The sequence below is a fragment of the Cheilinus undulatus genome, linkage group 20, assembly GCF_018320785.1.
Source record: "Cheilinus undulatus linkage group 20, ASM1832078v1, whole genome shotgun sequence".
NCBI lineage: Eukaryota > Metazoa > Chordata > Actinopteri > Labriformes > Labridae > Cheilinus > Cheilinus undulatus.
Window position 1 is genome coordinate 28,820,530 of NC_054884.1, and position 72,089 is coordinate 28,892,618.

The 72,089-nt window shown below is 39.7% G+C and overlaps 3 protein-coding genes across 4 annotated transcripts; 2 read left to right on the forward strand and 1 right to left on the reverse strand.

Moving 5' to 3' along the window:
* The first annotated feature begins 393 nt into the window (after nt 1-393).
* On the forward strand, nt 394-3,507 carry LOC121528851 (phenylethanolamine N-methyltransferase). The gene is made up of 3 exons (XM_041816482.1): nt 394-565; nt 2,616-2,826; nt 3,069-3,507. Exons 1-3 carry the CDS (start codon nt 394-396, stop codon nt 3,505-3,507), a joined length of 822 nt encoding a protein of 273 aa, XP_041672416.1.
* A 3,985-nt stretch (nt 3,508-7,492) lies between these two features.
* LOC121528717 (protein phosphatase 1 regulatory subunit 1B-like) lies at nt 7,493-39,224 on the reverse strand. Its single transcript, XM_041816282.1, has 5 exons — nt 38,913-39,224; nt 15,923-16,006; nt 12,423-12,498; nt 9,142-9,249; nt 7,493-9,044 (listed from the first exon to the last, which is right to left on the reverse strand). The coding sequence occupies exons 1-5, from the start codon at nt 39,039-39,041 to the stop codon at nt 8,911-8,913; spliced, it is 531 nt and encodes a 176-aa protein (XP_041672216.1). The 5' UTR covers nt 39,042-39,224; the 3' UTR covers nt 7,493-8,910.
* Nucleotides 39,225-47,919: 8,695 nt separating this feature from the next.
* On the forward strand, nt 47,920-51,103 carry LOC121528699 (neurogenic differentiation factor 2-like). Of its 2 annotated transcripts, none has more exons than XM_041816252.1 (2): nt 47,920-48,152; nt 49,703-51,103. In XM_041816252.1, exon 2 carries the CDS (start codon nt 49,815-49,817, stop codon nt 50,889-50,891), a length of 1,077 nt encoding a protein of 358 aa, XP_041672186.1. In that variant the 5' UTR covers nt 47,920-48,152; nt 49,703-49,814; the 3' UTR covers nt 50,892-51,103. The 2 variants fall into 2 exon arrangements, with proteins under 2 accessions (XP_041672186.1, XP_041672185.1); XM_041816251.1 differs by having other exon boundaries at nt 49,801-51,103.
* The last annotated feature ends 20,986 nt before the right edge of the window (nt 51,104-72,089 follow it).

The window sequence follows — 72,089 nt, forward strand, 5'->3', positions numbered from 1 at the left end:
AGCACTGATGCCTGGGACAAACCTGCTCTATTGTTTGCATGTAAAAGGCCCTGTGGAATGATTGTGGAGATATGGAGGGCCTCTGAGAGGTGGGTGGAAGACCTGAAAGCCATGAGAGAAGTCCATTAGCGGGTCTACTGTTGGAGGAAGCCCCCTGATCTGATGGTATCAGCGCCTGAGGGCAGGGAACTCGAGGAGAACAAATGCTATCTGGCAGTAACATTGGCCCAAAAGCAGGATTGCTATCTCTGGCTGTGTAGCTCAGAGTCGCCCAAAGCGCAGACATAATGGCACAGATGCACAGGTATATAAAGCAGCAGATGTGGTAACAGTGCACCTGAATGCTGAACACCAAACCAAGGTGTTAGGTTGTGTCTGAAAGAAAAAAGGAGGATGGCAGACAAGGGGACAGAGACAGGAGTAGCAGCCATGGCAGCCTGCTACCAGAGATTTGATCCTGCAGCGTATCTGCAGTATAACTACACTCCACCACGGGCTGATTTTGAGAGAAAGGACAGCATTGTGCCGTGGAAGCTGGCCTGCCTGCATCGAGCTTTCACTGAAGGTAAATCGACAAGGTGATACATCATGTTAACGTTTTTTTAAAGCAACTATTCTCAATAATAAACATCAAAACTGAAACTTAGAATAAAGGCTGATTGAATTGCCACTAGGATAATCTTGTCAAAGTGCACTTTAGATGGCAGCAAGACAATTGTTAAGTTCAAATGTATAAGAATGTTTGTCCTGTTAAAGGAAATGAGACTTGATGTTTCATTTTAGGACACAAATACTTTAGTATGCTTTCTTTCTTTCTCTGATTTTTTTTTCTTCAACTTCCTGTCTCATCTCTACTTCATGTGTTAGTAGAAAATTCCATTCTGTCTTTTTCACATTGACACAATGTTCAAATTATTATTATTATTTTTTTCAAAAAGCAAATACAAATTTTCCAACTCTTCAAAATAAAACAGACTGGATTTAGGTGACATCTTAATTTAAAATTCATTGAAATATCTAAATTAAAATTTTCCTTTTAAAATGACCCCAAATAGTCTAAAATCGTAAAATTGATTATTCACTTCAATTGATTTTTCACAAAATTTCCCAACAGTTTGGAAAAAAAACTATCTGGGAATTTCCACTAATAATGCAAAAAAAAAAAAAAAAGTAATAATAATAATAATATATATATATATATATATATATATATATATATATATCATGAACAGTGTTCAGAAACCATTATTTTGTTTTTCAAAATGCTAATTCAGATTTTCTAACCTTTAAGATAAAACAGTCTGGATTAAGGGAACAAATAAAGGTGAAATTCCTAAAAGAAATCTGATAGAAATTATTAATCCTCTTAAATTTCCCTTTAAACTTCTTCAAATTAGTGTGAAAAAACTTAGAAACTTTAAATTCATCATTCACAAATAATTCAACAAAGATGAAAAACAATTTCTGAAATTTCCTCTAAAAACTCCCAGAACTATAAAAACTATATAATGAACACTGTTGAGAAATTTAGATTGTATTTTTAAAACACTAATTTAAAATTTTCAAACCTTTAAGATAAAATAGTCTGGATGTTTGGAACAAATGAAAGTTTTTTTTTTTGTTTTAAATCTGATAAAAATTCCAAATTCTCTTAAATTTTCCTATAAAGGTCCTCAAAAAAGGGAAACTTTTGGTAGATCATTCACAAAAATTTCAACAAAAGTTTGAAAAATATATAAATATAAATTCCTGCTTAAAGTCCCAAAATTTAAAAAATATTTATCCTGAATACTGTTCAGAAATTGTCATTAGTTTTTTAAAAACACAGATTTCAATTGCCAAACATTGAAAATATAAGCATCTGGTTTAGCAGAAATACTAAAAATAAAATTCCTTGAAGAAATATTTGACAAAAGCATCATACATTCCCTAAGATTTTCTTTTAAAAATCCTTAAAATTATTTAAAAATTCAAAGATAATCAACTGATTTTTCACAAAAAATCAACAAAACTTTGGAAAAAAATCTCTAAAAATTCCTTCAAAAAAACCAAAACATTATTAAATAGATAGATAAATAAACACTGTAAAAAAAAAAAAATAAATAAAAAACACAGATTCAGATTTTCAAAACCCTAACAATAGAAAAGTGTGGTTTTAGAAAACAACGTAAGGTAAAAATTCCTCTAAGAAATATCACAAAAATTTAATAATTTCTCTTAAATTTACTTTACAAATTCCCCCAAATAATATTTTAAAAATCATGCAAGAAACTCAAAATAAGGAATTAATAATTATAAATAAAAAAATCCGGAAATATGGAGGGAAACATTTCTGAACATTTTTTGAAACGTCCCACAATTTCCCATGTCCCAATTTCCCACAAATTTTAATTATACTTAGACATAATAAAAATCCCTCCAACTAGCTCCACTGGTGGAGAACAATGATAACAGCTGCCAGTTGAGCTTGTGTTAGTTACTCCCAAGGCCAGTGCAATCTAAACTATCTATCAGGTTTGCATTTCGAGCAAGACATTTATTAAAAGATCTTTTTATTAGGCATAGGCCTACTTAGTGCTCGCTTCCCATGTCATTTTCTCTCTTTCCCTTTTCAGGTGACGTAGGAGGTGAACTACTGGTGGACATCGGCTCAGGTCCCACCCTGTACCAGGTGCTGAGTGGCTGTGAGGTTTTTAACCAGGTCCTCCTCACAGACTTCCTGGAGGTCAACAGGCAGGAGCTGAGGCACTGGCTCCAGGATGAGGGGGGCTGCAGCCTGGACTGGACTCCATACCTGCAGCACGTCTGCAAGCTGGAGGGACGACGGTACGAGCAGATCCTTGTAAAGTCTGTTTGAAGACCTGAGGTTGCTTGAACTAACAGTTACTTAGAAGTTTCTGGAGAATAGGGATGATAGATGGACCAAAGTGAGCCCTATCACTATCATTAAAGCTATACCCCTACACTGCCTAATTTGCACATGAAGCATTATAGCACTATAAAATACACTGAAATAAAAATGCTGCTGAATAATATCCTTAGTGACTCATCAGCGTTTTCTCTACCAGGCCTTCAGCATGGACAGAGAAGGCTGCCAAACTCCGCCAGGTCATCACTGACATCCTCCCCATCGATGTGCACCGCCCTCAGCCTCTGTCCACCGATGCCCTCCCTTCAGAGGGGGCTGACTGTCTTGTGTCCTGCTTCTGCCTCGAGAGTGTCAGCCCGGACCTGCCTGCCTTCAACCGGGCCCTGGGTCACATCGGGAAGCTCCTGCGGCCTGGTGGCCACCTTCTGCTCATCGGGGCTCTGGGAGAGAGCTACTACTTTGGGGGGCCTGGGGTGAAGATCCCTGTAGTTCCTCTGAATGAGGCCCAGGTTTGTGCTAGTTTGAATGAGAGTGGCTACACTCTGATCAGACTGGAGGTGTACACGCTGCCCCAGGACATGAGGGTGGGGGTCGATGATGTCAGTGGGGTGTTCTTTGTGAAGGCAAGAAAGGATTAATAGGTGCAACACAACAAAGTAGGATACATGATACTGATATAATTAACAAATGAACATTTAAACGTCATTTAGTCTGGATAGAGATAGCCTGATAGTAGTCTTCATTTATTTTACAAACTACATTCATAAACATGGATAAAATACTTCTCCTATATTCATTAGAAAAATAAATGTCTTTTCTAAAGTAGAGTAGGTGCATGACCTTCCTCTGTGTTGCCACAAGTCATCACCAGTGCCATAAATGCAATCAAATACTGCCCCCTACAGCCCATTAGCAGCAACTACAGCATCATGAATGTAATGCCTCTATTGTTTTCAGACTTTTGTATAAAAACCTAGTATTTATTTAATACCATAACAGTTTTCAGACTAGTCCTGTGTTGATAAACTTTAAGTTGCCGTTATCCAGTAAAAGAATGATGATGTGTTATGTGATATGTTTTATAATAACGCAAATAAAAATGAAATGTGAAAGCAGTGATTTGGTGTTGTCTTATCTAAAACTGACAGATATGTATAAGCAAGACCACCCATGAGGTGGCATTAGGAGTCTGCACAAAAAGCACTTGAAGGACTCTCAGACTGAGAAACAAGATTCCTTGGCCTGATGAAACCAAGATAGAACTGTTTGTCTTCAGTTCTAAATGTTATGTCTGGAGGAAACCAGTCGCAGCTCATCACCTGTCTATTACCGTTACAACAGTGAAGTATGGTGGCAGCATCATGCTGTGGGGGTGTTTTTCAGTAGCAGGGACTGGAATACTGGTCAGGGTTGAGGGAAAGCTGAATGGAGCAAAGGACAGAGATATTATTAATAAAAACCTGTTCTGCAGCACTCAGGACCTCAGACTGGGCTGAAGGTTCACCCTCCAACATGACAGTGACCCTAAGCACACAGCCAGAACAACACAGGAGTGGCTAAGGGGCAACTGGCCCAGCCAAACATTGAACATCTCTGCTGACCATCGACGGTCCCCATCCAACCTGACTGAGCTTGAGAGGATTTGCAAAGAAGAAAATGGCAGAAAATCCCTCACTTCAGGTGTGCAAAGCCTTTTGCATGTTCAGAGAGACTCAAGGCTGTAATTGCTACCAAAGGTGCTTCAGCGTGGACTGAAACAGAGCAGAGTTACAGCTTCAGCTGAAATGACATACATTTAAGTCGAGTGTGGTGACTGAAATGCAAATTCCAGCTAACCCTTTCTTTGGAGCAGCACATTTCCCATGAATTCATTGTACTCATAAAGAAAAACACAAACACTTCAGGCCTATTGTACCACTTTAATTAGCAACCAACACGGAACAGTGTTATATACAAGGTCAAGAATAAACGTTCATCATGTATGTATACAATGGACTGTTTCTGAAAAAATAAGTCCTCTCCGCTCTCCTACATCCTGGCAGATCATACCTGCTCATCACCATGATATAAAGAGTCTGTACATAATATCACAACAAGAAAATAACTGTGCTGTATCAGCATGACCGGTTGGACTGGACTGATGATTTACCATAAAACTTCGATGAATACTCTTGGCTCTTATGTACCTCAGTCTATGAGATGACCCTGCCCTTATAAAAGAATGGGTCTCCAATGGAACAGACAATGAAATTGTAAATTTACACCAGAGAGGATATTTCACAGTGTAACAAATGAGGACACTTATAATTAAATCAAATTACAAATCACTAACTTGATTTTGCTTTGTTAGGCAGCTCATCTATGTTAACCTGCTGCTCTGAGGGGGAAAGACTGAGACACTGAGGCTGTTAATATGACAAATGTGCTGACCTAAAGAGCCCAGTAATCATATCACAAAGTCTTAAGTTGTTTAAAGCCGTGCTTCTCGACTCGTCTAGCTTCAGGACCCACCACCTCTTCCTGAAACCCTTGAGGAAAGTGAACACAAAATAGAGCCGTTTTAAAACTTAATGGAATGAATAGCAACTTGCATTCTGTATAATTACCATATTATGGTAAATCATGTAACAATATATTTCAGATGTGGTCCATATACTACAATTACCCCAATAACTCTGACTGAACTGAATAAGGCCTACTAAAAACACCCTTTAACACTTAACTTTATCACTGTAGACAGACAGGTAGATCTGTGTGTAAAACATATTTCGGCTAGCAGAATCTGCTTACAAGTCTTATCTTAAGGTGTCTCTTTTAAATGTGTATTTAAGCATCTGTATAATCACATTAAAATAACCATTATGGTGTGAACTAACATGACTTAAAGCGCGCTCACCCTGCGCCAGTTGCACTGCTCCGTGGCAAAGCACTATCAGGCTACCGAGCCTGAGCACGGTTACCTCTTGTACAAACATCATCACATTGTTTTACAGCAAACACATGGCTTTGCTTACAAGCAGCATGTCTGATCCATAAATTCCCTATCCTCCCTGTTCAGTTAATTTTCTGGGGGTTCCATTTCCTGTTTAGAACCATCCTCAGATGGGGAACTCTTGTTTCTTTTTTTCCAGTTCTGTTTATATTTGTTTTGTTTTCTTGTTCTAATTAAAGACTTGAGGAAAAGGAAATCATGTGACCCAATGGGACAGGTGAACATTTCAGAATAAAAGCTCTCATGTCAAAATAACAGCCATCCATTGTGTTTTTACAGAATTAACACTCCTCTGCCAGTTGTTTTCTGTTTGTTTTTTTTTTCTGTGATTATTTTATAAAAAACAAAAATTACCCGTTCATTTAGTACACACAATAATAAACGAACTTTTCCATCAAACGTGTATATGGATAAACACCTCAAGCAGTCCAGGCTAATTCATTCATATTCATTTATTTTCCTCCTAATATCATTATAGTCCATTAAGTCACCAATACCTTGATACATTGTTTAGAGTAAATAGGCCTATTATCATACTGTAAAACAGGCATTCTCAAGCTTTTGGTGGATAGGGACCCCTTACAGGGCAGAAAATTTTCCAAGGACCCCCAAATAACCATCACACTGATTAAACATATGCTAACTGCCATTTATACTGCTAGATGCTGTATTTTAAACTCTTAAACCTAAATACAAGCTCTTGTCCTATTGAGTGTGGCTTCTTACTTTTTGTGACCCTTTGAGCAGCCAAATAAGAAGCCCTCTGTGCTTTTTCTGATGTTGTGGTCAGGTTCGCCGTTTGTGTTTTCTGGCCGATGTATTCCTCACTTTTCGTCATGTATTTATTTGCTTTTTAATGACATGGCATTTCTTTAATAAATTAGTTAAAATTATTTTACGGACCCCCAAGCTGTGGCTCACGGACCCCCAGGGGTCCCTGGACCCCAGTTTAAGAACCACTGCTGTAAAACACAGTGGCTAAGTAGGCTAAAATTTTGATATGAGGGCTTTTATTTTGAAATGTTCACCTTTCCCACTGGGTAACATGATTTACTTTTCTGAAGTATTTCATTAAAACTAGAAAACAAAATAACTGAATTGAAAAAACAAATTTACCTATTTTTTAAAAAATTGTTTCTTCCATTTTATGTCAAATGAAAAAAGAGAAAGCAGAATAACAAGACTGTCTCCCAATTTCAAAGGTTTCAACCAGGAAATAAAACGACCAGAAAATACACTCACCCTCCTTGTATACTCAGCCTGCTGCTGCGCCCCTTCCCACTGGGTGTGTTTCTGGAGTGGTGCACAGCACAGTGTAGCCTGAACAGATTGGACCAAAACGGCATTTGAGGAGAACGAGGCAATAGCTATGGGCATGGTTTTGTTATACAGGGAGCTGGTAGCAATTAACCTGACACACCAGAAGGATTTGTTCTCACACATCCATCTGGAAAACCTCCTACAGACAGTGTTTGGGAGAGGGCAGAGCCTTTAAAAAAAGAAGTCGAAGGGTGATTGAATGAACGTTTTGTCTGTCACATCTTTACGGGCCAATCAGAGCGCCAAAACACGTTACATTGTAGCCGCTACCAAGGAGTAAACTCCATAGAGAACTGCATAATGCGAACCATGGCGAGTGGTGACTGTAGACTTTAACAACTCAGTGCTGTTCTTTGTTCTTCTCTTAACAAAGAAATGTCCTCAAGTTCTGATAAAACTGACACCGTAGCAGCATACACGCTATTCTCTTCCGCCACAACTGCACTGGCCTTTTGTCGCTGCTTGCTTATGTCAAACTCCGCCGTGCCCAAAAGTACTGCCCCTCAGCGTTGATTGGTCCTGTCACTGTCACTGAAAACTTTTCAGCTCCAGTGTCCGCAATCTATGATAGCATTTTACTGTCAAGCTCAAGTTACAACTGGAGCTGCTCATGCCCAGCACCTCATCTTGTCTTGTTGCTCTGACTGGCCGTAAAGATGTGACAGAGTGTTCGTCCAATCACCTTTCCAGACACTTAGTATGGGAATGTTCCCAGGTGAATGTGAGATATATTTCACGCAATGGACATATACAATTTTCTTTCTGGTGTGTCAGGTTGGCTTAAAGCATTCTCATTCCTGTTTGGGTTGTCTATCTCTATTTAGATAGACAACTTTTGGCAGTAGCTCTAAAAAAATTGACCTGGTAATTATCTTGAGAGGGACATAGTAGACTTGCACTTCTAGCACGCACCAGAGACAGACCGGAGCATGTGCTTTGGAATTGAAAAGATTGCCTAGAAAGGGAGCAACATGCTCTAGAGTGTGCTACGCAGAAGGAGTATGTGGTATTTGAGGGTTAGGAGTCAGCACAATGAACACAGAGGACATGGCCGCAACTTTACTCAACTTGTGGCTTATTTTGACTCATTGTGTTCGGTTACAGCCCTCTGACACTCCTAGATTTCTTGATTATGCATTGGCACACATCATTTTGCATTGAGTATACTTTTATGTTCATGTTGCATACCTTTGCTTGGCAATTATGCTGGGCTGAAGCCCGTCTCTGCCATCTGTGCCAAAGCCAAGAAAGTGCACCATGCTTGAGCACAGCATAGAGCACTCACTAGTCAGGCCAACTAGTCTTGCCTAATGTGAATAAATCCGACTCTTCACATAAATAATCCAATAATCCAAAAGGTACAAAACAAATAATCTGTTAAAACTTGTTTAATCTAAAAATGAAAACACCTTTGTCTGCATTGGAAGTGCTGCAGTTCGTTGCAATTCTTATCTTCCTTGTTTGGTGTCCTTGGCTGACTGAATTTGGCCTCACAGCTCACTGAGAAAGGATTTCCTTTAAAGCATTTCCTGCCCCCACATTAAGACTCTAACCTTTCTGAATGTTTTCTCCCTTATAGACATGGAACTCTTGCTGCATGCACACACTCACATACCCACATAACACACACTCATATATACACCCATGCATACACACGCACGGTCCATACGTGTGGTATGCAAGGCTGATTCACACTGAGCCCCTTCTCCCTCTGAGTCCTCTTCTTTTGTCATTCTCCCTTTCCTTCCTTTCTTTCTTTGTCTTCCTCTCCATCTCCAGCGTGAGGGCTGAGATCAGCACATCCTGTCAAACTGTCCACTGAAGAACTCTGACCTCTCAGTGGTTTGCTTTCTTCTCTTACATCTGGAGATAAGGGGATTTTAAAGAGCATGTTATGGCTATGTTTGATAGAAAAGCCAGAGAATAGACAAAACAGGTTAAATGAATCCCCTTCAACCACCTGTCTGCTGGCTCTCCTTGTCCTCTTCTTCTTCAGAAGACGCATCATCTTTGTCCATGGAAGTCATGTCTAGGGAGGACAGGTGGGCCAGGGCCATCCTCTGGACAGCTAAAAGACAAAGCAGAGAGCAGAACAGAGGAGCAATGAGCTTTTGACTCTGGAAGGGTTTCTGATTTCAACTGCTAGAGAAAATATCTAGCTTTTTTTGCTACTAAATGTGTTCACTAATTGCAAAATTCTGTTTATTTACATGGTGTTAAAAGTTGAATTTGGCAGCTGGTTACATCTAAACCCAGCACAAAAAGTAAATTAGTTTGTGATTGGTAGATTATTTCCTCATTGTAACAATGCTTCTTGGCAATGAATCACACACTTTTGGAAAGCCTGTTTATTACCCTTTTAAATGGTACTAATTTTGTAAGGAACATGCCTTTGTGAGATGAGCAGCAGAGCTGAGTACGTGGGTTATGCCTCTTAAAATTTTGTCAAATCATGTCCGACAATGCCAAACACCTTACTCTACCATTGACTCTTGTTTTGTGGTGTTTGGTTGATTGAATAAGTGAAGTCAGAAGAAACAGGACATATTAGCAATTTAACAATTTATTTAGGAGCCTCAGTAGTGAGTGGAAGAACCATACACAGCCACAACAGCCTGGTCACCAGCCTGGTCAAACACTGCTGTGGGATGGCATCCCATTCTTCAACCAGCATTTGTCCCTAATCAGCCATGTGGTTGTGTTGGTCACTCTGGCACAAATGGCACGCCCAAGATGATCCCACTAGTGTTCAGTGGACTTAGAGATAAGGACTGCTGACAGGCCATTCCATCCTCTCAACTCCCAAATCCTGGAGGTAGTCTCTGATAAACCCCGCCCTGTGGGGGGGGGCGTTGTCATCTTGGAGGATAGAGTTTGGTCCCAGACTGTGGAGATATGGGATTACCACTGGTTGCAGAAACTCATCTTGATATCTCTCTGCATTGAGATTGCCTCCAATGAGGACCAGTCTCATTTTTCCAGTGAGGGCGATGCCGCCCCACACCATCACACCGCCTCCTCCAAAAGATGTTACTCTATTGGTGCAGCAATCAGCATAGAGTTCTCCACGTCTTTACCACACGTTGACCCTATGATCCAACTGCCGAAGGCAGAATCTGAACTCATTACTGAACATAACTTTCTTTCGAATGTTCAGATTCCAGTGCATGTATTGTAGACAACAGCACAAACCGGCCTGTTGGTGAAGGGCAGTCATGGTAGGCCACCTGGCAGCCCTATGAAACTGGAGATTGGCTGCATGCAGTCTGTTCTGGATTGTCTGGGCAGAGAGCCGTTGGCCGTATCATCTTGCAAACCTTGACTGCAAATTGTTAGAAGACAGCCTACAGGTCCTAAGCTCTGACAGGAAGAGGAATCGGTCTTCTTGGGACGTTGTTATCTTGGGACGTCAACTTCAGGGCCTGTCTCTGACATCCCCCATTACACAGAACTTGGCCTTCAGATGGTACAAGGGCACACTGCCAGTTAGGCACCTGATTGTCTGCAACTTGGGGTACCAGAAGCTCAAAGCAAGAGTCAATAGCAACATCAAAATAAGCTGTTTGGCACCGGCAGAGAAGATTTGGCAAATTTTTCATGGGTGCAACCCACATACTCAACTCTGCTGCTTACCCCACAAATGCTGTTCCTTACAAAAGTGGCACCATTTGAAAGAGAAATAGGCTTCCCAGCAAGATTTATTGCCAAGAAGCTTTACTTAAACAAGGAAATAATCTACTAAACATAAATTTCCTTACCTTTTGTGCTACATTCAGATAACATGGTTGGTCACTGATTTATTCCTGCACCTCAAAAAGCAGCAGACTAACCACAGGTTTTCCGCAAAACCTCCATCATCCCTGCCCCAGACTTTGATATGGAAGTTGATCAGCATTTTTAGATAAAAGAAAGCTGAAACATGCAAAAACATGTCAATGAGGACAAGAAGCAGGGGTATGGATGGGCCTTATGGGTCTGGGCCCACCAACTTGCCCATTTGGCCCACCCTAAACCTTTGGGGGATAACAGACTTTCATTGCTTATACTTTGAGTGCTTTTTAACACCTAAAATACAATCTTCTCTTTAAAAAAAATAAACTCAGTATTATCATGCAGCAGTCATGTGTGAAGCCAACAATCATATCAAGCATTTTTAGGCTGCCCTGGCTTGTAGAGGTGCACTCAGATGCGTGCACATCTCTCAGCTCAGCAGCTGATCCACGACAGAGAGAGAGAGCTACAACTCTCACCAGGCAAAAGTCAGGACACTTCTGAAGGTTTAACCAACACCTTTCCCTCATCGATCAGATCCACAGTGACTTACACTACCTCTGCTGAGAGAGAGAGGTGTCTGATTTCATAACTGGATTAACGTTTCTTAATGACATGAAAAACTGCAGCAAATCAGAGATGGAAAGGCACAAGTTAGTGCTGAATGTTCTTGTCTGATCTGATTGTCTTTGCATTGTCTTCAAAGCAAATATCAAACCGTTTCTGATGATATAACTGTAGACAGACAGCGTCATGTGCTGCTATTTTCCCATCACCACAGACACTCTTTCTGCTGTATAAACAAAGATTTATTCATCTTTATCATCAAAAAGAAAGGATTTTCTTCCATAGAGGTTGAAGAATGACACTCTGAAGATCGGTTTATGGGTCTTTAGCATGGCAGAAAAACAACAGAATCAAATTTTCTGCATTAGGGAATAAGAACTGATGCTAGATCAGTAAATAAATTAATATGACTCATGAGTTTTCTGCATGTAAACAAAGGTCATCTCTATCATGGGCTGTAAAAAAATCCCCCCCCCCCCGATTTCTTATTTTTTGCAGTTTTGTTACAGTTAAATGTTTAAGCTCTTCACATGAATTTATGGACAAATACTTTTCACAGCATTGTACATGAAGTTATGTCAAATAAGCAATGTGTGTATGTTTGCATGGGTGTGTGAGAGGGAGAGAGAGCCCATGTTGCAGCTGTTTGCCTGTCTTATAATCCAGGATGATCCAGAGCAGAATCACAGCTGTCTCTGCTCCTAATCTCACATCACACACACATTTAAACGCACACATTCACACAAACACACGCTCAAACACACACCTCTCACTGGGTTTTTTGGAAAGGCACATATTCCAAACAGATAAAGACCACATGGCAGTTGCCACAGCATATTAAGGTCTCCCAAATTGCTGTCACGTTGTGCCATTTCACAGTGAGACACATCGAAGAGTGTTTACCTTTCAGTGAGGGTGGCTGGTAGGTCGACGAGTGAACCAGTTTGGCTTTTATAGCTCCGTTCTCCCCCAAAACCCACTGCAAGAAAGCATCAGGGAGAGTTAACAGAGTAAAGATGCATTATGTGTGCAGTATATAGTAAAGTGTGGCATGGATATTGTTTAATTCACAAACCAAACGTTTGTAGCATAACAAGAAAACATATGAGGTAAATTACTTAGCACTGCATTTCATTATACAGCTGCAAAAATGGGACATGTCTACAGGAAAATAATAAAGGCACTATTCTCTAATGCCAACTGTGGTGTATTTTATTGAGACACCATCTCAAAGCCTGGCTGATTTATTTTTATTTTCCTCATGTTGCACTCTGCCCCTTGGAACAGACTTGGATTCTTGCTTCAGTTCCAAAAAAGTTGGGACATTGTGTAAAATGTAAATAAAAACAGGATGTAATGATTTGCAAATCTCATAAACCCACATTTTATTCACAATAGAACACACACAACATATCAGATGTTGAAAATGGGACATTTTATGAAAAATATTAGCTTATTTCAAATTTGATTGCAGCAACACATCTCAAAAAAAAGTTGGGACACGGAACAAAAGGCTGGAAAAGTAAGTGGTGCTAATGGAAAAACAGCTGTAGGAGCATTTTGCACCTAATTAGAGTAATTGGCAATGGGTCAGTGACATAACTGGGTATAAAAGGAACAATGTAGAGAGGCAGAGTCTCTAAGCAGTAAAGATGGGCAGAGGATCAACAATCTGAGAAAAAAACTGTCTAAAAGTTGTGGAACAAATTCAGGAAAGTGTTCCTCAACACAAAATTGCAAAGATTTAGAATATCCCACCATCTACAGGATGTAATATCATCAAAAGATTCAGAGAATCTGGAGGAATCTCTGTGCACAAAGGACATAGCCGAAGGTCAAAATTGGATGCTAGTGATCTTTCAGGCTTCAGACTGCACTGCATTAAAAACAGGCATGATTCTCTACTGGAAATCACTGCAGGAACACTTCCGGAAATCATTGTCTGCAAGTTAAAGCTGTATCATACAAAGACAAAGCCATATAATCACCTGATCCAGAAATGCTGCAGTCTTCTCTGGGCCAATGCTTATTTAAAATAGACTGGGGAAAAATGGAAAGCTGTTCTGTGGTCAGACAAATCAAAATGTGAAATTCTTTTTGGAAACCACAGATGCTGTCTCCTGTGAACTGAAGAGGATAGAGACCATCCAGCACAGTTCAAAAGCCTGCATCTCTGATGGTATTGGGTTGCACTAGTGCCTGTGGTGTGGGAAGCTTCCACAATAGAAAGACAATATCAAAGCTGAAATGTATATGGAGGTTTTAGAGCAACATACACTCCCATCCAGACATCTCTTGCTATATATATCATGCTATACAATGGTAAACATGGCACTGTCCCAACTTTTTTGATATGTGTTAATGTCATGAAATTCAACTTAATATTGTGAATAAATACGAGTTTATGAGATTTGCACATGATTGTATTCTGTTTTTATTTACATTTGACTCAACACCCATACTCTTTTGTAACTGGGGTTGTAATTAATCCTATGGTAAATATGCTGAAATCTGTTTTTCTTATCTTCTTCAGCCTGCATGAATGCAATGGGCAAAAGCAGATCATGTCATCTACTGAGGCAGAGTCATGTTAACAGCACTGGCCCATGTAACATTAGGTACTCCAGTGTTAATGCAGTCCGATTCTCCCAGCATCCTCTTCATCCACCCATGTGTTTGACTGCTTTTAGGTCCCCAATTCTTTTGTCACCACTATACACCAGTGGCACATTGAGATTATGTAAACACCCACTCTCTCTTATGCCATCTATACATGCACTCCTGCCTCCAAAGCTTGTACCATTTTCCAGAGAGGCTTTCCACAGCCTGAGAGCTGCATTTGCTTGGTGTGTATAAAGAGCAAAAGTAAAGTGAGGGATTATCAATCCAGAAAACAAAATAATTCACACTCCTCAGAATGGACAATGCATCTCCACGACCGTTCAGCGAACAACAGTGAAGCCAAAATACCCCTGTGACAGGAGCTGACCTGTTGCACTGGTGACATCATTTTGAACCAAGTGTAGAAGGAAGCCAGCTGTGACTGCAGAATCAACGGTCATTTGTTGTGGTAATCTTTGCAAGGAATTTAGAGATTTCCCAATCTAGGGTCCATAACATCATCATAAAATTCAGGGAATCTGCAGAATTTTCTGCATGTAAGGGGATAAGGTGAAAATCAGGAACAAACGCCCATGACTTTTGATCCTTCCGGCAGCACTGTATTAAAAAACAGCATCTTTCTGTGATGGATGCTACAACGTTAGCTTGGAACACTACATTGGGAAATGTGTGCTGGGGTCTGATGAGTCCACTTTTCAGATTGGTTTAGGAAATAATTGCCATTAAGTCCTCCAGGTCAGGGTCAGGTATGGGAGCACATGCCAGTTTGGCACTTGGTCAACCTTGGTCCTCTACTGATCTGGCTTCTTAACAGCCATTGCCCAGGCCTTCACCAGGCCCATGCCCCATCTCTTCAGGTATCCTCAGGCTGACAGGCCTCACAAGAGTATCATAAGACTTTTGTCCACATGCTCAGATACTGTGATCACCACACTGCCTTGCCCAGTGAACCCCTTGCCCTATGTATGAGGCCAACTCCACAACTGATCTCAGCCATGCACTTAGCGGATCGATGGTTTGCGCTGCCAAGGTAGATGAACTACTCCACGACTTCCACACTCTCTACACTAACACAGATTTGATGGACGCTTTCAAGGCGTCCTCAAATGCCTGGTTCTTTATTTTGGCCCAGGAGACGTCCATTCAGCATTTCAGCTTCCTCACTCAGCATCTACAGTCTCCACAAGGATCACACCATCATCAGCAAAGTCTAGAGTAGATCTGGACATCACCACACGACACCCAAAAGAACCATCCAGACTGTCATCAATGCTAAGTTCAAAAGCCAGCGTCTGTCACATGGGGGGTGTGTTAGTGCCAGTTGTATGGGTAATTTGTACATCTGTGAAGGCACCATTGGATAGGCTTTAGAGCAACATCTGCTTTTATTCAGCCATTCTTCAAGGATATTTCTGCTTATTTCAGTCAGACAACGCCTGCATGACTGCACGAGTTACAACAGCATGGCTTCACAGTATTGTGGTGCAGGTACTAAAATGGCTTACATGCTGTCCAGACCTGTTTTGCAGTCAAAATGTATGGCACATTATGAAGTGCAATAAACTCTGCACTGACGAGCAAATTAAGATGCACATCAAGCAAGAATGGGAAAGAATTTCACTCGAACTCTTCAGTTTATTCAGGTTTTTTTCAGTACAAAGTCACTGACGGAGTGTTGTTAGAAGAAAAGGTGAAGTAACACAGTGATAAACATGCTCTCATCACAACATTATTTGGTCGGTGTTGAAGGCATGTGTATTTATTGCCAAAAAGGTATTTACCTGGTGAGGGCCTAAGTCTTCTTCTGGTGATGGAGGGTCTGTTAGTCTGAAGAGAGTGGCTGGTGTTGGCCTCCTTCGTCGAATCTTGGACAGAAAGAGAAAGTATGAGTCAATACTGTCTTTACATTTTTTGCATGCTTGATACAAAAAAGCAAGTGAAGAAACAAGGTGTGATGAATGTTTAATAATGCTTTTTTTATCACCTAAATACATTTTAGAACTTAACAAGCTTTCTGTCAGTGTCAGGTGCTGTAAAATGAATACAGTTTTAGAACAGAGAATGCTGCAATCGTCTATTCATATGACTTTAAAATCATCTATCCACCAAATACAGCTCATTCTAATGCTGCAGAGCTGCAGAGATTCTCAACAGTGCTAAAAATTGAGAGCAGCAGTTGTTAAATCCCTCCATTGGCTCCAAGTTCAAAGTCCGACTGAAAGGCTCTGCTCCTCAGCATATAAAAAACATGCTCATCATTTACACACCAGCTAGAACCTTCACGTCCACAAGCAGAGGTCCTCTGACTGATCCACAGATGAATGTAAAACTAGGGGAGGCTGCTGTAAGGTTTGATGCCTCAACTAAATTGAACCCTGCGAACACCACACACACTCTACCTGTTATTAGTGACAGAACCTGACTCCAGCTACTCTGTCACTATCAGCCTTACATCTATGATCTCTGATCATAATCTTAAATGTTAGTGAATCTACAAGCTGCTCAACTTCATCTTCCCAATATTAGTCCTTTCTAGGCTTTTGATCTGTGCACTGATGACAAGCTGGGTGGTCTTTCTCCTCTTTAGCCTGCAGGACATGGCATTTGTGGTTTCCAATCTCATACTTTGATTCATATGACCACAGAACTTTTTTCCATTTTGCCTCAGTGCATTTTAAATGAGTTTTGGCCAAGAGAAGACAGCTGTGTTTCTGGATCATATTCACACATGTCTTCTTGTCTGCATGATACAGCTTTATCTTGCATGTGTGGATGGCAATGTAAACTGTGCTGACAGTGATTTCTGGAAGTGCTTGTGAGCCCATGCAGTGATTTCCAGTCAGAATCATGCCAATTTTTAATGCAGAGCGCAAAAAATCCAAAGCATCTAATTACTGACCTTTGGCCTTGTTGCACAGAGATTTCTCCAGACTCTCTGAATTTTTTTGATGATATTATGGACTGTAGCTAGTGGGATATTCAAAGTTTTCCAGACCTGAAACAATTTTCAGATGCAGTTGTTCACAAATTTGTGAATCTCATCTTTACTTCTGAGGGACTCTGCCTCTGGAAAAAACTTCCTTTAATACCCAGCCATGTCACTGATCTGTTGCCAATCAACCTAATTAGTTGCAAAATTCTCCTCTAGCTGTTTTCCACTAATATCACTTACTTTTCCAGCCTTTTGTTGCCTCATTCCTTCTTGTTTTTAGATTTGTTGCTGCCTTTAAACCCAAAAGGAGGCAGAATTTTTCAGTAAATGCTAAAATATATAATTTTCAGCATGTGGTGTGTTGTTTATGTTCTATTGAGAATAAATGGGTTGATGAGATTGCGAATCATTGCATTCTTTTTGATTTGATGTCCCAACTTTTTTGGAATCAGGGTTGTAGAAGAAAAAAAAGAAAATGATAAGTTGTGGTCTGTGCAGTAATTACCCATCTTTGTTCCTACTGATGTCCACAACCAGCAGGTTTGGCACTGGAATAGCTCATTTTCAGTAGAAATCTAATGCAGTCCAGCGTTTTTACACACCCTGATGAACTAAAACGCCCTCAGCATCACCTGTTGTAGGCCGAACTCACAGCGCTCTCAGATCAAATCTGTGCGATTCATGCTGCATTTCAATCACTTCTGAAGTTAGAGCCAGGAATGGTATCACATCCAAATTGCATGCGTAGATATCGAAGCCTGTTGTGTTGTCCTGTGTTAAATGTGCCATATATATGAAGTTGGACTTAATCACAGTCATGTGGCTCCTGACATTTAGTCGACAGTGAATTTCCCTCTGTGTCAACTACTCAATGAGAAACTGCCCATCATTGCATAACAACATCCAAAAGATTGTTGTCCCGATTATTCCTGAATGAGGATTAAATCTTGTCATAGATGGCAGCTGGATTACTCAAAATTGCTTGCTTTTTTATCACATGTCCTCATCACTTTGGTGGTAATCAGAGAGGCTCCAGTGAACAATTTTATCACAAGATGCATGTCGACTTATGAATAAACCCTCTTGAACAATCTCGCAGCAGAATAATAGCCCTCCTGCCTTTGTGGATTAGCGTTTGGTGATGCTCTGTTTACTTGAATCTGGGCCTTAAAAAAATCCAACTTTCTGTGCAATCTTTGACTTACTATCACACTATTGTTATCACTTTAAGCCTGTTCTATTTCAGCTGTCCTAAAGGGAGTGGGCAGACAGTATAACACAGAAACAAGTGAGTCACCAAAATACACCAGTAGAAGACAAATACTCATGAAGTGCTGCTTTACCAGTCATCCTGTCTCTCTAGGTCAGCGCTGAACTGTTCTCTCCTCAAATACTTCTGCTCAGACAGCTTTAGTGCTTTCAAAGATAAAGGAATTTATTGCTTTTTGAGAGGAAGTGAAGGCATGGATGACAGCAGTGTATTTCACTAATAACATACTGAACTGTTTTATTCCAAGTGGCCTATGCTTTGGTCCTACTGTGTGGTCTATGGTTGTAAATAAAGAGTTAATCTAATGACAGTAGAAACTGAGGAAGCAGAACAAGGACATAAATCCACATATTTTTTTGCTCCATTTGGCTGTGTTAACTAGGAAAATTTGGTTGTTTTCTAAGGAAATCTATTTATTTATCTTCTTATTTTGGGATAACAAAGCTGGTTTATTCATGATAATCTGATAATTTCTCAAGATCTAAGCAAAACAACCAGACTTTACATGATACTACAGGAAATTAAGGTCAACACCAAGTCAAAAAAGCAGGGGCACTGTAGAAAAAGAATGCAATGAACCGATATTTTATTCATAGTAGAACATAACACATCAGATGTTTAAATTTTATTGCTGCAACACCTCTAAAAAAAAAAGTAGGGGCGGCTGGAAAAGTAAGTGGTACTTGTGAAAACCAGCCTGAGGAGCATTGCACAGGGGTTTACTGGGTACACTGGGAATAAAAGGAGCACTTTAGAGATGCAGAGTCTCTAGAAAATAATGATGGGCAGAGTTTCACCAATCTGCAAAAGACTGCATCTAAAAAATTGTGGAACAATTTCAGAAAAACGTTCTTGACCATAAAATTGCAATGACTTTGACTATCCCATTATCTACAGAAAATAATATCATCAAAAGATTCAAGGGATCCGGAAAAATCTCTGTGCACAAGGGAGAGGACCAGAAGTCAAAATTGGATGAACACGATCTTTGGGCCTTGAGGCAGTACTGCATTAAAAACAGGCATGGTTCTGGAAATCACTGTGTGGGCTCAGGAACACTTCAAAAAATCATTATCTGTAATCACAAGTTTCCCATGGCATCCACAATTGCAAGATAAAGCTGCATCATTTGAAGAAAGGCCATATGTAAACACGATCTAGAAACATTGCCATCTTCTCAGGGACAAAGCTAATCTAAAATAGACTGAGGCAAATGGAAAACTGTTCTGTGGTCAGACTAATCAAAATCAACTTTTTTTTTTAAACGACAGACGTGTCCTGCAGACTGAAGAGGAGAGGGACCATCCAGCTTTTTATCAGCACACAGTTCAAAAGTCTGCATCTCTGATGGTATGGGGTTGCATTAGTCTGTTTGGCTTTGGCAGCTTATACATCTGGAAAGACCATCAATGCTGATAAGATAGAAAGGTTTAAAAGCAACATATGCTCCCATTAGGAACATCTCTGTCAGGGAAGGTCTTGCATATTTCAGCAAGAAGTGCTGAACTAGACTGCCTGCACTCCAGACCTTTCACCAATAGAAATCACTTGGTGCATCATAAAACAGAAAATTTGGCAGAGAAGACCCAGGACTGTTGAGCAGCTACATCTCTGATGGTCACTAGACTGTTAAAGGAAGTGCTGTTATTTGCCAGTACAAAGAATTTACAATTTTATATTTTTTTTAAATTCAACTTTATTCATAAACAAAGTCTGACAGTTACATTGATGAAATAACCAGCCCACAAACATTTCAGACTTAGTAACATTTCATAAATAAAACACAGAAACAGATCAGAGGTCTTATCTGGGAGTAAATTATGTATAGACCCATTTAAGACTTAGTTACATGAATGGCTCGCTTTATTTTCATTAACTTTAGCTAAAGCTAACACAGCTACTCTAGCTACATAATCAACATTATCACAAAAGCCAATGTAACTAAATTAGCTTTAGCAATGTGAGCTTTAGCAAATGTAGCTAAAGTGTAAATAGATAACGTAGCTAACCCTCCTCCCAGATGTTTACAGACTGTTGATAAAAGAAGAGGGGATGCTACATAACGGTAAACATGGCCCTGTCCCTACTTTTTTGAGATGTATTGCTGCCATCAAATTTAAAATGAGCTAATATTTTTCATGGAGTGGTCTCAGTTACAACATCTGATATGTTCTTTTCTATTTCAAATGAAATATGTTTGTATGAGATTTGTAAATCTGTGCATTTTGATTTTATTTACTGTCGCCCCAACTTTTTTGGAACTGGGGTTGTAAACAAAATTCTACATATTGTAGCTATACTGGAACTTCCAGCACTAATCTAATAAGTCATAAAATCAATAAGTTACATGTTTGAATTGGAATTTTCTGAGGTGTGACTCTAAATCTGCTATCACTTTAAATTTTAATGACCACCACCTCAACTAGGTAGAACATCAGAACCCTTTTAGAGTTGAACAATAAAAATAATCATAAAATGTAACACTTCAGGGGGCACTGTACATTCTAAGTACTTTTACTATTTATACCTGAAGTGGATTTTGCTGCCAGTTCTCGTTTATTTTCACCCATGATCCAGTCCAAGAAACACCAACCTTTGCTTTCAAAATAATAAAACACCTTCTCCTGGCTAACAATAACAGGGGAGTGTTATGAAACACTCAGGATTCATCACTCCCTCTATTTTGTAATGTGTTATGGTAATAAGATTGTTGTGAGATATGAGTGGCTGCCAATAGTGTAGGCATGAAACGTGGGCGGTTTTCACTCTGGAGTAAGTATCACTGCCTTTGCTGTGCTTAGTGTGCTGGACTCATAAATATTCATCCATCAGGCACTAGAATTAAACATGCCGCCTCTGTGGGGGGAACAAATTTAAATATGAATTACAAGACCCCCAATTAGAGGTTAAAAATGTGTCAGCATGAGCGTTTAATGCACACTGATACCAGTCAGACAAACAACATGCTGTCGAAGCACTAAACTATGGGAGAAGTGTGACCTTTACTGGGCAGAGAGAAGGTCAAGCACCTACTGGGAACATTTCTCATCAGGTCCTTGTCGTGATTGTGTAACAGGGTCGTGAATACCTGTGATGGCTGAGGGAAGCTGCAGACTGATTTGATTTGTAACTGATTTGTTTCACATTTCCCAGAGTGTGCAGCAGCAGCAGCTGGCGGAAAATAAATGATCGATTTTCCTTGTTTCTATGCCTCGACAACGCTGATAGCCAAGGCTGGAGACATTATGTTTTCCGTTTGGCTGTCCCTCAGACAACTCAGGTACCTTTTGAGGGATCTTCTTCAAACTTGGCCAAAAATGTCCACTATGACTCAAGGATGATCTGTTTAGATTTTTTGGGGAAAAGTTCAAGGTAATAGGGCCTCATGTTCATCCTTTGGTTGGGAATGGGATTTCTCAAGAACACTGTGAGGGATCTCCTTGGGTCCACTCTGACCCAAGGGTACTCTGATTACATCTGTAGGTCAAAGATCACAGGTCATTCCTTGCTTGTGAGCGTGACAACTCATGATAACTGTGAAAGTCTTTAAATCATGTAAAACATCCACTCTGACATTTGGTTAAACTGATTACAATTTGGAGGGCAAACATAAAGGTCATAGAGCCTCATGGCCATCTGTTGTTCATCCCTTGCCACAGAAAGCAATACCTTAAGGACACTGTGAGAGATCTTTTTCTAGCCTTGCACAGACGTCCACTCTGACTCAAGGGTATGCTGGTTACAACTGTGGGTCAATGATCACAGGCAACTGGGCCACATGTTCATCTCCTTCTTAAAAACTGACATGTCATGAACACTGAGAGCTTTTTAAATGTTGCAAAACATCCAGTCAGACTCAAGGATAGACTGACTATATTTTGGAGGACAAATGTCAAATGTCTGACAAGGTCAGCGCGTCCAATCGTCATCCATTGATTCATCACTTGCTACAGAAAGTGATACCTTGAGGTAGTGTTGTACTCAAGACCACACTATCCAAAACCAAGACTTGCCCGAGACCAGAGTGCACCGAGACCAAGACAAGACCAAGACTTTTGGGGGTCAAGACAGAGTCAAGACCGAGACAAGCCAATGCCGAGACAAGACCAAGACCATAAAAGTCAGCTTTAACCAAACATGAAAAGGGTGAACAGTTAAAGCGCATTCTCTCTTTAGTTTTAGTTTTCTTTTGAATACATTTGGCAGATAAAAGCAAGGTGTCTGCAACTCTTTGTTCAACTAACTTCTTGTAAAAATAAATCCATGTATGTATTTAAAAGCAACTGACAAATCCAGAATTATTTGTAACATATGAAAATGAAATTTTTATCTAGATTTGTCTGGTGAATGAGGACTAAAGTGAGTGTTCAGAGGTATTTCTGACAAGAAATAAGATGGACTGATGTCAGACCAAGACATTCAAAATGTGGTCTTGAGACCAGTCTCAAGACCAAGACTGTTCTCGAGTACTACAACACTACCTTGAGGACACTATGAAAGCTCTTCTGACTTTGCTCAAACATCCACTCTGATTCAAGGGTACTCTGATGACATCTGTGGGTCAAAGATGACAGGTCACTGGGCCAAATGTTCATCCCTTGCCTGTAAATGTTACATGTTATGAACACTGTGAGAGCTTTTCAAATCTTGTAAAACGTCCATTCTGACTCAAGAAAAACCTGATTATATTACCGCGTTTAAAGGCCAAGGTCTTAGAGCTTTATGTCCATCCTTTGTTTGTGAATGCTACTTCACAGGAGCACTGTGAGAGATCTTGAAATCTTGTAAAATGTCCACTCTGACTCAAGGTCGGCTAATTCGATTTTGGAGAACAAATTGCAAAGGCATCGGTACTCATGTAATCCCTTGCTTGAGAATGTAAGACCTCAAAAACACTGTGAGCGATCTTCTTCAAGCTTTGCATGAACATCCACTCAGACTCAAGGATTATCTAATAGGATTCTGGAGGTCATAGGTCACATGTCAATACAACTGGGCCTCACGTTCATTCCTTGATTGCAAACCTTTATCTCAAGGATGCATCGAGAGATCGTCTTGTCTTAAACTGATTAAATTTTAGACGTCTGATGTCAAGCTATGGTCCTCATGTTCATCCCTTAATTATAAGATTTCCATGAAACCACCCCAGCCTTTGCTCTTGTTCCCCCACTGTACTTTTACTGTCTGGTAATCTGAAACCTCACAGAGGCCTTTAACTTTCAGGAAGTAGCTCTAGTTTAAGGATGAGTAAATGGTGTAAAAATTGTGTTAGCAAACTATTTTAGTTTGATTTTCAGACATTTATAGTGCATCTTGATTTGATATATGAGTTTCTTTTTATGTGTACAATCTTTTATCGATTCATGACTTTAGGGGATGGCAGCTCACAAAGACAAGACAGGCCTTTGAGTCAAGAGGAGGAAATTAGATTGAGACTGCCGTGCCAAAAATAGTTTCAGCTATTTTAAAAAGTTCACGATCATTTTTAGACATTAGTGTATATTTGTAACAATGGCCTCCTCTCAAACATCTAATTCAATAAAATCTTGTGATAAGAAAGGTCGAACAACTAGCTCCTCATTTCTGGCAGATGTGTAGGCTAACAGAATCCTAATTTAAAGCTTCTGTGAGGAGCTTTTTCAGCTGGTTATGAAACACAGTGATATTAATACAGAGGCCCCTTTATGACATACAGGAGTCAACAAGACTGCAATAAAAAAGATTTACTATTTTTATTGAGTTATTTTTCATGCCTGAAACCAATGTTGTGGGGTGAGTATCAGATCAACTGTATGCTACAGAAAACAGCGAGTAACTCTCTCAGTTAAGCTGGGGAAGGATGAGGTCGTTCAAGGTCTTCTAGACATGCTCAACAGGGAGGTGACCTTGAGGTAGACCCAGAACTCAGTGAAGAATTATATGTCCCTTCTGGCCTCTGAACTCCTCAGGAACCCCAGAAGGAGTTGGAATATGTCACTAGGAAGAGGAATGTCTGGGCCAGCTTTCTTGGCCTACTTATACCATGACTGGATGAATTTTCTTTTCTTACTTGCACATTTACAGTACTGAATTAGAAAAGAGACAAGATCTTTCTTAATAGGGGGTGTGGAATTCAGCAGAATCCAAAATTTCCACACAGGAACTTTGAACTCCAAAAAAATCCATAAAAATGCATTTTAAGGTGGGCGTACACTTCAATTAATCATCAGCCAGGTTTTGTTTTAACATAAAATCACTGTGCCTTTGAAGCTATAAAATATTGTGTGGTGAATAACCTAGGCTTCAAAACCCTCTTATTATCTATTCTGGAATGATGTAACACCATGTCTTGGTCAGTGAGACCAAAGCAGCAACCTCCAGTGTTAAAATGAAGCCAACGTGGGAGTGCAAAAAAACTGAACTTCCCCACGTTCCACTTGAGCCTTTCTGCAAAAGCCCTGGTGTCCAATTAACACCTGCAATTTGTCCAGTTAAATGGCAGAAATAAATATGACAAGCCTGGTTAAAAAAAGTGGCCTTAATAGCTCATGTCTAAATTGGTACATGCTGCACTAGGGGTGAATTTGCCCTCCCGTTTGGATCATATAAAGGCTCAAGTGGGCACTTTGTAACTGTTTGCTGTGTGGCTGAAGGCAGCCTCAGCTCCACATAGTATTTGCATGCATCACACGGTAAAGATGCAAGCTGTGTCTGAAACCACTCATTCCCTACTCCCTATCCACTATATAGTGAGCAGCATATACTGGACTATATAGCGGACTCAACTGCAAAACACAAAAATGATTTTGGACACTGCTCCGGCCACAAGCAATGATGTCATCGCCGTCTCACAGTTAAAACATTTAGCAACAAACAGCTCATAGATTTCAATTACAACAGCTGAGGATCAAAATTAACAGTAGAATTTCACTGAAAACTGATACTAAATGTGATGTATTTTCCCCCAAAATAAAAACACTGATAGATAAAAAAGTTTGTGTCTTTAGTGACAAAATATTCTACATTTTTGTGTGTAATGTAACTTATTTTGGCATTAAGATGATGGTCTTATGTCTTGTAATCCTCAGAGTTACTTTGTTTTAAACCCTTAACATTTTCTTACAGATTTGGTTGAAATCAACAAACAAAATGTATAAAATAAAGTTTTATATGTCCCTCTCATTTGTCCATCATGCTTGAGAGCAGCAGCCACGATGCATGACAGGAAATATTGCTGGGCTAGTGAGCATCGGTTGTTCACTACTTTTCAAAATGCATTGTGGGATAGAGTGCACTATATAGTGAATAACAATGCTCGCTCAGAATTCGGACACCACTACAAAATGGTGCACTATGTGGTGCACTATGTAGAAAATAGGGAGTGGTTTCGGACCAAGCCGCAAAGTTAGTTTATAGAATGTGGCTAATGTTAGCGGTGTTAGCAATTCTTTTCCACATTCATCTGTGAATATCGTGAGTATAATCTGACACAGCCTCTAGACAACTTCCTATTTTCTAGATCAAAATAGTTCTAAAACACACCTTTCCTACAAGATGCTATCAGTGCTATTAGTTAGCAGTTGTTTACATCAGAATAAAAGGCATTGTGGCAACAACACTGTAAAACAAAATTAGTTGAGCTTACTTAAAAAAAAAAAGGAAACTCATTGCTTCAAAAATAACAAGTAGACTACACTTGAATTTTGTGAGTTAAGAAAAAGGTTTATTTTGAGTGTGCAGTGCTTGTTCTACATGAATTATTTACGTCTCCACTACTTGTTTTAAGTCAAATATTTTAATTGCTCAAACCTGAGATTCAAATGTTAATTTAAGTTTGCAGGATTTAGGCTTAATCATCTACCTTGAGTGTGCAATACTTAATATTTTAGTGCACTGTAAACAAAAATAAATTCATAGCACTCAAAATGTCATAGTCAAGTGATTACCTTAAAATGTCAAATAGTACTCCCTGCAAACGTTCTTTTTATTGTTTCACCTAAGGTGGACTTACTTGTGCCACCATTTACAACAATGGCTGTTGGTAACCCACTGAACCAGTAGTTGATATTTCATTAATGTCAGTGTGCCATCCAACATTCATAAACATATTTAATATTAACTTCGCCCCCTATGTAATTGAGACAACAACTTCACTCGTGGTACATTTTATTTGTTTATTTAACCTTCATTTAAGCAGGAGAAAACATCATTGAGATTAAAAATCTCTTTTTCAAAAGTGTCCTGGCCAAGACAGCAGCAGGAAAGAGAGTGCATAAAGGTGTAGTGCCCAAAGGCATTCTGGGAAAACTGCAGATTTGTCATAACTCAAACAATTTGAGTAATAACAAAAAACACTTAAATTGTTTGAGTACTGTTTACTTAGAACTAAAATGAGTTCTATCAGCTCATAAATATAGAGTTGAAATCACTGTTTTTTTGTTTTTTTTTTTAGTGAACACAACTCCATTTTACCCCCTTTTTACTTAATTTGTTTAAACCAAGAGAAGTTAAGTAAATTGAGCCCTTTAGCTGTTCTGGCCAATAAGTAAAAGTAACTTGTTTATAATAAGTATTTAGAACATGTTACAACTGAGTTAATTAACCTCAATGTTTCTGAGTAAAATGGATGTTGCATTTTATTGTGAAGGATGTAGTGATTAAGAACAGCTACAGTAGCTACTAGTGGTGGGCAGCTGCGTTACCGTTCATACAGAGTGTCTGACTGAAATTGTGGGTCTGAACTGATTAAAAAAACTGTTAATTAGTTCAACCGACTCATAATTTTGGTACAGACAACAAAGGGATCAAACTATAACCATTTAGCCGGCTAATAGCATGCATCCCTGATAGACTTCTACAAGTACACACTGCCAAGACCATTACTGTTTGTGAGATATGCTGACACAGATGCCATCTTGTAGAAGTGCAACTAAAGCTCATAATTAATGTAAGGCTGCCTTCTATTTCCCTCAGAGGTCAGATGTCAGAACTGAGAATGATAGCACATCTGAGTTGCCAAATTGGTAACTTGAAGTACCAAAGTTCCTTTGAGTTTTTGAGACAGAATTCTGTCTTTAATGGGCTTTCAGGATAATTCATCCAAATGGGATCTTGGAATTCCCAAGTTGGAGATATCGGCATATTGTATCCTGGCAAAAATTCAAATTCAAGCATCCTATTGGCAATATATACAGTATGGACAAAAGTATTTATATACCTACTGCATATTCCACAGTTAACTGTAAGAAATATTATTAGTAAGTGGAAGCATTTAGGAACAACAGCAACAACAAGGACTATAAAGACCTGGTTTGATGAGTTTGGCATGGAAGAACTGGATTGCACCCTGACCTCAAACCCATCGAGCACCTTTGGGTTGAACTCGAATGGAAGTTGCGAGCCAGGCCTTCTTGTCCAATGTCAGTGCCCGACCTCATAAATGCTCTGCAGAATGAATGGACACAAATTCCCATAGAAACACTCCAAAGTCTTGTGGAAAGCTGTCTAAGAAGAGTGGAAGCTGTTAGAGCTGCAAAAGGAAGTATTCAAATACAATGTAACTGCAATCTCTGCTGATGTGATGGTCAAGTAGATATCTATGAGGAACCAGTGGATGATGTCACTGAGACTACATCTATGTCCTGTAGGGAGCAGAAAACAAGATTTAATCAGTGTTCGTCAAACAACTCTATTCTGATTCTGTTAAGTAAATATTGAGTAAATTTCAAAATGTGGTAGCTTTGACATCAGGGTTGCAGAAACTGCTAGAAAGCTAAAACCTAAATATGGTGCTTGCATAGGAAATTATTAATCCCTCCGATTCATTATCTGGAGGGCTTAATGACCTTCATGGTCTCCTCACATCACCTTCAGTGCATTAATTCTGATGTTTATGATGAAAAAGCATCACTACACAAGCACAGTGTCCTGAAATACCCCTACCACTAAACAATTGTTGCAATCTGTAAAAGCATACTGTAAATCCTTGGCTTTGTTCATACCATGAATTCAATTTACCCTGTGAATAATCCCCACATAAAGCTTGAAATTCATCATTTTATCTTTTATTTTCTGTCTACGAGATATCCAACATCTGAGAGTTATTTAAAGGCTGTCACGTCTGTGATTAAACCTTTAACTGGAAACACAACCCTGCTGAAGTAAGTGCCTCTGTAGTTATTGTATGGATGTGTGGGAGGGCTTGCACACATGCAAACATACTGCATACATATGCAAAGAATTGAATGGCAAGCAAGCATGTTTTTCTATCTTCTATCTAGCTGGACAAAAATCTGACACTGAAGTGCATTTTTACAGCATGTGCACCAAAATATAATCATGAAAAGGCCTTTTAAGTTGAATTTAATGGAAATGGAAGGATGTTGTCTGAATAAGGACACAGTCTCTAAAATAGTGTAAAATAAAAACAAGTTTATTGTGAACTCTGATGGCAGCAACCAGACTTCCTGTGGTTATAGTCCCAGGAAATCTGACCCCTACTGTGTTTTAATATTGAGGAGCGGATAGAAGCATGGCGGATTTGTGAAGTTTAGAGCTCTTGGCTGTGCCGCAGTGAAAATTTGTTCCTCGCATTAGCTGCCCTTGCCCTTGATTCAGGCCTCAGTCATCCACAGCTAATCTCTCGGGCTTTAATCAGTCCTCTCCTTGGCTGATGATTCTTTCTTACAAGCTTTTACTCAGTTACTCTTTTTTTCCTCCCTCTTGTCCTTGACAACTCTTGTTTGACTTGTTTCCCACCTCTCACTCTTCCGCTTTATCTTACCCATCTTTTTCCATGCTGGAGCTCTCCATTTCAGTGCTAATGTTATTGCTTTTCCTTGGGATGCTTGACACATGAGCTCCACTGACCTGATTGCCTTGACATGTAAAGAGGTTTCAGCCACGTTTAACAGTAATCGGTGGTAGGATCTCCTTCACAAGGGCGACGAAAGGTCAAGATCCCCTTGAATGAACCTCAGTGTCATTATATGAGAAGTTTAGAGATGTGCAAAAGGCAGATAAGAAGAGCAGCAGTGATCAGAGTCTTAAGCAGTGCATCAGGATCCACAGGATCCATAAAGGAAGTAGCAGATTACCAAACAGGTGAGAAAAATTACACACCCATTAATGAATCTTCAGTGAAAATAAAGATGAAATGTTCACAGTGAGCTTCTCACAATATCTTCGGAAAGAGAACTGTTTCCAAGTAGCAACAATTCTCCTTTAAAAATCAGTTTATTCAAATAAACACAAACCAGAAGTGCAACCATGCCATTTGTCAGGGTGTGACGTATTCTACCTGCTAAACAAAGTTAAATGTCACTCTCTATTTATTGATCTCTTCTCTACTTTAGCCAAGAGATGAACAAAACTTTCTCTTAGGACAGGCAAGCCTGTAATTCTTTAGATTGTCTGTGTATGAGATGTGCATATCAGCTGTGTGACAAACATGTAAGCAGTCTGGAAGTCCTGACTTGTGAGCATGCATGCCGAAATGAAATTCAAGCCACAACACAACCACTACACAGCTGCCATGCAACCAGACTGAGAAAGCCAATAGCAAAAAAATCATTGTGCTACCAAGTAATGCCACAAGACAGTGTCTCTGCTTTGCCTAATGCTGGCCATACACCTAACAACTTTTCAAGTGATTTCAAAGTTGCAGTCAGAATTCCAAAGTTGTAACAAAATCCTGAGAGTTTTACTGAAGTTGCAGCGCGCTCCTGTGATCTCAGTCGTAGGTGTAAGGTGGTCATAAAACTCGATCCAAACTGTTTCAAGGCAGTCTTTCTTCAGTCTCAGTGTTATGACAGTAACATTTGTGCTCACACTACTGCCACCATGTTTAACTGTTGGTATAATCTTTTTATGAAATGCTATGTTAGTTTTTCACCAGATGTGACAGAATTCGCACCTTACAAAAAGTTCAGCTTCAGTCTCGTCTGTCTACAGAATATTTTCCCAAAACTCTTGGGCATCATCGAGATCTGTTTGGCAAATGTGAAACAAGCCTTTGGGGCTTTTCTGTTCTATTGAGAGGCTTGTCTCTCCTTGGTTTGCCTTGGCACAGCAGCCCAGTGTGGCAGGGTACTTGCTTTCCAACCACAACCGAGTGACCTGTTTGAGGGCTCGTCTAGAGCTGATGACGAGGCATTTTGAGTCGATCACGTTAGATAGCTGCGCTTCAGTAGGCGCTGTTTTGTTAAAGAGTTGGCCATTGTTTCTACGTCAAAGCTTCTTCTATTGGTAATCTGGCAGGTATTTCAAAGTTTAGTGCCGTGGTTGCTACTTAAACAGGTCTGTGAGGCATCCCCGAATGATGACAAAATGCTGTGACGTCAATGCGGCACCACTGAAAGCGGGCTAGGTACGCTTGGGTCCTGCCATCATTCTTAGTGCATCTCAGCCTAGCTTGTCGTGACCAGAACAGTGATGGAAAAGTACATCCGCACGGTTTGGTTTGGATTGGCATGGCCAAAAGTCATAACAGTAGCCCCATTTGTGTTCTTACTGGTCAGCTGTGGTTTTGGACTTGGAATTCCCCCATGGATGCTGTTTTAACCCAGTCTCTTTCTTATTGTTGAATCAAGAACACTGACCTTAAAGTCAAATGAGGCCTGAAGATCTTCAGATGTTCTGGGTTCTTTTGTGATCTCTAAGATGAGTGGTTGATGTGTTCTTGGAGTTATTTTGGAAGGCTGGAAGGTTCACCACTGTTCCAAGTTTTCTCCATTTGTGGATAATGACTCTCACAGTGGTTTGCTGGAGTTCCAACGCCTTAAAATAGCTTTGTAACTCTTTCTCATAGATGACAATGACTTTGTTTCTCACCTGTTGAGGTTTTTTAGATTTAGGCATGCTGTGTTTAAGATCTTTTGGTCTACTTCACTTTGTCAGAGGGTCTATTTGAGGGACTTCTTGATTCAACAGGTCTAGCATTAATCAGGGCTGGGTGTGGCTTGTGAATTTGAACTCAGCTTTCCAAAAATTGTGGTTAATCACAGTTAATACATGATTACTTCTTCCAGTGGGGAAAGGTAGGTGTGGATGGCTTTTTCCCTTAATAAATGAGATCATCATTTAAAACCTTTTGCAGTCCATGAATGATTATTTTGTGCACTTTAAAATCATGCTGCATCAGTACATCCTTTTCATCTGTCCTCTTTTCTAATCCCCTTCCTCACACCTTGAACCTGTGGCATTTTTCATCATGGTGAAGAAAAAGTAGAGAGCAAAATACTTCGAAGTAATTTATGGGACTTTTTCAAACAAAACCCAAGGTCTTAGTCTTTGCTCCTTGAAAACCTCCAACACTTGTGAATGGTTTTGGGATTGCTTATCTATCAAGGATGTGGTTTGAAGTGTTCAGTCTCTGCTTTGGAGACGGTGTTTCTGAGCAACAGAGTGGCACACAGCCTGCACAGCACTGTTAAGCCAGAAAATAAGGAAGAGGAAGACAAAGAGCAGGATCTCATGCAAGCTGTCTAAATTATGAGCGGGGAAAATATTTTGCAGCTGAATGAATGTTTGTCCACACAGCTGGATTGCTGGTATTTTTAACCCTGAGAAAGTCCCCAGAATGCCAGCTGATATTTCTACACTGATTCACAGCAACAGGTGATTCTGTAAGGCCTTTTTCTTCCCTCCTTGCATAGCAACAAGAGTTACGGTGGCTATAGGAGGATGTTTCCTAAGATGCAGAATAACCCTGCAACCTTTAGCGTGATGCTGCTTTGACTCTCATTAGATCCATGCTGGAAGATTTACAGTAATCTTACTTGGTCCTGAGCTTGAAGACTGCCAGAGAGTCTTTAAGAGAATCAGCTCACATGATCCTGTCGATGAAGCTGAAATACAGATGAGGTTCTAAATAACTGAAGGCTGTGGAAGTCATTAGCAGCAGTTTAAAAACAGAAACAAATAAATGACTCCACAGTTCCTCTGAGATGCTGTAACCTAAATAGTGTTTTTTTGAAGGAATATATCGAGCTGACACATGGGGTTGCTTAAAAAAAGCAAATGAGAGTGTAAAAAAGCCTCTGGGACAACAAGTCAGGCTGTAAACAACAGATGTGTGAGGGAAAAGTTGACTTTATTAGTTTATTTTTACATTCCAGGCTGAAACAAGCTGTCCAAGCAGATGCCCTGTGAAATCTTGAAATCCTCCACTGCAAGGAAATCGAGATTTTCTGGAAATTGCACCTGCTGTCCCATGAGATCTCACTCTAGGGAGCGGCGTGCGATAAAGACACCAGCTGAAAAGTGGAAGCCTGAAGAATTATACGCCCGGGGAATTGTAGCCAAAAGTTATGTCAGTGTTTTATGACCTTTTTGAGCTGCTCCTGCCAGACTTGAAGCTTGGCATCATCCCGGCCAAATTTGTTTCTGTTCACGCTGCACTATTTCACAACAAGGTCAGCATGTTTCACCTGCTTCTGCTCTCAGCAAAAGCTACACAGCGATATAACTTCATTTTACATAATGCACCACCTCCTTCCAACACATGAATCACAGTTTGACCTTCTGTGTTTGGTTTCATCGATGTGTGGTAAGGGCATTATTACTCAGGCGCATAATCTCATATTCAATATTACTTTATCCCTCACTTTCACCTCCTCCTCCTCTTCCGCTACCTCCTGCTCTTCTTTTGAAGGGCAGAAATGCTTCATCGCTGTTTTTTTTTTTTATTAAAAGGCTACAAAAAAATCAAGGCTGCACAGCTCAGCTTAATCCCAGCACTGCCCACAGAGAAATACCCAACATCAAAATACAGACTTCTGCAAAGTCGTGCTAGACTTCTTATGTAACTGTCTGTTAACCTCAGTGACAAGGCCTGATGCTTTAGATACTACACAAAAGGCCAATATGAACTTTGAGTGTACTCCAAAGTGAGGATTAAAGTATGAAAAAGACACTTTATCTATATTTTTATATCACTTTTATTTCCAGTTCAGACATATTCCTCATAAAGGCTGACTCAAGCGGGCTGACAGCCCTGTCTGAGCAGAGCTTGTGTACCTAAAGACTAACTTGTATTTTGGTTTTTCAATGTTTATTTGCTGTATTTTCATTGTTGTAACAGGACGCGACTTGTTACAATGGCCATCATAACAGAGACACTATGACTGTTTATCTTTGCCATTGAAACACAGGATGTTAGGTGAAAGACTGCTACATAATGCAGTGAGAACGGATACAGGAAGCTGCCCTTCTGTTGCTCATTCACGTTTTTGCTGTTACTTAGATGGACCAAGATTATTCTCAACCATAGGCTAATTCACCCATGCTTAGCCCTGTAAAGCACAACTCCATCCCCAAATCCCAAAGACAGTCTGGCTGCAGACCACAGCTCTCAGATGCCGCCTCTTGTAGACCACTACTGTGAGACACCACCACTGTCAGAATAGAAATACATGCCAAATCTTTCAAAATAAAATATGATTAAACTTCTGGTTAGGGAAATGCTAAGGGCTAAGGTAAGGGCTTGGGTACCAAAAGTTAAGTCAATAACCTGGTCTGCAAAACCTAAAAAAAAAAAAAAAATGTAATAAAGCAGACAAAACAGTCTGGTTAAAGAAAAAAGACCTTCTCCTCCATGAAACCACCCTAATGTTGCTGATGTCGCTGAAAACTATTTACAGTTTTGCAAATCTCCCAAACCCATATTTTATTCACACAAAATAGTTTCACACCTAATGTTGCAAAAGCTAAAGCTAACAAAGCTACATTAACAATGTAGCTGAATTACCTTTATAGCTAATGAAGTTATGTTAGCATTAGCTATTTTTGCTAAAACTCATATTTCTAAAGCTAACACAGCTACAAAGGCTTATGCAGTAACGTTACCAAGCCAGTGTAGCTATGTTAGCATTAGGACTGCTTAAGCCCATGTCTGTAAAGTTAAAGCTAATATTGCATTGGTTAATGTAGTAACATTATCTACATAGCTAATGTAGCTATCTTAGCATTAGCCATGATTTCTACAGCTCATATTTCTAAAGCTAAAGCTACTGTAGCTACATAGGCTTGTGTAGTAATTTTACTTATGAGCCAATGTAGCTATGTTAGCATTAACAATCATAGCTTAAGCTCATGTTTGTAAAGTTAAAGCTAATAAACCTACATTGGCTTATGTAGTTACATTACCCACATAGTGTTTCTATCTTTGCATTAGCTGTGCTTGCTAAAGCTCATATTTCTATAGCTAGAGCTAATGTAGCTACATTGGCTTATGAAGTAAAGTTACCAAGTTAATGTGGCTATGTTAGCATTAGCTAAGTTTGCCAAATATCACGTTGCTAAAGCTAAAGTAGGGCTAACATAGCTACATGAACTACATAGCTAGCATAGCTATAACTTTAGTCAAAGCTTATGAAACTAAAGCCAGCGAATGTTGATAGACTGTGCGATATTTATTAAAGTTGCTTAGTCTATAATGTTTGCAATGTGGTTATTTCATTAATGCATTAAAAAACTAGAAAAGCACTCAGAGAGCGCAGACCTCCACCATTAGCCCTATCTCCTGACAGTGCAGACTCCTTTAAAAATATTCCTGGATCAAGACAGTGATACAGATCACTCCCAAAATCTAATTCGCCGATTACTCCCTCCCCGGTGGGGTGGAGACACAGTGAGGCAAAGCATTGGCTTCGCTACGTGTGGAAGTCATGGCAGAGGGTGAATATTCCTCTGTTCCTCCCAGCATTGTGAGTATTCTTGCTACAATTCACTGTCTTTCTTTCTGTTACGCTCCAACTCGTCTCCTTGACCGGGCGTGTGTCTTTCAAACTCTATAAACTCCAAAACTTTTCAATAAGTTACTCATGTCCACCATCTCCAGGTGTAACGTGGTAACAGTGCAGACCTCCGCTATTAACCCTTTCTCCCAATAGTATAGAATCCTTTTAAAAATTCCTAAATCCAGACGGTGATCCAGATCACTCCCAAAATCTAATCAGTTCGTCCTTATGCCATTTCTGAGATTTCCTGAAAATTTCCTGAAAATCTGTCAATGACTTTTTGAGTTATGTTGCTAACAAACAAACAAACAAACAAACAAACCCACCCGATCACATAACCTCCTTGGCGGAGGTAACAACTTGCAAGGAGTTGTATAGATTGTACTGGCAAATTACATCATCTATGACTATTTTTCATGAAAACATCACTCACACAGTGTATTTACTAAACAGTAAAATGAAGTTTTGGTTTCATAGATGAATTTGAAATATAGTGCCTGTTCACACTGTTAGCGATCCTAGAATGCTTTGCAAGAAGCTAACAGCACTAACCAAGAACATTAACAGCTTTGCTCCCTCATTATGTGAAATTCATCAATGAAACCAAAACACTGTGAATACAGTTTATGGAATTCAGTTTTTTGCTTAAAAGAGTCCAAAGTTTAAACGATTATTTTGGTGTCATATGAGATACTTGGTGACAGTAGTGGCATTAGCCTCCAGTGATTTCAGTGAGCGTTGCTCCTTTAAGAGGACTGGCTGATTGTACGGGCAGGGAAGCTGGACTACAGCACACAACAGAAGGATACAGTTTCTCTGCATAATTTAGGTAGTTTTAGGTAAAAATGGGCCAAGAACTAATGTTGGCTCAAATGTATGCTCTATCAAAAATTTTGAAGCATTTTATCTTTCACCCAGAAAGCCTCTGTGCTTGGCACTATTTTGCAATACAGCATTTGGCTGTGTTCTTCCACCACAGGTTATGGTCATCTCCTGATCAGCTGCTATAGCATGCAGACTTAAGAGATAACAACAAACAAAGCTAAAATATAACTACAATGAGTGATCTGGACTTGAGTGACGATGGCATGCCGTTTACTGAGTTTGTGAGGGGAAACTTAAATGACCTGGAGTATATAGAGAACAAAAATACCAAAATATCCCTTAAAATAAGAATCAAACAACTGAGATAAGATGTGTAGTTCTGCGCAGTGCTTGCCCAAGTTATACTCTGTTATTGTTTTGATTGAGAGCCCCCTGGTGGTGGAATTACATACTATATTTCTTGAAACAGCTGCCAAGAGAAAGTAGGTCTATGTTTAACATGTAGTTGAAAGTTAGACATTTAAGATACAGGAGGATGGATGTGTGCCATGACAAAACAGTCTCATACAGTACAGAAGTTCTAAGTGAATATTCAACCATTTTATTCTACTCTGTCTCCTTGTGACAAGTCAATTTCTGCTTTCTTAATATCTTGAAATATTTTTCCAGTTTAACCAGGAAAACAAAACTGGTTTTCCCAATGTTATGTTGATTTCTGAAAATCTCCAGAAAACAGCCAGAGTTTATAAGATATCATGGGAAAGCAGAGTGAAGTAAAATGCATGTATGTAGGCCTGCCCACACAATTGGCTGGGCCACTGAAAAACCCAGAGAACAGGCCCTCCCCAGCTGTGATTTATTGATGTTATCAGTGCATCTGTGTGGGATCAGTAGCACTGGTGCTAGCATCCTGGCTAACAGTTACCTCATTTTGGAGATGAAAAGAGTGTCAAACTACTATTTGGTTTAATGTTCAAATAACGTTTCATTAACCATTTTAATCCCTTTTCTTCACCGTTTCTGCCCATGTTGCCTCCATTTTTTTTTTTTGCCGATTTTTATCCGTTTTTGCCGCATTTTAACCGCTTTTCACCACTCTCTCCCTTTTTTTCCTTTCTAACTTATTTTTGCAGCTTTTATCCCATTTATTTATGTTGGATCAGTAGCATTGGTACAAGCATCTTGGCTAACGTTAACTTCATTCTGGAGCTGAAAAGTGTGTCAAGCTAGTAATGGGTTCTGATGTTCAAACTACTTACTTATGCCACTTTTTAAACCCTTTTCATCCCAGTTCCTCCCCATATCTTTCCACTTTAACCCCATTTTTATCTCTTATTACCAATGTATATCATTTTTTGCCACTTTTTAACCACTTTTCACCATTCTTCCTCCCTTTTGTCTCCTTTTTCCCTCTTAAAGGGATACTTCAACATTTTGGCAAATTCGCCCATTGCCATAATTCCTATACTCTTAGTAATAGGTTCGTTGCCATCAGTTGTCGGTGCAAGCCATTTTTAGATCGCTGCTGCCGAGTTCGGACCTGCTGTGCCAACTCAATGTAAGCAGACGGTATTCTGGCTTTCCCTCATCAAATACAGAATCAAATACAGAATCCAACAACTCCAAAACGCTCTCGTGGACAAGTTGTGACCTGTACATTCACCACGCTATGAAATAATCATGGAACATTACAAGATGGAAATGTTTTAAAGCTAAATGCAAAGTCGGAACTACACTCCAGACATGGCTGCTGCACTGTGTCACTCCGCCCAGTGGTTTACTCAAGAAATAGTTCCGAGTATTTGCTTCATGTGTTGTAATGTTACATAAGTATAAGTTATTATTTCATAGCATGGTGAATGTGCAGGTCACAACTTGTCCACGAGAGCGTTTTGGAGTTATTGGATTGTGTATTTGATGAGTTTGATGAGGGAAAGCCAGAATACCGTCTGCTTACATTGAGTTGGCACGGCAGGTCTGAACTTGGCAGCGGCGATCTAAAAACAGCTTGCACCGACAACTGAAGGTAACAACCCTATTACTAAGACTATAGGAATTATGGCAATGGGTGAATTTGCCAAAATGTTGAAGTATCCCTTTAACTTATCCCATTTTTTGCCGCTCTGTAACAACTTTTACACAATTTTTTTTGCCACTTAACCTTTAATTGCCAATTTTCACTTTTTATCTTCTTGCAAAATATGATTATCACAGATTAACTTTACAATGCACCGTGATTTTCCTGACCTCCATTGCCCCCATTTGACTGAGCCCCAGAAAGATCCTCCCTTTATACCCCCTTCTGGGCAGCCTTGCATGTATGCCCTTACAGGGCTTCCATAATTATGCATTTTTAAACATGCTTGTTATGTCCTCTCTATTTGTGTCACATTTTGTTCCACTTAGAGTCAAAATTAAACATTTTTCATAAAACAAATTGTAGTGGTTGAATTTTTTCACAAACTAGGTTGTGGTTTCTCACCCAGAGGTGGTGATGGGTCCTAAGGTTGGACCAGCTGAGAGCAAGTGATATGCAGACAAGTTCTGCAGAGATCCAAAAGTTTCACACAGAAGCTTTAAAATCTTAGCATGTACAAATTCTATGGTGCCACAATGTTGTTTATTTTGCATAATATCAAAAATGTGAACATAATCTCTCTAATACTCTTAAGATGGCCTACATGTGAAAATCATGGGGGGGAACTGCTAAATAAATGTCTGTTCTCTTCATGCAGCCCATCCCTGTAATCTGCCCTAGTTTGGCCCCCACAGGTAGAGAAATTCTGGACACAGCCTTGCTTAATCCCACTGAAGTCTTAAAAACAGCCAACACCCTGATTGTGAAAGTCATTTTTTAAAAAGAGATTTGGTTTTAGGCTCCAAAAACTCAAATCTGGTGATCCTGGGCATGTTTTGCTAGCCAACATGACCCCACTATGACCTCATTTTACCCCATAATCACGCCTGCACATGAAACCACAACCACAGACATGCACCCGCCACAGCCCACTACAAAGTCTCCTCACCATCTCCACCTGTCGCGGGTCCAGCTGGGTGGGGACAGCGGAGGGCACCGAGAACTGGATCTTCCGCCTCGCATCCTTGTCTGCTTCTTGGTCCACGAGCTCGGTGTCTGCAGGCAGAAACGGGTCCATGACACCCAGCGTGTCACCACCGCAGCCAAAGATGACCAACAAAATAAAAGTCCTGCTTCCGTTCAAAGCTGTGCGCCTCTGATGTTTCAGGCTGAATGTTTTTAGAGATTTTAGCTGTCAGTGACCGGCGGCATCCCTCTGCTCTGTCTGCACTCTGGAGTTGCGTTTGACAGCTTAGCCTGATTCTCTCTCTCTCTCTCTCTCTCTCTCTCTCTCTCTCTCTCTCTCTCTCTCGCACGCGCACACCATCAGTTTACGTGTCTCGCGCCCACTGAGTTTATAATACCCTGTGCTGTTTGTGTAGAGGAGTGAAGGTGGGGGACATCGTGCCAAAGCTTTATGATGCTTTCACTTGCCGTCGGAAATTTCGGCGTGACGGCAAATCAACGAATAACAGCAGCGGTTTTGTAATGTGACGGTGCTGAAAATATCAGGGATGCTTTCACTGTCATACAAGACTACCTTATATTAGAATTACATTGATAGTAATAATGCTAAATTAGTGTGAAACAAATTCAGTCTCTACAAGGGCTGAAATAAACTGATGTCATGACACTTGAAAGCATGATTGTTTAGATAAAGATGACAGCAGGCTATTTACGGTATTTACGGAAGCCCTAAGGGGGCATATGATTTTAAAAAGGATATATAATCAAACATGCAGTGCTTTGATATGGTAGCTTGCTCCTTCCCTGTTTCTTCTCCCACCTATTTTTTTAATTAAATGATGATTTCATTTATTAAGGAGTAAAATCCATCCAAATCTACCTATCTAGGCTTTGGAACCCCAGCAAACCATGTAGAGAGTCATTATCCACAAATGGGGAAAACTTGGAACAGTGGTGAACCTTCCCAGGAGTGGCTGGCTGACAAAAACTATTCTAAGAGTGCATTAATGACTCATCCAGGAGGTCACAAAATTACCCAGGACAACATTTAAAGACATGCAGACTTCACTTTACTCAGTTAAGGTCAGGGTTCATGATTCAACAATAAGAAAGAGACTGGGCAACACAGGCAATCCATGGGAGAGTTCCCAGGCCAAAACCACTGCTGACCAAAGAGAACACAAAGGCTCGCTTCACTTTTGACAAAAGTCATCCTGATGATACACATGACTGAGGAAAATATTCTGTGGACTGATGAGACAAAAGTTGATCTTTTCAGAAGGTGGAAGGATAATGAGAGCTTTCAAGTGTGTATTTCTCAACTCAAAAATGGTAAGAAGCATAAAAATACAAAACCTTTACATTACTACTTTCAAAATAAATTCATATTCCCCAAACATTTCTTTAAATATAGGAACTTACTACAAAGTGAAATAGTGGCACTAGTATAAACTTGAAAAGCCTTCCTGCGGGCATTTTTGTAAACCTTTCAAGTTCTTAATACAAAAATAATTGCAGCCATTAATGCGATTATGTAATTGCACAGTCTGACATCATGACTGCCATTGTGTCTGTGATTAGATTCATTATGCAACACTAATTAAGAATATCTGAAAAAAAAAAAAACAGGTCAGAAACAAAGTAATCAAGACAGCAATCAGTGTTAACCCACTAATGTTAATCACATGACCAGAGTTACATGGGTCTGGTACATGGGAAAGAAAAAGCACTGAAACATTTGGAAAGAATAAGAAACTTATAATGGAATAAAACTTGGAGTATAGGTTTTTAATGTGTACCAGATATCTACTTATGTGTCTCCAATGTACAATGTATAAAATCTTGACTCCAGAAAAGTTGGGACATTGTGTAAAATGTGAATCAGAACAGTATTAAGTGATTCACAAATTCTTTCTGATGAATGTTCAGTTGAATCAAGGATAAATAAAAGACTTCTTATGTTCAAACTGATCATCTTTATATTGTTTTAAAAATACACACATGATGTTTATTTCATACCTGTAACACAGGGGTGTCAAACTCAATCACAGCTGGGGCCGGATTCTGGATTCAGGACTAACCTGAGGGCCTAACAGGGTCAAGATTTAACCTTAAACTGTCAACCTTGTTTCGCCAGTAATAAAATATGAAAAAAAAAAAAACTTAGCACTGATGATAAATGGTTTTGACATTTAAAAAGTTAAAAAGACAAGTTTAAAGGCTCGCAATCTAAGAAAAGTTAATGTATTAGTTCAAAAAGGTCAAAATATGAAATTGAAATTGAAAAATAATGTTTTTAAAGGTGCAGTGTGTAAAACTGAATATCAACATCTAAAAGTGGGTTCTAGATTGCATTTCTCTGTTGGCAACCAGTTGAATTTAATGTGTATCTGTAATGTGAATACAATACAATACAATAACTTCATCCTTTTTTCCTTTTCTCCACTATGTTACCATGGAAACATGTAAAAATCCAAGATGGCGGCATCCATGGAGGGACCCTCCCTATGTATAAATTAAAGATTTATTCTGAGTTGTTTTTTTTTTCAGAATAGCTATTTTTGACTTACACTTATGACTAAACACTTATTTAGATAGACTGTCTTAGAAATGTTTTGCTTTATTTTACCAAGTTTGTTCAGCTAAATGCTACAAGGCTAAATATTACACACTGCACCTTTAAAGGCAAATATAATAGAAAGAAAGTCAAAATCATGAGTTTAAAAGGTCAAAATATGAAAAAAAAATGTAATCATGAAATTTAAAGTCTAAATACGATTCAACTATTGGCTTATGAAGTCAAAGTTTAGAGTTGTAAATATGATATAAATACAAAATAGTTGGTTTAAATGGTCAAAAAAGGACTTAAATTGTAGAATTATTAATCTTAAAGCTCAAAATATTATATTAGAAGTCAAAATTTTGAGTTGAAATGCTGAAAGTATGAAATTAAAAGTCAAAATCCTGAGTTTGAGTCCTAATTGTGAGATGCTAAATGGAAAATAGGAAATTAAAACACAAATCAATTTCTTTTCCAACCTTCCTGACTTCTTATCTAAATATTTTTACTCCTTATTTTTTCAGATTTTGTGACTTAACGAGGATATCTTAAATCATCAAGGCTACTTTATACTTGAGGAAATCTGCAGACCTCATTCTGATGGGCCAGTTATAACAGAAAAATGAGATCATCTTGCAGGCCGGATTTAACTGTTCCACGGGCCGCATTTGGCCCCCGGGCCTTGAGTTTGACACCTCTGCTGTAACACATTCCAGAAATTTGGGAGGAGAACATTTCAACTGTGTTTCATTCTCTTCTCTTCTAACACTTGTAAACATGTGGGGACTGAAGACACTCATTTTTCAAGAAGCGGCAGTGGAATTTTTACCCATATTTGCTTTATGCACATTTTAGGTTGTTCAACAGTGCCAGGTTTAGTATTTTGCATTTCTTATGAGCCATTACTTCCAATAAAGGCAGGTCTGGACTGCATACAGGTCAGTCTAGTACCCACACTCTTTTCATGCTGTTGTAACTTGTGCAGAATATGGTTTTGCAAAGTCTCACTGAAATAAGTGAACAAGACATCTGAATGGAAGCACATGTCACTCTCAAATCTGTATGAACCTTTCAGTATGCCTCACAGATGTGCAAGGTACCCATGCCATGGGCACTAATACACCCTCACACCATTGCAGATGCTGGATTTTGAGCTTTGCGCTGAAAACAATGTAGATGGTCTGTTTTTTGCTTTAACTTGGAGGCAGTTATATGAATACATATATGGAAATCTTAAATTTTGGCTTGTCAGACCACAAGACACTCCTCCTCTTCAGGTCAGTCCATCTCAGATGAGCTTAGGGCTCAGAGAAATCAGTCTTGCACATGTTTGTGATGGGTCATTCTGAAGAGCTCAGTGACTCCAAGAGTGGTACTGTGATGGATGCACCTTTGCAATGGGACAGTTGGTGAAATTTCATCCCTGTCTGGACTTACTCATCTATAAGTGATATTATTAGAAATTGGAAGCATTCAGGAACAACAGACCATGTGAAATCACAGAGTGGGGTCACATGGTGTGTAAAAGCCGCCAATGCTCTGCTTATTCCATCGCTGGAGAGTTCTGAACTTCCACTGGCTTGAATGCAAACATAAAAGCTGTGCTGTGGGAGCTTCGTGGAATGGTTTTCTAGGGCTGAGCAGCTGTGTGCAAGCCTCACATCAACAAGTCTAGTGCCAAGCGGTGGATGGAGTGGTGTAAAGCACACCGACACTGGACTGTGGAGCAGTGAAGGCCAATCTTAATGCTTCAGCATAACAAGACATTTTGGACATTGTCTTTCCTGACAGTTGAATTGGATTTGACAAGGTTCTAGCATTTCATGTTACATTTTCAGAACTTCAGGACACATTAGACTGATTTCATTTTAATCAGGTGTTCTGTGGTAAACTGCCCTGTTGTTTTTGTGGTAAGCTGACCTTCCCTCCTCGTTAAGTTGTGTTTGTTGTAAAATCTCATCACTTAAACCTCATAACATATCTTTGCACATTTTCCAAAAACAGGGTAATAATATATCAAGCTCATCCTCCTATAGCAATACCTTGGACATATCATATGCTCTGTAAATATAGAAGAGGTATATTCAGTTGGGAAATCATTGCCATGGCAACAGGTTCTCTCACTGTGTATAGTGCTGGCAGTGGTGTGTATAGATGTGATGGTGTGTGAGTGCTTAAAGGTAAGTTAGAGGAGAGGTTTGAGAGCATGGATTCAAATGCAAATGTGAAACAAAAAGGTGGAGAGGGACAGATTGTGTTTGGTTTGATGTTTTCAAACAAGGGTAACAATGAATATGATGTCAGTGTATCAGATAGTAATATTAAGGAGCTTTTTGCTGTAAGTGCAAACAAAATACTGCTTTATTGATGCAAATGTGCTTAAAGTGGAAAAAGAATTAGGGACAAAGATATTTCCCCAAAAAGAACTCCAAATTCCCCCCTGTACTGAGGTGAATTTGAGAGGTTATCTCTCTGCAGCGAGAAAAATTTTGATTGAAATCAAATCCTTCACCTCTGGTAGTCAAAAATAGCGCAGTTCATCTTCAGCTGTCCTTGGAAAATATAAAACAACACAGGAGGCATTCTGAATCTGCTGTGCAGCCACCTCACATAAGGAGCACTATATAGGCATCTAAAACAGAGGAAATATTTTCAATTAAAAGGAGAACAGGGTTAAATGTTACACAACACCCTATGCTACACTCAGTCAAAGAGACAGTATTATAATGTACTGAGCTGCAGAGATTTATCTCTAAGATTACAGTGGCTGTTATATGCATAAAAGATCGAGTCTGATCCATCAGTGTATTATCAATCACAGGGCGTCTGCTGTCTTCTAGGGTGTAATTTTTCTTTTAGCCACTGGGAGGCGACAATTGACCTGCATGGTGAAATTTATGAAGTGACAAGAAACAGGATGAGCACGTGGGGTTTTTTTCTGGAGGATGAAGCTGCAAAATTATGCAACCCAACTGCAAACCAGGTCGAGTTAAAGCCTGTGAAGAGTTTACAGAAAGCATATAAAACTATAACCCCATTTCCAAAAAAGTTGGGGCACTGTGTAAAATGTAAATAAAAACAGAATGCAATGATTTGCTAATCTTATAAACCCATATTTTATTCACCATAGAACAAAAACAATATATTAGATGTTGAAACTGAGGAATTTATCATTTCATGAAAAGTTTTAGCCCATTTTGAATTTGATGGTAGCAACACATCTCAAAAAAGTAGGGATGGGACAACAAAGTAGGAGGAGCATTTTTCAACCAATTAGGATAATTGGCAACAGATCAGTGACATGACAGGGTATAAAAGGAGCATTTAAGAGAGGCAGGGGTTCACCAATTTGCAAAAAACAAAGCCGAATTGAATGCTTTTGATCTTTGGGCCCTCAGGCAGCACTGCAGGGAAAACAGTCATGACTCTGTACTGGAAACCACTGCATGGACTCAGGAACACTTCAGACATCACTGTCTGTCAACACAGTTCACCATGCTATCCACAAACTCATGTAAAAGTTGTATCATGTAAATAAGAAGCCATATGTGAACAGGATCCAGCTGTCTTCTCTGGGTCGAAGCTCATTTAAACTGGGCTGAGACAAAATGGAAAACTGATCTGTTGTCAGATGAAATGTGAATCCACAGACGCCGTGTCCTCTGGACCAAACATCTCCTGTCTCTCTTCGGCTGTCAATCAAATAGAGGCAAACAGTGTTTGATATTTATGATACGGTCTGATTTTGATTTAAAAATTAATTTTAAAATCTAAATTCTTAAATATCCTTTTTAAAATTATTATTTATGTATTGCGGCCATTTTTTCATCACAAACCTATATTGAAATAAAAAAAAATGCAAGTCTTCGTATTTCAAGGCTGGGATAATTCCATTTGCAAGTAGCATTGAAAAAACATTTACATTTTTTGATTTTTTTCATTGCAAAAGTTGTGTGTGTGTGTGGATGGGGGTGGGTGCTTATAGACGAATTGAAAGGGTTAAATTCCTAAACTTTAATCAGTCTTTGATATTTATGAGATGTTTTGTTTTGTTTTAATTTATGGTGGCCATTTTTGGTCACAGACATCCTGAGTGTAACAATTTATAACTAATCTTTAACTAATATTAAAGAAATCGTGTCTCTTTATTCACATATACGATATGATATGATACGATTACAATCCAACACCGTTACGACAGGAGACGATACAATATGATAGACTTTAATTTCCTCTTGGGGAAATTTGTCTTGGACTCCAAGTGCTGCACACATTCAGCTGCCATCACAATAATCATAATAATAAATTAAAACAATAAGAACAACAATCCCTCTATATACACAAGATCCACAAGTACATGGATTAGCACAGACCAATAAAGAAGCACGTATCAATGAGAACCAACAGCCCACATCTAGCACATGAGTCTGGGTCGCTACAGGGCAGCACCACTGGAAGGAAGACTCATGCTACAAACATAAGAGGTTTGCACTTAAACTGGCAATAAAAGGGTTAAATTCCCCCAAAATAAAATTAGATTTTCATGATGAAGTCTGATCTTTTTTTCTTTTTTTTTAATCATGCAAAACTGGGGACTTTTTTTTAATTTCATTTTTTTATTGTTTTGTATGGCATACATTTTTTGACAATTTTTTTAACTCTTAAAAAAAATATAGTAAATATATAAAAATCTAAGTTGTTTCTCATCATTATTATACTTAAGGCAGTATATATATATATATATATATATATATATATATATATATATAGTTATTTATATTTGGTGCCATTCCAACTCTCTGAGCTGAACCAATGATTTTTTTTTTCTACCTACTCCTGAGGTTAAAGTATTTATAGAAATCAGACACACCACTCGGTCAGAGTTCATTCTTGACGTGTACTAGCTGTAGTCTACCACTAGATGTCACCCACAAAAAGCGTAAGGAGGCAGTGAGACTCTCCACCCCTGCCATGACATTAATTGATCATCTACACAGCAAGATTAGGCTATTTTACAGCATTATTAAAGGGTAATTTACAATAATAATAATAATAATTATACTTAAAAGTAAGGACAGAATGATTCATTTGATTCTACAGTTGAGATTTGTCTTAAACTTTCATTCATTTTTAAAAAATCTTTTTTCAGTGACTGAACATGTCAGAGCTAGTGAACCCGGTGTACTCTCGGTTTAAAGTGTTCACCATTTAATACTTGTGAAATAAATCAATTTTATGACTTATTTTCTGGGAATACAGCGCTTGTGAAGATGATGATGTGAAAAATAGGAACCATTTTTCTTCCATCATCTACATAAATATTGATAAACTGAAAATGCATCATTAATCCCAAAGATTTTTTTTGTAAATCAAAATTTAAAGATGCAGTTTTATGAAAAGAAATATCACTTTGTCTGCAATGTCATTAAATCAAACTGTATCGTTCATCACTGGATCAGTGAGAAGTGAATTCGTAGAAACGTCGACACTAACATGTTTGGGAGTGACCCTGGTTCAGTAAATTATCAGGTGACTGTAGCAGCCAAACCTGACCATTAACCCCCTGATCTAATAATTAAAGCATTAAAAATGGAGAATTTGTAGATTTGATTCTAAACCCTCCTCTTTCCATCTCTTCATTATTATTTGGGTCCTTTCTTTCTCTCTCTCTCTCCTGTCCTGCCCCATCCTCTGGCCTCTCTCCGCAATCTGTGCCTCTGCCACCTTTGGCACGAGCCCGCCCACGTGCACCTGTGCCAAACTGGCAACCCGGCGCAAGACGCTCCGATTGGCTCAGTTCAATTGACTCGTTTAGGCAATTGCACCCTGACTCTGATCTTCATTGCGGGTCCCTTATTTATCCCGGCCTTTTGTGTCAGGATACTGATATTTATTCTAGAAAAATATCCTGTTTTAGTGAAGATTTCTCAGTGTGTGTGACATTAAATTACGCACATCCTCTATGGATTATTTATGTTAATGAGATCTTCCTTATCAGTAAAAATCACTTCCTTTTGCGTAATCCTCTAACAATTCAGAACACTTTGAATGATATCATTCTAAAATTAATCATTACGGGATTGTGATAATTATTTGTCGTAAGGGGATTGTTTGCCTAAACCTTCTATATGAGATTAACCCCGTTTCTCCCAAAGATGGAGGCTTACAGAAGCTTTTTTTTTCCAATCCAGTGTGCGTTTTTGTGCCATTCACTCCTTATTCCATTTTCTCTTTCAGCTCTGTGACAGATGGCGAGTCCCTCTCCCCCGGGGGGAAGCCAGTCTCTGTGAATGCGGCCGCATGTCAATCACCGGCTCTCATGTGATGGCTCTTGCCAATGACGTGCCAGCCATATGGGCCTGGCATCAGAGCTGGTATGTAACCCACCCAGTCCTGCCTCTGAGGTGCCACATGCACGGATCCCCTCCGCGCGTTCAGCGGGCTCAGGATAGCAGCAGCAGAAGAAGAAGAAGAAGAGGAGAGAGAGGAGGGAGGCTGAGAGAGAGAGAGAGAGAGAGAGAGAGAGAGAGAGGTGTGTGAGAGCGAGATCCTCTCCTCCTGCAAAAGCATCCGCGCATGCAGGGCGTGTGGATGTGATGCCCACCCGGAGAGAGATGGTGTAAACAAACCAGCTCTGCCCCGTCACTGAGCTCCACCGCGGAGGTAGGTTCAAACATTTTACAATCAATACTTCCCCATCAGATGTAGATCAATGTTGCATTATTGTCTCTGTGGATAAAAGGCAGAGATGATGATCAAACCAGGGAGGCTTTATCTCAGCTTACGCGTCCGATTCAGGCACGATGCGACGTGATCAGACGCATTTTTACGCACATATTCACACTTTTGTGTACGATCTAATCCACGATCGCATCAATCCCTTATGGAAAGATGAATTTGACACATTTAATGTGAATTCATCTCTCGATCTCGACTGATCAAAGACAGACTTACCTTTAATTTGTCTTTAAATCCATATTACGCATCGTGGCTGATTCATACTCCAGTGCGTAGTCTTATTTGGAAAGTAAATCGTCTAAATTGTTTTAAATCTGCTGTAAAGGCTATAAGTGTGTGTGTGTTAATGTGTGTGTGGTAACACGGTGGGGGTTGAATTCTCCACAGACACTCACAGGCTAATTGACAAGGTATTGGTTGGCATTAATTACATTGTGCTTACAAGATTAGAAAAAATAAACGCCCTTGGACTCATCTGAACAGCTGGGCTCTGGATATTTCAGACTTTTAAGGAAAATTTACATCATCTTGGATTTAATCTTGATCAGATACTGTAAATAAAACAGGAGCTTGAGCTTTTAAAGTCACTTAATTGTGCAAATTTTGGATTTAAGCTGGCCTCGTGACCAATTAAATCCAATTTCCAATTTAAAATTTCAGCTAAAAAATGGGCCTTGTTGAATTAAATAAAACGATCCAGGGTTAATCTGTCTTTTTAACAGATTGTTTTTATTCTAATCACAAAAGAGAACAACAAAAAAAGTCGATATGTGGCCTTGAGATCTCGCGAGGTGTCCAAATGATCGTCTATTATTGGCCACTTTTAATTCTCTTAAAGGCTCAAACAGAGCTTGGAGCCTTTAAAGTGAATTTTCTGGGTACGTTTCTTCTAAATTTGATCCTACAGTAACCTGTTAACTCAGAGGACAGTATTCTAAAGGCTGCTGAAATTCCTCCAGGTCTTTAATTTATAGGACCGAGGAGGGACCCGCACCCTTAACGCGTCCCAGGGGGACGAGCTGGGACAGGCCAGCAGCACCGCAACATGTAGAGAGAGGACAGGACCGAGGCTCCTGGAGGCCCAGGGGGCAGCATTGATTATTTATGGCAACAAAAAATAACTCATTTGTGGTATAAAAATTTTAATGACTGATCAATATCCCAGGAATGCGTCTTTACGCAAAATCAATCCAATCCTCCATTAGCAAGCATTTAAAAGCAAATATTTCTGCATGTTTTGAGGCCTCACTTTGTCAGTCTGTTTATCCTGAATTAGCTTATTTAAAGTGGAAATGGTGCTTTTAACGGAATGCGTAATAATAAGCTGCATTTCTTCTGTTAATTCTGGAAGATGATGGAAACATGGAGTGGTGTGTGATAGAAAGAGATTAATTCAGTTTGAAGATTACGCACACTGGATTTGATTTCGCCCTGACGTCTAAAGCGCACTATTTGTCTATTTCTCCCTCTTTAAGGCCTTTGGGAGATCTCTGACTCAGGCTCTCGTGCTCTGTCAGCGCACCTGTGGGTGCTGGAGCAGTCCCACTAAAGCTCCACCTGTGTCTCTCTGCAGGTTGCTTGCCCACGATGTTGAGCCGTCTGTTCAGCGAGGTGCTGCCGGACGTCCAGAGGCTCGCGGCGGACTGGGTGGAGGACAACGAGAGCGAGGACTGCAAGGCCAAGGACGACGACGTGCACGAGCGCTGCCGCCTCGCGGAGGACGAGCTGGACGAGCCGCAGGAAGGCAGCAGCCGAGCCGAGTCCGAGATGGCCGGCGACGACGACGACGAAGACGAGGCCGAGGAAGAGGAGTGCGAGGATGAGAACGGAGGCGACAAGCCCAAGAAGCGCGGCCCAAAGAAGCGCAAGATGACGGCCGCGCGCGTGGAGCGCTCCAAGGTGCGCAGGATGAAGGCGAACGCGAGGGAGCGCACGCGCATGCATGACTTGAATTCAGCGCTGGATAACCTGCGCAAAGTGGTGCCGTGCTACTCCAAAACGCAAAAACTGTCCAAGATAGAGACTCTGAGGCTGGCCAAGAATTATATCTTAGCGCTTGGGGAGATTTTACGCAACGGGAAGCGTCCAGATGTGGTGACCTACGTGCAGATGCTGTGTAAAGGCCTGTCCCAGCCCACCACCAACCTGGTGGCAGGATGCCTGCAGCTCAACACCAGGAACTTCCTGACTGAGCCGTGCTCAGAGGGAGCCCGCTTCCACATGCCCAGCTCTCCTTTCTCCGTCCATCCCTACTCGTACCGCTGCTCCCGCCTCTCCAGCCCGCACTACCAGCCCGGATCAGGCGCAATTAACCTGCGGAGCCACTCCTACGGCCCAGGGTACGAGGCCGTGTACCCCCAGGGCGGGACATCTCCTGACTATAGCAGCCCGGACTACGAGGGCCAGCACAGCCCGCCCGTGTGCCTGAACGGCGGACTGTCCGGGCGGCAGCAGGAGTCCTCAGACACGGACAGGAACTATCATTACTCTATGCATTACTCCGGACTGACCACGTCCCGGCCCGGCCACAGCATCCAGTTTGGGCCATCGGGAGCGCGCAGCGGAGGTGCGCACTCTGAAAACATTCCACCTTTCCACGACGTGCACTTGCACCACGACAGGGCTCCCCCGTATGAGGACCTCAATGCTTTTTTCCACAACTGAGCCCCCCCCACAACCAATCAGAGCTGACAATGACAATCCTGCCATGTGTAATAATGTTAGGGGCACAAGAGAAGCTTCTGGAAGGAGGAGGCAGAAAGAATCCCCTGATTTCCTTCTGTATTCTACTGATGTCATCCCTATACTGTGTTACATCCTATCAAAGTGTGTCCAGTAATCTCCTGTATGCAGAATGAGTGCATAAACCATGTACAGGCCGAAACATGTTATGACACCAACAGCAGAAATAAAAAGTGTTTTATAATTGTCTCATATGATTGGAAAGATCTTTTTCTTTAGCATTAGGGGAATCTATCTCTGCATGGGCTGTGGGCCTTTGGCACCAACTCAAACCTCTTTAGAAAGCTCAGATATTTGGCAACATGAGAAAAATCCTGATAAAGACATCAAAAATAAATCAAAGTAGTGGTTTCAACTGTTCAGTTAAACAAATTTAATTTGGTTTCCTGCTTTTTATAAAATAAAAATTAAAGGTTTAGTCCCTGTTGCTGCTATATTGTCATTACAGTATGTAAATGACAGAATTGTGTGTTTTTTTTAATCCAGTAAATACATTTATTTCTCATCCTGTATTCTCCATAGATTTGACACAGTATATTCTACTGTCACATGTGTTAGTTAAGCTTGAAGCTTTGCTTTTAAAATGAATGCATTTGCTTCTTAAACAATCAAAATTACTAGTAATCGGTATGCTTTTTGAAGCCAAGAGGAGAAATGCTTCCAGAATTAACGCCAAAAATGTGACAATTTAAGCAAAAGAAACATTCAAAGCACTGAAGTAAAGGCCTGAAATCATGGTGCCGTATTGTCTCTAATAATCTATGTTAAATTTGACAAAAATAAAAAAATTAAATCTGATTTTGCAACAGCATTTATAAATTAAAAAAAAAAGGTGTAAGAGCACAAATGAGGCATTAATTTCAAAACAAAAGCACACGCTTACATGGAATTTAAAGAAGCACAGCTTCAGAAGGATTTTTTAAAAAAAAAAAAAGCACATGCATTAGTAAAAATAAAATCTCTAATTTAGGCAGTTTAACCTCACACTTCATCTTTGTGTTAAATATAGCCTTACACATTGTTTTTAGCTGTAATTTGACCGACCATTCATGGGGGCTTTGTGCAGCCAAACCGTGCCAAGTGCATGCTCTGTTGGGCTAAAACCTTTGGGGACATTATTAAATTATTATTGAATGCTATAGAACAAATCTGCATAGCAACACAGCAGTATATGCACACTAAACTACAGTATGAAAGAAAACTCAGGACATATAAATAAAAACTGTCCAGGTTAGCTGCAAACAGTGGTGCAGAGAAGGGTACATGGAGTAAACCCTCTTATTTTTTAGTCTCTTTAGAGTAAACCACCTCCTAAAGAGTATATAAAGTAACATTATACTCACTTGTGCATGCACCACTACACTATTGGTTGCAAATAAAGTCCAAAGCAAAAAAAAAAGACAGCCAAAAATCAAAAATCCAATGCACTCTGATAGAATATAAAATCCTCTTTTAAGCAGGTATGTCCACGCACTTCAACTAAGACTTTTTCTTTTGCTATGGACCGTGTTTGCATCAAACCAGAATATTTATTTGCAATTGTGATTTCTGTCCCCTCATCTTCAAGTAGCATCCTCTCTTTTTCAGCCACTTTTTTGACCCTGTGCAGCCTGAACCGTACGCTATCTACAACCAAATTCCTTACCTTCTAATGACTGAAGTGTACGGAAGCCTCCAGTGGTCACATGTTTGATTTTGCTCACTTTTCCGATTATAATGACTAAAAAGAGAAGTCTTTATTTGTCACACCTTTTTCATAAACAGTTTTGACCCTGTGAAGCACTCACCTTACTCTATCTACAAACAAATTCCTTGCATATTAATAGCTGAACATTACGGAAGCCTTCAGTGGACACACATTTTATTTTACTCACATTTCCCATGATAATGACTAAAAAGAGATCTTTGTTTATTTGTCTGATTATCATATATAGAGATAACCAAGCTGGTGTGCCTGAATGCATCTTGTTAAAATAACTTAACCTGCCACCTTAAGAAAAAAAAAACAAAAAACCAAAACAGCGTATTATTTGGGAAAATTGACATAAATAAAAATGCATCGATGCAGGTCTGCTTGGGGCTTCCGTAGATCTGCCGCAGACATTTATTTGACTTTGTTTAAAACACATCGAGGCTGGAGCGCCTTCAAGTCTGGAGCAATGATACAACCAACAAAATGTTCTAGTAATTCATCTGCCATGCACACAAATATGTTTGTAACTGGAATGTGCACTCTTTGAAACAATCAGACTCAGAACTCGGATTAAAAAGCAGTGTGATACTTGTACCCATTGATCTTTTTTATTTGGTAAAGTGAGTGTTCTTGAACTCAAACACTTCACACACATGTAACAATGTGCTGTGATGAGCGAGCAGGTGAACAAAAGGCCTCAGTCTCTCCCTACGAGAGACAAATAACAGTTGACATGACGAACATGTAAAGTTAGATTTTATATCAAAGGGGTTGGTTTGTTTTTTAGCACAGTGATGGATGAGGACTGATCAGAACAGCACAGTTAGAGTCAAACTGAGCTCCGGTCACACCGCGCAGTGAGGGGAGATAATACACTGATCTGTTTAACACCCTCATTTAAACACTAAAACACACAGAGAAATGACTGTAAATACCTTCTTTTAAATGTATATATTTTTAATCTAATGCTGCTTTAATTGAACAAAAACACGTTCTAATTTTGACTAATCCTGCTCATTTTTACATTAAAAGACAAATGTGCTGTTTTTACAAGACGCACAATTGGAGTTTTTGCAGCCTGCATGAAATGCTGCTGGTTTCTCAAACAGTGGCAGCAGGCTCCATGTTTGGACCACTGCCCTGGGTCCCATATGTTACTGAGGACGTCCAGGGGAAATCAGCACCGGGCACCGCAGGGTGCAAACCATCCCATCCAGCACCGACCTGCGCCGGAGAGACGTACGCCAATTCTACTGCAGGGTGTCACACTGCAATAAAATCCAATAATATTTATTTAATTATTGATTTATTTTAGTTTAGTTTTTTTGCAGAAAAGGGCCCATTAGATTGTGAGCACAACTGTTAGAGCTGCAGGTGTAAAATCAGATGAGCCCTGGACATCACGGCATTAGGGACACTCGTGCATGCAAACACCTGCACAAATGTGCATCAGATATTTAAATAAGGGAACAAATCCATCATATACTTTACATTATGACAATTAAAGATAAAATAAGCAGTCAAAATTGGTGGGACAGGATGCAATTGGTGATAATCCAGAGCAAACAGAGCTTCATTTTATACAGTTAAAATGATCACACATTTAAAGGAGAAAATCTTATTTTATTTTGAAGGGATTCTGCTACATTTTTCATTTTACCTTTCAAATAAAAACAGCTTTTTGTAACGTTGCATATACAAGATATTATTCATAATTTACTATAAAATAAAATCATCACTTATGATGGAATGTGGATCATTTTTAGCACAGTTTACATCTGTTAATACAAGGAAAATCCACATTAAGGTTTTCCCTTACAAAATTATCATCCTGAATAAACTAGTCTATTTAAAATGATAGTAGTTTAGAGGCATTAAAGACCTTATTTTTATTCTTAAATTGTCACAATTTTTCTCAGCACGTTTACGATTGGATTTTTCAAGTTAGTAAAAAATAAAGTTTTAGTATTATTTGACCGAATTTGGAGTGTTGTTGTTGCCCTATTCTTATTCACAGCCGAGAAAAAGGCGGACACTTGTATGAGTGGATGTGTTCTGAACAGAGTTCTCTCCTTTCATTATTTAAACACTTTAATATTATAGGTCTGAATGAGGTCATCGTATATTCCTACAATCCTGGGAAGATCTCTGTTAATTTCCCAGCATCCCTCGGTGTTATTATCCCTGTATTTAAGTAGTCATTCCCGGCTAAAGGACGGGCCTCGGACTTTCTCTCCCGGCTCTAACCTCTCACTGAGTCGGCGGACTTCTCCAAGTGAAGAGGGGCGGCGGCTGGCACGCGGTGTCGATGTCGGAGCGCGTGCCAAGCCGCTAAATGTCTGAGCACCAGTAAAGCCAGAGGACCAGGAAAAAACCCACCACCACCGCCACCAACACAACCACCACCACCACCAGCAGCAGCAGCACCGTCACCGAGCCGGTGCCAGCTGCGCCACGTGGCAGCCAGGCGGCCCCTGCCAAAGTGGCCCTTGTGGGAGGGACCCAGTATTTCTTTCCTAATTCACTCAGCATCTGTTCATTATTCTCCGCCGTTAAAGGAGGCCGAGTGTCCGCACGCGGCACTGGACAAAAAGAGAGAAACCTCTTTTTTTTTTTTTAATTTCGAGTCACGCACGTTTGCACGAGACTGCAGTGGCCGGCGCGCGTAAAACTAATCCTTTCAGTCAATTTTCAGCTGATTTTTAAACTCACCTTTCAGTCTGGAATATTCTATTTAAAATATTCTTATTTAAAAAACCCACAGTTTATTTTATTGAACATATGAAATTAATTTTAAACGTCACATTTAAATTTACCGTTTACTTTTTTAAGCAGAGCAATTATGTTATTAATTCTTCATTGAAGGCTTACGTCATTAAGGTAATTTAAAGTTAAATCCACGTGCACGCTGATATCATCATGTAATGTAACGGTCCTGTGACAAATGGCCTTACGTGACGTAACTAAAGTCCATAAAATCAATTAATTGGGATCCTATTCAAGCGTAATTGTTCGAATGAGTGTTTATAAAACACCATGCAATTACCGTAATTAAATAATCCTGCGCAGAGCTCCATTTGACTGCTTTAAAAAAAAAAAAAAAAAAACGTCAAACATGATCTGCACAGTAGAGAAAAACAGGCCCAGACCTACTGTACACAAATCTCCATCTGGAGAGTTTTTACCGCCATTTATCAGATTAGGTGCTCATTTATGGGATTAATTATTTTGGGATTAATCTTGGAAAAAAATATAATCTGTGTCAGAGAGCAGTTTGCAGAGCAAGAGAGGAGGAAATCAGATTTAAAGGATCATAGGGGCGACAGTTTATTATAGAAGTCCTAGCAGTAAGTGGAAGCGAGCGTTATCAGGAGGCAGGGGAAGGTTTATTTATTTGTCTGGCACTCCTTTTTACTCACACACCTGTTAAAGAGATGGCACCACAACAAAAAGCACCACTACAGTGAGATTTTCAGCCTGCAAATGAGCTAAATTTGGATGTCGGGGTGGCAGTAGCTCAGTCTGTGAGGACAAGCTGGGAAACGAGGGGTGGCCGGTTCAAGGAAATAAGTCTGGTAGATGGAGGGGTGCCAGGTCATCTCTTGAGCAAGGATGCTCATAAGGGGGGGAAAACGGGGGAGAGCAATCTGGGGCCCAGCTAGACAGGGGGTCTGCAAGAGCATGGGAAGGTTAAGCTATGACAACTGTCTTATTCTATACCACATAGTAACCATTCTTATCACTAGGGCTGCCTGCATTGATGCGTTTTTTTTTTAACCAGGATTAATTACATACTTTATGTTCCTTTCAGCACACTTTGGTCAAGCCAAGTTTTGCCACCACTGATCCTTAATATCTAATTTAACCTTAAAGAACCCAGGCAGCTCAGTAGACAAGTCAGGAGTGATCTTTTGCGATATTGAACATTAACCTCTTTACTGTTCTCTTATGTCCTTTACAATCCATAACAAGTTCCTATTTTGTGGTTAAGTCCATGTCATAATATTTGATCTAGCCAAAGTTCCTTTTTTTCAAAATAAAAGCAGCTCTGTATCCCAGGTTGATCAGCGTTGGTTTAAGATCCTAAATGAAGTAAAAACAGTTTATAATACAAAAAGAGTGGATTTTTAAAAAAACAGCAAATAAAGGAGATTAAAGGCGATAAAGAAATTCTGAGATTAATCACGATTAAAAATGTTAACCATTTGACGGCCCTATAAAATACACATTATTTTTGCTTCAGTAAAACGTAGTCTGTTTCAAAATGCAACAAGTAAACCCCTTTTCTTAAAACAGACCAAACTTTTTTTATTATTGTTATAATATTAACAGTGAACCACATTATTTGCCTTTTCAGAGAGTGGCACAAGATCAGGAAGCTAGAAACGAAAGGAGATGAATCTGAGGCAACTTTGAAGGAAATATTTGCAACGATAGCTTGCAATAGCAGCTCCAAAAGGAGGTAAATGCAAGCCAGGAGGCCAGCACCAATGCTGCTGATCCAACACACATGCACTGATACTAAAGAAGACCTGAAACCCAGAGTTTTAGCTGAGGTGCATCTACCCTGGAATAAAAAAAAAAAAGCCTTTAGAATGTCACAGAAACGCCTGGATTGGGAGGAGGATGAGATAACACTCCCCTTCCTGCTGTCCCTTATCAGCCACATCACTAAGTCTAAGCTGCCTTTTCAGATTTGATTATCAGCCATTCTGTCATAACCAGGCAGACTGACCAAGAGCTACCTGAGTGTGAAATGATGACATTTGGTCATGTACAAGACACAATTTCATATGTTATCAACCTCATTTTAAGAAAAAATGGTTTACTCACAAGTAACTTCCCCGTTCAGCCACTAACAATGAATTAAACAGCTGTTTTTCCGGTTTGTGGAGCTGTGAATTTCGGCTGTTTTCTTTGTGTTTGTCGGGTAGTAGTGAGATTTGAACCTTGGTTAATTTTCTTCCCAGTTGCAGGCCGGCTCTCGAGTATTGTGGGGTAGGAATGTGCTTCTTTAGCTGGCTAAACAGTTGAAGTTGGATACCTTTGCTGTGGACAGCAGGATTATGAGTCAGCTGAACTAATTATTAACATTTTTAAAAAACATTTAAGATCAACAATCCTGTTCAAACACTGTCTAAACTGTTATGCAGCCACCCACCACTAGTAGCCACAGAAGCTGTTCCATTAACATAAAAAGCGCTAACTGATAGTACTGATAGTACTGACAGTGTCTTGTCTGCATAAAAATTGGAGAAAAGTAGTTTATAGTGGCAAAAATGTGTTAAAAGAGATGTCAATCTGTTTAAGTGGCAAAAATAGGCAAAACAAATTGGGAAATATGGTTAAAATTGATTTTAAAAATGCATGAAAAGTGGTTAAAAATGGCAATATTGGGTCAACAGAGGCAACGATCAGCAAAAGTGGCAAAAATGGGTTAAAAATGGTAAAAATGGGCATAACGCATTAAGATGTGGTTAAAATTGGCAAAAAATGGCATAAAAATGTTGAAAAGCCGCTAAAAGTGGCAATAATGGGTCAACAGAGGCAACAGTCTGCAAAAGTGGCAAAAATGGGTTAAAAGTGGCAAAAATGGGCCAAACAGATTGAGATATGTAGTTAAAAATGGTGTAAAAGGTGTAAAAAGTGGTTAAAAATGGCAATAATGGGTCAACAGAGGCAACAGTCTGCAAAAGTGGTGTAAAAAGTGGTTAAAAATGGCAAAAATGGGCATAACAGAGTAAAATGTGGTTAAAATGGGCAAAAATTGGCATAAAAATGTCGAAAAGCAGTTAAAAATGGCAATAATGGTACAGCAGAGGCAACGGTCTGCAGAAGTGGCAAAAACTGGTTAAAGAATGTAGTTAAAATTGATGTAAGAGGGGGTGAAAAGTGGTTAATAGTGGTGGTGATGGGCTAAATGCTGCAAAAATGGGCAGAAAAAGTGATGGGAAAGGGGGTAAGCATGGCAAAATTTGGTGTAAAGTGGCAAAAATGGGTAAAAAGGGGCAAAAATGGGCGAATATTGCACATAAATGATGAAAAGTAGCAAATAACAGTTGCAAAATTGAACAAATAAAGCGGTTAAAAAGTGGCAAAATTTGGTTACGATGCAAAAATGGGTTAAAAGTTGAAAAAATGGCTGGGAACGGTAATGAAAAGAGGTTAAAAAGTGGCACAAATAAGTAATTTGAACATCAGACCCCACACCTCCAAAATGAAGCAGCTTTTAAACAGACTGAACGCTACTACTGAGCTCGCATTCACGCATTGAGACCATCAACTGATCATGACTGGGGTCAGTCCATTCTCTGGGTTTTTCAGGGTCCCAGACAAATCTGTGGGCCAGGCTGGTCCCAGGATCCAAATTTTGGAAGCACTGCTGTAAACCTGCTACACGCTTAGGGTGTGGTGTGACATCGGTTAAAAGAATGTATGACTTGACTTTAGACAAGCCAGCTAACTGAATCAATTGCAAATCAGATTGGAAACTATTCACTGAGGAACATCACCCCTGCCAGTTTGGCCCTGATCAAGGCACTGAACCCCTAACCGCTCAGGCAACGCTCTGTCATGGGCAGCAGCCTTCACGCGTTAGTGCATGTCCATGCAATCCTTTTTGTGCATGCATGTCGGCCTATGTGTGAAGCATGTTCAACAGCAAGGCGTAAAAAATTGCATTTCCCCTTGAGGGATTCGTATCTTAATCTTAGTGTCACCTCCACCTCCGTGGGCATTGTTTGCCACTGTAGTATGCTCACCCACCTATCCTGCCTGCCTGCACCCTCCCACCATCACCACTGCCACCATCCTGCCAGCCTGAGTGCCACGCCCAGCCCTGTGAGCAGAGATGAAGCTGGCATGGGGTGAAATTCCACTGCATCTGTGGAACAATGGTAGTTGTGTGTGCATGTGTAAGTGTGTGATTGTATACTCCCAGAATGCCCTGCTTTGTGTGACTAAGTGTCTTTGTGTGTTAGAAGAAATAAAAACATGCAGAAGGTGTGAAAGTATCAGACCTCGCTGTGGTAGAGAAGAAAGAAAGAAGCCTTACAGACTTGATTTAGAGTTAAAAAAAATAAAATCTGCAGATATGCGCATGAGTGAGGATTTGTCATGTTTGATGTGCGTGTGCAGTGTACAGCTAGGGTATAGAGGTTGTTGTCACTCTGCACAGATGGTGGGAGTGTTTTTTTATTTATTTATTTATTTTTAGGGGGGTGTGTGAGGAAACAAGGAGGGGAGGAAGAGGGAAAGAGGAGGAGGGTTGCGTCTCTGATGCTGCCATGCCACGGTCACGCGGGCAGCAGTAATTGGCCTCCATATTGAGGGGTTTTGCGGTGCTGCGGGGTGGGCAAACTCCCAGCTGGACCTGTCAGATGGTATTCAATCCAGCTCATTGCCCTCGCTCCTCTTCTCCCCTCTTTCCCTCCATCTCCTCTCCTTCTCTGGCATCCTCACTGCTTTTTGTTCCCCTTCCTCTCCTTGCCCTTTATCCCCCCCTACACACCCGCCCACTCCAAATCTTCACCAGGCCCTGCTCTGCTTCATCCCACTCACAAAAAACTTGCACGATTTTATTTCTTTCTCCTGCGCAGCACTTTTCCACTCCCTGCATAGCACTTTTTTCCTCACCTTTTCTCCTTTACTTTCTTCTTCTGCAGTTTTTTTTTCTCACTGATGGCACATGGTCACTTCTAGCTAACAACTTCTTAAAGAACATCACACCCTCCTCGCCGAGCTCCTCCATCGCTGGTCACCCACATGCACGCATACACAGACACATACACACCATTTCCAGCTTCCACTTCTGAATTACTTTCTTTCTGAGTGTTTCTGTCATAAACAGCATGTTGTTTAAGTAGGCCTGCACAAGGCTGCCTGGTTGAAAAGGGAAGCTTTCTTGGGCCCAGCTCTGTAGAGATCAGCTAAAACATGATCCAAGCGACATTAAAACCACGACAAATTTAACCTTAATTATCACCGTTTATTAGAGCAGCAGAAACTGATTAATTGACCGTCAAAAAAGCCAGGACACCATAGAAGAAAGGAAAAAAATGGAAGCTGACTTGTGCATTTGACCAAAACAATAACTTGATATCAATCTTTTTCTCAGCCAGCCACTAAATCTAACTCGAGCAAGGCTTAAAATGACAAAGCATGTTAGAAATGCTGAACTGATGCACATGCATTGACTCAAATCTTGCTAGGGGCCATTAGGGGGCCAAAAACATCTTTGCTTGGGCCTGCATAATATGACTAAAATATGCAATATGCATGGCAACATTGTTCAATATTGCAATGAGAAAAAGAGGTGCAATAACATCCTGAGACCTGAGCTTTTTTTGAATGCATTTCTTCCACTTATTTGGAATAAGTTAGTCCTTTCTAAAATCCACATAAAACCCTTAAAGTTTAAAGAAGTAATTAAAAAATCAATTTTTAAATTCCATTTGAAACTATTGAATAAAATGTACCCCCCCCCAAAAAAAATCCATGTGAAATTTCTGAAAATTTTCCAGCAAAATCCCCCTAAAAATCTAGTCAAATTCCCCCATATCCAAAAACTGTCCTCAAAAATTCATAAAAATGACAGAAATTTTCCCAAACATCCAAACAAGTTCTAGAATTTCCATAAAAATTCTTGAAAATTTTCAAAGGAAACCCCCCGCCCCAAATTTCCAAGCAAATCCCCAACAATTAGAAACATTTCTCAGGTTTCTGTGAATATTACCTAAAATTACTTTGCGGCAGACCTCTGTGGTGGGGCGTTTTGGGCTCACCTGTTGCAGAGATCTACAATGGGGTGACCTCCGCCATAGGGCAGGAAGTGATGCACTAACCCTTGGAGGGTTTTTTTAACCCCCTCCCCTAACCCCTTTAGGGTTCAGGTACCTAACCCTAACACACTATAGGTTTTCCAGTTTGTGGTGGGTTATATTTGAATTTACGCCCCTCAGCAAATTTTTGATTTTTATACATAAAGTTCTGCTGTTGTTACCTACCATAACTCTCATCAATGAGCGAAAAATATATGTCATTCAGTACCTCATTCTGATTCCAGCTTGGGTAATGTACGTCAAAATCAGGTCACCCGAATTGTGGAGGTCTGCAACAGATGAGCCCAACAAACCCCACCATAGAGGTCTGCAGCAGGATCCTCTTGAAATCTTCTGGTCAGTTGAGTTGAAAACCACTTGTTAAATTCCCCCCAAATTCCCAAAACATTCCCCATAATTCCATGGAAATCTGAACAAATTCTAGAATTTCCATAAAAAATTCTTGAAAATTTCCAAGGACACCCTTTGCCCCAAATTCCAAAACAAATCCTCATGATTAACAATTACACTTCTGAGGTTTCTGTGAAAAATACCTAAAATTTCAAAGCACCCCCCAACTCCAATATTCAAACCAAATTTCCAAAAATGCATTTTCAAAATTTATATGAAAATGCCTAAAAATTTTCCAATCAAATTCCCATAAAAAAAAACAAAAATCTTTCAAAGCCAGTTTCCCCCAAAACTTTCAATGAGACTTTCCTGGTCCCAAAGATACAAACATGCCCTGAAAATTTCCATGTAAACACCTGCAAGCTCCCCAAAATATCCATGAGAATTCTTGAAATTTCATAGCAAATTCCCCCAACATTAAAAACAAATGACCTAAAATTAACTGATAATTCTGGACATATATCTAAAAAAAAAATCTAGTTGCAGAAATTATTACAACGTTGTAAGAAAGCTGAAATGTAATATGTCCTCATATGTGCATACAGGGTCTTAGGAGGAAACGCAAACATTAAAAAATTTATGCAAGCTAAGTAGCTCCCAAAGGTGAGGTCAGGATCCCGGGGGTTTGGTGAAACCTGGAGGGGGTGTTAAAAGATGCTTTCCAAATAAAGAAAAAATGTAAATCATTTCAAGTAATATATACTGCTTCCAATCGTTCTAAAAATTGAATTCTATATAAAATATTATGTTTTTGAGACCGTCTTGATCTTTTGTGTTGGTTTTTGTAAGGAAAAGATTAGTGACTGTGCACAGCTGTGGGTGACAATATACACTTTAACATCAGGATTATGGGGGCCCCCAGTTTCTGGCACTGTTATTTTTGGGGTCCTGAGGGGAAAGGTTGGGAAACCCTGACCTATAAGACAGTTTCTATGTATCTGCTGGTCTTCATACTTTACATGTGACTGTGGCTCAGTGGGTAGAGTCGTATCACAACCAGAAGGGTGAGGGTTTGATTCCTAGCTCCTTCAGTGGCACATCGATGCACCCGTAGGTGAGACATTTAAACCAAAGTTGCTCCCACTGCTGCGTCAGTGTTGTCTAAACGTGGATGCTTATGAATGGGTTTAGTTTATACTGATGGCCACGCTCTAGAGCAAGCTCCAGCATCGGTGTGTGATGTGGAGGGAATGGCCAAGTGTGACTAGCTCAATGCTGGTGACGTATTTCTCCTGAATCTGAAGCAAATTTATGTCTATTATTAAACAGGCATCAATTAATGTTATGAGCTAGCTTCTTTTTCTTTTGACAGAACCAAAGTCACATCAATGGATTAACATTATCCCCAGGCCTCCATTTAATGAGTCAAAGTGCACATAATCAATATACAGCATAGTTTGTTTACATAAAAATATGCCTTCTTGTTTACTGTGGAAAAAAGAACTGTACTTTTGAAGACTTTTTTGGGGCTTTATTGGAGAGACAGGCAGTCATGGGCCTCTAGGCTATTCTATTCACAAAATCACGCTTGCTATATTACATGGCAGCACACTCACATCGCACTGGCACACACCACACATTTGTTATACTGGCCTTTAGTATAAATAGCAGTACTTAAGGGAGAAAGACATTTAAAATGCTGATTACAGCTTTTAGCTTTTCAGATGCCAAGTAAAAAAGTTTCTGGTGGCCCAATATGCATTTATCCCTCAGCAGAAACTTCAGTTAATTAATTTTTGGGTCAGTTGAGTTAAAAACCACTGCACTAAGCCACTGCTGCCCCACATAGCATCATTTTTTTGACCAAAATTGATTGAAATTGTTGCATATGTTTAAAGCAGGATGACCTAGAGACCGATTCAGATGCAGGACGAGTCAGAGAGAAGTCAAGAAAAAAGCGGTCCCATGGATCTAAATTTAAATTACAATTTTGAAATGTAGAAAGAGGACCTGATATGAACTAAGATGAAAATATGTGGGCAGAAGTAATGAATGAAGGAACACACGTCTTAGTGAGACGTTGAGTGTGGATGTTCGTGTCGCTGCCTTCAGTCTGATGAAACAGTGTGAAACAGTTGCCATATACTGTTTGTGTTGGGTTTAACATGTAAAGTACCTCTCCAAGCTCATAAACGTTCTGCTATCAGCTCTGTTTGGATGGATAGACGAGTTTTATTATTTCCTTTATAAATAAAATAGTTGAGTTATAGTTTGTAGTTAAACGATGCTTATCATTTTCTCTAGAATAAATGACCATGATAATATTGCTTTAATAGACCACTTTTAGGCCCCGTCCACACGGAGACGAAAACGATATATTGCCGTTTCGTTTTGGAAAAGTTTTCTGTAAAGACGGGATAGTTTCAGGAAATATCCGCGTAAGCACAGAACCACTGAAAACAACTGAAACGTGCATATGCCAAGCCTGTACGTGGCCCTGTATTGCTGCCACAGAAATGCACCACAAGAGAAGAATAAGATCACAGAAAACTGAGACAAACTTTCTTCTAGTTGCCCTTCTGGTTGTCCTCCTCTTTGGATTTAAGAACATCTGGTGTATGCGTTTTGTGGTGGTGGTAAAGGAGCATCAGATTTTGCTATAAAAGCCATAACAAGCTCAGTAGCTTCTACAGCACGAACACAACCCTGTAATCCGCCATTGTTGTTTTGGCCGGACCCGCACAGACCTCTTGAGAGAGCTACGCTATGTATGATGTCATCGTTTCAAGAAAGATGTGGCTGGCCGTCCACATGAAGACGAAACGGTAGTCGTTTACGGATTTGTGCACTCTGGGATCCGTTTTCAAAAAGTATCGTTTACAGTCACCCAAAACGCTGTTTCCGTGTGGATGAAACGCTGATACGACAAAAAACTTATGCGTATACTTCTGAATTCGCCTCCGTGTGGACGGGGCCTTAGTAAACACAGCCTGTGTTTAAACTTTACAACTAGCTCCAACTTGTAAATCTTAATCTTATTGTGATGAATAATTACAGGTCCAAGTATGATTGTCTTTTTAGTCAAGTTAGCAAAAACCAAATTAGCACTGCATATCAGAGCAGCAGTTACAGATGAAGTTGGTTTACAAAAAGTCGCTAATGCTGGCTGTGCTAACACTGCTGCTTTTTCATCCTCTCACAGTTTAACTTGACATAGCCTACACACAACTTTATCCCTATTTTCTAGATTAAAAAAATGCTAAACTCCACTATAACTGCTACATGCTATCGGTGCTGTCAGTTCACTATTGTTTACATTCAGGTTAAAGAGAAGTAGCAGTTATTTGGAGCTACAGGGGCAGATGGCTACATTATAGCTTAAGATAAGCCTGGCACATACACACAAAAAGATTTTTAGAATCTGATTTTGAAAAAAGGAGAGACCCCACATGACACATGACAGATTTAACTGTCTCCCATCATGGGGGTCGTGAGACACTGAGAGGAGGTTGCCAGATGCCTTCCAAAAAACAAAGATATTTTTTAAATTACTTAAGTTTTATATTTACCAATTTTCACAAAACGTGCTGAAATGAAAGTAACGTTTAACAAAATCCTTCAAAAGGAAGTCTGCACATGACTATTCAATGACAACCACTCACAAAACTCTAAATCTCACTGGTCAAATGGGACTTTAGAGTAAACAAGCTCAATATAGCTCGCTGTTAGCTACCTGCTGCATCTCTTATGGTAGCAATTTCATGTCACATTGCATAAGCATGTGTGTTGTTGCAACAATAAAAACAAGTTAATCATCCATTTCTAACATCTGTCTAATTGTATGCTTTGCGTTTGCCATCATTATCATGGCTGTGTTTGTTGTGCTTCCTCCTTTGGTCACCTTGCTTTCTGATTGGCTATTGTTCAGTTCAAATCCTGCTTATGTCAACTCGAGAGGAGTCTGGCTGCAGATCGTAGATCAGCCTCCTCTCGCAGACCGCTGCTGTGAGAAACAGCCTCTGTCAGGACATAAGTGACATAATTTTCTGGAACAACACATTTCCCACTTAAGATGTTTGTTTTCTTTCATTTCAGCTTTATTCATACAAAATCTGGCAATTACATGCATGACATAACCACACTGCAAACATTACAGACTAAGCAACGCCTTGTGAATAAAACAAAATTAAGGTCAGAGGTCAAATCCTGGATAGAAATATGTACAAACACATTTTAAAAGTAGTTATGTGAAAAATGGCTCGCTTTTACTTTGTTAGCTTGAGCTAAAGTTTATGTAAATACACTAGCTACGTAGGTAAGAAAACTTTGTAGGCCAATGTAGCTACATTAGCTTTAGCAATGTGAACTTCAGCAAATGTAGCCAATACTAACAGCTTAGTAAACTACATAGGCAATGTAACTAGGTAGCTAACAGAGCCAAGTTAGCTTTAGCAAATGCAGCTAATGTAGCTTCATTAGCTTTAGCTATGTAGCTATTTTACCTGAATCAAATATGGGTTTATGGGATTTGCAAAACTGTAAAAAGTGTACAGTTTTTCACATTACCTTGAGCTTACATAGCTAATATAACTAAGTTAGCTTTAGCTTTATATGGTAGCTTTGTTAAAGTTTTTCTTGAGGAGGATGAGCATTTTTAAGGAGAAGGTTTAGTCGATTTGATAACCCTTAGAGGTCCACTGGCTATTTTGCCATTTTGTTAATTTTCTTTTGACAAAATAAACCACTCAGAAAATGTATACCATGCTCATGTTTGGTATAATCTTTTTCAGTACTTCCTCAACTTTATGAAATAAAAACTATAGATTTTTCTAAGTTTAATTCACTATATTAGATATAGGGTTGCCAAAAAACAAGAGCCCACAAAAATAGATTCTTAAAAATTGTTATCTAAAACAATATATTGTCATTTTTAAAAAGAAATTACAACATGCTGAAATTATGAAAAATACCAGCGCCAGTCCTGTACAGCATGGTCCACTGTCCCCTATGTGTAACATCAATTTTTATGTCAAATCAAAATGATCATATTTCCTGTTTTACTTGGCCTATCCATATCAAACAAAAACTGAAAGAAAGCTTAAAGAACGTGCTTTCCACAGGAAGTGATTGCAATGCAAAATGTGGCTTTGTTTTCATGCTGTCATGTGACAAAAGTAGTGCATGAAGAAATCATGCCGGCATGATCGTAGACCCTAAGAGCTACACATATGAAATCAGATTTTGCAGGTCAGGTTTTTCACTAAACTTTTGGTACCCAAACCCTTTTCATAAGCCTTACCCAATTCCTAACCAGAAGTTTAATCCACTTTAATTTTGGAAATTTCAGTGTGTATTTCTGTCCTCACAGAGGCAACGTCTCACAGTAGAATGTCTGCAAGAGGGGGTGTCCGAGAGCTTAGTCTGTAGCCAGACTGTTGTGGTCTGCTCTGTTGTCCTTGCTTCCCCCAGCATGACAAGCAGGTTGAAGAGGGAAAGATCACTCTTAACACACCACAGAAAAATCTGACAATATAATCTTTAGAACCATCAGATAATCGGGCCTTTGCTGACTCTCGTTGACCCAAAACTGGAACGATTATCTTTAGTGTTCTAACTGTAGATAAATTTATAGCCTTAATCATGAAAAAAGACATCTTCTAATTGTGTTTTGTAATAGCTGCCTCATGTCTACAGTAGCATTGAAAAGTAAAAAGCAGTATATAGATGTTTTATTGTGGCTGCTGTAAGCTGTCACCCTGGTTGAATACAGTTATTTCCAAATGAAGAGTGTCGTGTAGATAGACAAACAGGACCAGACGTTTTCTCCGAGGAGTCTGATGAGGGGGAAAGTAGAAAAAATGAAGACAAGCTGTCTCTCCAAACTATTTTTTTTCTAATTTCAAATAACTTCATACTTACTTTAAATGTGCACCCTGTGATAAAGTCTCTAATAAATGAGCCATAGATTGAATAGAAATTCTTTCCCCCTTTTTATAATTTCCTTTCATATTAAAGGAAATTATTTGACTGCATCTTCCTTCAGGCCTACAGTAAGCACTCAGACAGGTATTTGCCAGGTGTGCAGATAGGATTTAAAGTTCAGTGAAATAGACCCAGGCTGTCCACTGTCCATATGTCTCTTTAATTCCACACTCATGCTGCAGACAAGCCCCAGATGCACACTACACACGATAACCGTGAACAAGAATAGCATAATCTGTGTGTTCTCAGTCATCCAAGTCATGGTAAACCCAAAATGGGCAACTGGACCCAGCGAAGGTCTAGTTGCCCTTTTAGGATCAATTGTTGGATAATCACCAGTAATAAAATGAAAGTAAACAGAGTCAATAGAATAATGGGAGTAGAGGAAGCACCACCAACTAAAACTGAAATTATAAACTGAAAGGGAATGTGATACTGCTGCGCTCAACACTCGTCTCCCTCATCAGTGAGATTATACAAATAAAAATGTGGCCACAAATTGATATTTTGCCTTTTCCTAACACAAGATCCTACAAATATTAACATAAAAACGATAACCTTAAAAGGCTCGGCCTGTTTTTCTGCAGCGAGTATATGAAACATGTCTGGTCGTTTCTGCAGAGTCTGTGCAGTCACCATCGGCAGCGTCTCTTTGAGGAATCAGCAGTGTGGGGTTGTAATGGACTAATGAACAGCTGTCACTGAATTTAAACACTCGCTCACACATACAGAGACGACCACAGTGTCCCTCACACGTGCAGATGCTCACAACATGCACACGCACATACACATGCATGCAAACACATACATGCATGCATCTCTTTAGTCGTCGGCCTTGACTTGGCAGACTCCCACAGGTTTTGACTTTGTGTGGATCTGACCTCTAAGTGTACATTTGACCATGTGTATATTTGTGCATATGTTGCACTTGTTTTCTCAGTTTATTTTGTCTTTGATCAAAAAAGATAAAAAATGATGGTTTTAGATCTGCTCCTGTACATATTAACAGATTTTTGCAGCATATATACAGTTTATTTAGCAGACATTTTTTACTGGCTGAAACAACCCCCCCCCCCTCCCCAAACACTTTTGGCTTTTTTCCCATTTATTTGTATTTAAGATTATTTTAAAAAGCATGGAAAATGCTATATGTTTAAGAATTCTGTCAAAAACTTGGCTTAATTTTTGGATTATTTTGTTTTTACTGAGATGTTTTTCTTTTTTGCACAAAGGTGAAAACATTTCGAGACATTCTGGCTACAGACTGCAGATCTCAGACTCCTTGCACACTGTTAGAATGGAAATACATGCTAAAGTGTTCAAAGTAAAATTAGATTAAACATTCTGTTAGGGTTAGGTTAGGGTAAGTTTTAGGGCAAGCATAAGTTAGCTTTAGCCATGTAGATACTGTTGCTAGAGCTAACAAAGCTATGTTACCCATGCAGCTTTTGTAGCAATGTGACCTTCGTAGTTCATGTAGCTATGCTACCTATGTAGTTGTTACCTATGTAGCTCTTGTAGCTCTGTTACCTATATCGCTACATCTACTGAGCTCTTGTAGCTTTGACACCTACGTAGCCATCTACGCAGGTTTTGTAGCTATGTTACCTATGTAGCAATGTTACCTATGTAGCTCTTGCAGCTATGTTACTTACATAGCTATATTACTAACGCAGCTATATTACCCACATAGCTCCTGTAGCTATGCAACCTACCTAGCACTTTTAGCGATGTCTCCTTTGCAACACTTGTGCTTATGTTTCCTACTTAGCTCATTTACCTACATAGTTTTGTAGCTATGTTAGCATAAGATATATCTGCTATAGCTCATGTTGCTAAAGCTAATGTATCTACATTGGATTATACAGTAACATTAACTATGCAACTAGCATAGTGACATTAGCTTTAGCTAAGGGAATGTAACTATGCTAGCTCGTTACGTGAAATGCATACATGCAACAAAACCAGTGGTTTAGCGTATGCCATATGAGTGCAGTTTTGTTGAGCCGTCCTTAATTCAGAACAAGAAGCAAGCAGTAGAGCTGAGTGGAGATAAGCAAAAGGTCTCTACCAGACTTAAACGTCTAATGGGACCACAACATTATGGGGGTCAGGGGATGGGGATGGAGTGCTACAGGGGGCATTTGGGCTACAGAATGCACAGTCAGTGGCAGGGAATGATGATGGTCCATCTCAAGTAAGCTACCCTGACATGCCTTATAAACCATTTCACATATTCAGGGCATGGGATATACATTATGTACATGGGCAACAACTAACACATGATAAGACTTAAAAAAAATGGAGGGTGACTGGATGAATGTTCTCCTAGCCCAAAAATGTCATCTTGTGTGGACTTACTGTCTTGAAAAACTTGTAAAACAACCCTGCGGTTCACAATCAAGCTCTAAACATCCTTTTTTTCAGGACAACCTGGACTTAAGAATATGTGTGCTGCAGTAACGTCACTTGAATTATAAAAAAGTCATGGGTCTATAAATGTGTTAATGTTTATGTGTGATGCACAGTAAACACTAATGACAGAGATTTCTTGTACAAACTTCTTCCAAAGTTCTTCCATCTCTTTGATAAAAAAGTGAAAAAATAAACATCATGTGACAAAAAATCATCCAAATATTCACATTTTTGCCCAAAAAGTTATTGTGCTTTTATTATATTGGCTTTGTTTGTGCCATAATTCAAAGTAGTTCCTGTCTGCAGTGACACAGAGGGCCACATCACAGGCACTATTTCTCTCTATTATGAACTATTCAGGCCATCTTCTTCAAGATCTAAGTGTATAGACATGGGCTGTTTGGCAATAGATGGAACAGCCTGCCATTGGTTGTCACAAACCATGTTGCAAACATGAGTTGTCTGACTGAACAACATAATGTATGCTCAACAGGCAACCACTGTTGTTGTTCACTATCAGTGGAGCCAGTTGGCAAATTAAACTTGCTGAAGTCAGTGCAGAGAAGAGCAGAAACATCTTTTCCCAATAAGAGAAGCTTTAAGTCCTCTTTCAAAAGAGACACGTGGTCCAATTCTGATAAAATTGCTGCTATAGCTGCTCCACACTAATCTCTTCAACGGTCGCAATTGTTTACAGGCTTGCTGGTTGGCCCAGTCATTCTCTGACCAGGAATGAATGTTTCAGCTTTAGTCTTTGCAGCATGGATCCACCTAATAGCAGACATGGAATCTGGCCGATCCATTAGCTTTGCAGGTATACAGCACAGAACGTGATACAACAACAGGGAGGCAGCCTTTGACGTAACATCTAGCATTTCCAAAATAATGATAAATTGTGTAGCTTCACATTTTGAAAGCCACCACAAGACATCCTGTTACAGGTACAAAATGAAGGATTTCTCTGGGTTTGAAAGCAATTGGAAATATTTGAGGTAATGCAAATACTCAACTATATAACACAGAACACTTCAGTGCAAAAAAATCTACTTATTGGAATTTTAAGACTTTGAAACAGCCCCCTTTATTCTGATTAAATTGTTTATGGAAGCTTTATGTGGGCTGTGGGTATTATGTAAAGTAGAAACTGACAAACAACTGGACACATGTTGTGGTAATGGGTTTGTATTGTTATTGACACAATTATGTCTCATTCATGTTTATAATAAGTGAAAACTATATGTCACTGCCTCTCTCATCTCTGCACTGATTTCCCCTGAGTTACTCTCCACTCTCCTCTCTTCCTTCACATCCCTCCCTCCACCTTATGCTCAGCCCCCTCTCCCCTCTGTGTTTGACTGCCGCGCCGTCTCCCTCGACCCCTCTAAGAAGAAGTAAACAGAATGGAGTGTCTGTCCCCGTGGCAGCCTCCAGACAAGGCATTGACATATCAGCCCACGCCTGCTTCCTTAGATTAAGAAAGATTATCAGAAGAGGAGAGAAGAGAGGAGCTCTCACTTCACAACACCACATGGGGTGAGGAGAGGATGGGGGGGGGGTCATCCATCGAATTAAAGAGAGACTGGAGGGTCGTACAGAGACATGTTGGTATGGAACACATGCTCATACATATGCAAACATTGATGCATAGATGCGTATGGAAAAAAAAATTCACAAGCTCCGGAATGCTTCCAGTTCTGAAGGTGATAAACCAACTTCTGTGGGTAGAAATATAGTTTATGAAATGGCCTTCACATATGGACTCCAGGAAATTTCCAGAGGACTGCAGGTGGACTGTCCTTGAAATCCCCCTGATCCGGTTGCTCACACGTGTACCTCACAGAGGGAGACTATACCTGTCAG

What these genes read in the sequence shown, in the direction of transcription:
- LOC121528699 (XM_041816252.1), top strand. Translation starts at nt 49,815, where the DNA reads ATGTTGAGCCGTCTGTTCAGCGAGGTGCTGCCGGACGTCCAGAGGCTC.
- LOC121528851 (XM_041816482.1), top strand. Translation starts at nt 394, where the DNA reads ATGGCAGACAAGGGGACAGAGACAGGAGTAGCAGCCATGGCAGCCTGC. An exon ending in GCATCGAGCTTTCACTGAAG is followed by an intron (nt 566 to 2,615) that starts GTAAATCGACAA and finishes TTCCCTTTTCAG; the next exon opens with GTGACGTAGGAGGTGAACTA. An exon ending in TGCAAGCTGGAGGGACGACG is followed by an intron (nt 2,827 to 3,068) that starts GTACGAGCAGAT and finishes TTTCTCTACCAG; the next exon opens with GCCTTCAGCATGGACAGAGA.
- LOC121528717 (XM_041816282.1), bottom strand. Translation starts at nt 39,041, where the DNA reads ATGGACCCGTTTCTGCCTGCAGACACCGAGCTCGTGGACCAAGAAGCA. An exon ending in ACCCGCGACAGGTGGAGATG is followed by an intron (nt 16,007 to 38,912) that starts GTGAGGAGACTT and finishes TTTCTGTCCAAG; the next exon opens with ATTCGACGAAGGAGGCCAAC. An exon ending in CAAGGAGAGCCAGCAGACAG is followed by an intron (nt 9,045 to 9,141) that starts GTGGTTGAAGGG and finishes CCTTATCTCCAG; the next exon opens with ATGTAAGAGAAGAAAGCAAA.